This window comes from Glandiceps talaboti, chromosome 4, assembly GCF_964340395.1.
Source record: "Glandiceps talaboti chromosome 4, keGlaTala1.1, whole genome shotgun sequence".
Classification (NCBI taxonomy): Eukaryota; Metazoa; Hemichordata; class Enteropneusta; family Spengelidae; genus Glandiceps; species Glandiceps talaboti.
The window spans coordinates 9933263-9993393 of record NC_135552.1 but is presented as its reverse complement, the minus strand read 5'-3'; the positions used below and the strand labels follow the sequence as shown (position 1 = coordinate 9993393).

The window sequence follows — 60131 nt, the reverse complement described above, 5'->3', positions numbered from 1 at the left end:
TGTTTTTCCCCACTTCAAAAGGATGTGTTGTAGATAGACAATATCATTGGATAAAGTCTGTAGGACAATTAATTCACCTAAAACTGTTGAACAGAGTAAGAAGTCGAAATTGGGAACAGCGTTAAAATATCTATACCCATAACATGATATGACGGTAACATCATAGTACGTAGATGTAGTAGAAGTACACACGGACTGCTTGTAAAAAGCTTCTCTTCATTTTTGTATTCATGCGATGAGTATAAAGGTAAATGATGAATTGTCAGATTTTGAGAGCACAATGTAACCCGGATCTTAGAGTTTGGGTCAAGTACAGCCAGTCAGCTGACCTCAACTCTGTGATATATAAATCCGAAGGAATCAGTCCATCATCAGTACTGGTCTGACTTTTGTCTGTTGATGTGTACATTTCGTGTGCTGTGTGATTCTCAACCAACTCAGGTAAGTTCGGTTTTTCTGACGTTATACTTGTTGTGTAATGTTTCTTTGATTCATATTTTAGTTCATGGTGTGTAGATCGGTTATTATATTCCATAATTCACAGATTCATTATTCTTTAAATTATGCAATATTTTTGTACGTGCAAACTTCGATGAATATGTGTGTGAACGTATATGTATGTATGCTATGTATGTATGTATGTATGTATGTATGTATGTACAGTATTACCCAGTGGTTGACAGGAGATTTACTCTATCAGTAGCCAATAAGGAATCGAACTTGCAATATCTTTCGTTTGCGAGAGATATGCCATTGAAGTTTGCAATCGATAAATACGTTTACTCTAAGAGTGTAGCGGATGATATGCTGAAAACCAGGAAAAGTGTGATAATAGGACTCAGACCACTAGAAGAAGAGAATGGGACTAGAGAGTAGCAGGCGATTTAAAACAAAAACTTTTACACAATAGAAAATCTCGTGATTTACAGGTGTCTGACATTCAGATAAGGTGGAAGAGACGCGTTCCACACCAGGCAAGCTAGGTCCAGGAACACACTTAGAAATACAAGTCGATGTAATTAGTGTTTGCCAGGATTCATTAAATGCGAGAAATGTACCCCTAACCAAGTTTAATAGGTTTTGACTGAAAGAACAACACTGTAAGTCATTCGTTTTTCTGTTGGTCAATGTAACCCACTTGTATGGTATGCCATATGCAATTGACTGCAACATACTATAGCATGATGGAGGTACAGCCTGAGATAAAACTAGCAGAGACCAATTTACATTAGTCTAGAGGCTAGCTGTCTTCTGAAGTTGTCTTTCAATTTCCAAATTCTTTTCCAATAGTACCATCGGATACCCTCTAAACTAGATTTACATTCGTGACCTGTATTTGAGAACAAAGGGTTGTCGTAGTTTAGCTTCTTATACGTATTACGATTACTTCAATCATCTTTCTAGTGTTACTCAGAGCGGGTTGTAACCTTTGTTTCTATTTGTATGTATTTCTATACTTCGACTACTGTAAAACAAATAAAACAAGTTTGCAATAATAACACCAACAAAATAAATACACCGAATACTATTATTAGATTCCTCAGATATTGGCAGTATAGCTCGAATAGAAACGTTGCCATGACGACAGGGTAAACAAACGGTCCTTCTCAATAGGTGGTATGTTCAGTTGTTGTAGAATGTGTGCATGTTTTGCTCGACATACGCCCTCACAGCTGATTACAACGATTTAATTAGTACATGTATACCCGTTATAATTATGATGATCATGTGATGGTCACATGGTTGTAACTTTTGACAAATACTTTCTGTATATGTCATCATCTATATTGTATATTACTTTCTGAGTCACAGTATGCTGGAATGAAATAAGTTAAAGTGTATTTCTTTTGTATCTTGATTTTTCAGAATGGCTAACGTAGGCCCGGGTTCGAACTCGGTCATTGAATTGGCCCCAGCAGCCAAGCCTTCGCCCTTGATGTTTGGGGAGAAAAAATTGTTTAACGAAAATCTGTACGACTTGGACTACCATGTTGAGGTAATGGTATACTTGATTTCATAATTTTAAAAAAAGGGATTGCAACGTATAGCGTCAATTTCCGACCGTTTTCTTGATGCATACATACATACATACATACATACATACATACATACATACATACATACATACATACATACATAGAAATGCATAAGGAACTAATAAACCAGTCCGTATATATAGCTGTTAAATCCGACGTTTCGAATAAATATTCTTTTTCAAAGGAAAAATTGGCGAGACAGAGAAATGCCAGGTGAAAACCCGAACATTTCTAAATATCAAATAAACATACATACATACATACATTCATACATACATACATACATACATACATATATACATACATACATACATACATACATACATACATACATACATACATACATACATGCACACACACACGCGCTCGCACACACACACACACACACACACACACACACACACACACACACACACAAAGTCGCTTTATATAATGTTTTACTGATGGATATTGTTTTATTGTAAGCTTATGAAAACCATTCCAAAAGGTGTCTCTTCTTGGGTTGACAACACATATGTAAATGAACCAGAAAAGTTGTCAGCACAGGCCACGATACAACTGGGGTCGAAATAGCGCCCTCATAGGCCTAATTAACTAAACTCTCCACGAACATATTTTTAAAACTATTTATGTAATTTCTTAATATATATATATATATATATCTTTCTTCAATATGCAGACTGGCTACGATGACGTATTCAATGAACCAGACGCAACACAGAATTGGGAGAATGTTGAGGAGGCATATAAAAACATTTACACTTATGTCCAGGTATGTGTTATAATCATATAGATATAATGTATGTCACTGTAACAGGCCAAATTTCATGAGTTAGCCCAAGTGTCTATACGATGTGTTTCTTTTGACTATGATCATTTTAAGTAATCCTTCGACTACCCGACTATTGTGTATTTTAAATATAACTTCTGCTGCTAGGTACTATCATGTAAGTGTTTCATATAGCTTTACCATTTTAAGATAGAGTTCTTCAGTGGTTGCAGTGCACGTGTGTAAGGGTGAATGTATAGCTATATGGAATACCACGACAGTGTGTTTAATCATACAAGAACTTAATAATTACATCTCTCTCTCTCTCTCTCTCTCTCTCTCTCTCTCTCTCTCTCTCTCTCTCTCTCTCTCTCTCTCTCTCTCTCTCTCTCTCTCTCTCTCTCTCTCTCAGGACTTTACTTTTCGCATCTGGACATTGGTATTCGGATGGTTACTTGGGACAGTGTGGGGGTTAATTTTTGGTACGTTTAACTTCGTCGTAGTGTGGGGATTGCAGCCGGTCATGAAGGCAGTATACATCTTTCTACGTCCGGTCTTCAGTCTTTATGCCACGATCATCCGATTAGTCTGCGATCCATTCTTCGAGTCCATTGGTCGTTGCCTTGGATTCATACGAGGTGTTTTCGAAGTTCGCGGTACCGCGTTGCCCACATAGGCATGGTTAACAATTCGAACTATCCGTCCAGTATACCCGGCATACATGCACATTGTATCATTCATCGATGGATGTCAACAATTTCCACTAAGCACCAATCACATCACAGTAACACAACAAGATGAAATTATGAAAATTCACACGATACGATACTAACATTTTTACGGAAGAATGTGGCACACATTTTTTGAGCACAATGCATTTTCTTGGATTTTTTCGGTAATTTGTCATTCTTTATCATTTATTATGTTACCCTGATGATTATAAACAGCCAGTGTTTTTCTATGAAAAGCATAATTTTCACTTGTGAATGCAGTTTAATTATACATCATTGAGTTGTAAAAAAAACACACACGTTTTACTTATAGCATGAATATACTATTAATTCATAATAAAGTACCATGACACGGTTAGCATTATTTGTAAAAAAAAATCAATAAAAAAAATCATGACTCCTACGGTGGCTCACAAAGGTCTCTAGACTTACTTTTCCTGTTTCGTGAGAGAAAGGGTGAACTTTCATTATACAGAACAAAAAATGAATAGAACAATGGCCTGACATACTATAATGTTATATTTTAAAAACTGGTGGCGACGATTAAAACACAAGAAAATAATAGATTTGTAGGCCACCGTATTGTTTACTGTTTTATATTCGGACTTGTTTATCATACCATTTCATGTATCATGAATCGACGGTAATGGTACGTAATTTTACTATCAACTACTACGAAACGTGATTTTTATTTCAGCATATATCAAAACTCAACTTTCATTTACTTTTGACACCAAATATATCAACTATCCTTTCTGATAGTATCCGTCTACATTACAGCCATAAATTGGTAACTGTGAAGTGTACATAACTGTAAAAATAACCTCTGTTGTTGTAATAAAAAGGTTTTGGCAATATCTTACAAACATTGCTACATTTCATTGTCTGACTGGAACGTGTGTTTTGCAAGAGATGTACATTTGGCGGTGTTACGACGATGTGTATGTGTGTGTATGTGGGGGGGGGGTGATCTGGCGTTAACACAACGAGATTTGGTGCGGTTTTACAACGATGTTGGGTGGGTGGGGGGGGGGTCCGCCGTTGCCGAAAGATAGTCTGCTAGTCTTACGACAACTAAGGGAGGGGGTTTTTGTCACTGCCTCGAAGAGGTTTTGCATTTTCGGAAACTTAATACATTATAAAGAACATATTGATTCATTTATCTTTTAAATTAAATGTAAATTTTCCAATTTCTAATTATTTCCGACAATGTCCTCCTGCATCGCAAAATAATTTACGATGCCATGACAGGTATTGTCTGTTAATTCTTCTCTTGTGTATTTTAATCGAATTCCCACTCACCTTTTTGTTTGTTTAAGTCTTCAAGGTATTTAGTTATAGTTACATCCCTCTTGGCACTCATTCAGATATGCAGCCATCTGAGAGACAACACTATGTTTTTTTTTTTGAACTTCCTTCAAGATAACCACTAATTGTGATTCATGTTTATCTGTTGACTCATCTCCGGACCTAATGATTATTTGAACAACTTCCTTTACGATACTTGATAATCACTATTGTAGCCCAATTTACATGAATTAGGTTATTTGGTGAAGGATAACATACCAAGAATATTTAGGTAAATGGTTCAGGTGATTTATTGTTTAAGTTGACAAATCTTTCTAAATGTGAATTTGTCCGTGTTTTCATGTACATGGAAAATATATATGTACAGGTATGATATTACGTGATAATGCGGAGTGTCAGAACGTACGTGGTAGGAACGGGAGGGGGGCTGCAGAAGAGAAATATTTGAAGTACGTTTTATTCAAAGTTTCACCCGCCATCTGCCCCCACCCCCACCCCCCACCCCCATCACGTCAAAGTGACAATATATTAGGCCTTATCAATAGGATTAACTATATAGTGGCTGGTTACGTCATGTCAATATGTGTATGGTAGCCATTTGAATGTGATATGGTTTTTTTTTAAAGTTACTTTATTATATTCTATTTATTAGGAATGCCACAGGATCTAGTCCCACTTACAGGCACCAAAACAAAGTAAAACACACACACACACACACACACACACACACACACACACACACACACACACACACACACACACACACACACACACACACACACACTTTCGTTGTGGTGAATACTTTATCAACACTTTTACTATTTGAAAATAAGTGGTTTGTTCCAAAGCTGTCATCACATCACGTGTAGAGTAAAAATGGTGGAAAGTAGTTTTTTAAAAAGTACATGAAATACTCAAGTTAAAAGAATAGGACAACTGTACTGGAGTATATATATATATATCGATTCATGGCATGTGTGCTGATCCATTCTAGTGATTCTCGGAAATTACGGTGCAAAAATAAGGGAATAGTAGATGTATAGGTATAGATTTCATTAATATAGGGTTTTTTTTAAGTGTTTTATTTTGAGAGAGACAAATTACAACAACACAAGTGCAATATTTAATACGTCGCACCATCTGGAACATTTAAAACAGGGTACAGTGCAGAGGTAGGGATCAAAATTCATTTAAACTTCAAAATTGTCCCTTTTTGCACACAACTTGTAAAAGAATTTAATTTTGTATCCTACATTGAACTGTTGATCTCGTCCCTAACAATATCGGTATTCCTAAATAATTAAATGCTCTATGTATGAGATGTTATCTGGATAAAGCTCCCTCGTATAGATACTGACATTGTAGTAGATGCGTTATCGATACATATATAAAGTGTGTTCGGTGGTTTGATTAAGTTTGGTTTGGTTTGGTTTGGTTTGGCATTCTAACTCAATCTACGTGATTTGAAATAATTACCAAAAACTCGCAATACACTGTATCTGTGACGATCGATAATGACAACATTTCATGATTATTGGGGAGTTTTTTGTACTACGTATCCATGGTGATATCAAACAAAACAAAACACGCCATGGATAAGACGGTGTCGTCCTACATTCGCATCGCGACCTAGCATCCGAGTATTATATGTATGACGTATGTATGTATGTATGTATGTATGTATGTATGTATGTATGTATGTATGTATGTGCACACAGCATTTACCCGTTTCAAATTGATCCTAGTGATACGAACAAACTAGATACGAACAAACTAGGTCCGTACGAACGCGAAGTTTGCGCGAACGTTTTTTTACAAAATTGACTTGTCAAATTTCTTACATATAGTTTTGTATATGAGGTATACCAAGTTGCCCTTTCTATGGTTATATTTGACGGGATAGTGAAAAACTTATCTATTAGTACGGTGTTACACATATTGCTTTTTTTAAAAACATTCTATATATTGTTGATTTTACTTATCTAACACCTGTTTTCAGCCTAAGAGATCGTGGGTTTAATTTGTTGTCGTGTTGGTATGACAACCATAAACTCATTACATGTATTTGTTTTTCCCCACTTCAAAAGGATGTGTTGTAGATAGACAATATCATTGGATAAAGTCTGTAGGACAATTAATTCACCTAAAACTGTTGAACAGAGTAAGAAGTCGAAATTGGGAACAGCGTTAAAATATCTATACCCATAACATGATATGACGGTAACATCATAGTACGTAGATGTAGTAGAAGTACACACGGACTGCATGTAAAAAGCTTCTCTTCATTTTTGTATTCATGCGATGAGTATAAAGGTAAATGATGAATTATCAGATTTTGAGAACAAGGGTTATTAAGATGGTGATTGATAGCATTAAAATAGATTGTTTTCATAAACACAATGTAACCCGGATCTTAGAGTTTGGGTCAAGTACAGCCAGTCAGCTGACCTCAACTCTGTGATATATAAATCCGAAGGAATCAGTCCATCATCAGTACTGGTCTGACTTTTGTCTGTTGATGTGTACATTTCGTGTGCTGTGTGATTCTCAACCAACTCAGGTAAGTTCGGTTTTTCTGACGTTATACTTGTTGTGTAATGTTTCTTTGATTCATATTTTAGTTCATGGTGTGTAGATCGGTTATCATATTCCATAATTCACAGATTCATTATTCTTTAATTTATGCAATATTTTTGTACGTGCAAACTTCGATGAATATGTGTGTGAACGTATATGTATGTATGTATGTATGTATGTATGTATGTATGTATCTATGTATCTATGTATCTATGTATGTATGTACAGTCTTACCCAGTGGTTGACAGGAGATTTACTCTATCAGTAGCCAATAAGGAATCGAACTTGCAATATCTTTCGTTTGCGAGAGATATGCCATTGAAGTTTGCAATCGATATATACGATTACTCTAAGAGTGTAGCGGATGATATGCTGAGAAGCAGGACAAGTGTGATAATAGGACTCAGACCACTAGAAGAAGAGAATGGGACTAGAGAGTAGCAGGCGATTTAAAAAAACAAAAACTTTTACACAATAGAAAGTCTCGTGATTTACAGGTGTCTGACATTCAGATAAGGTGGAAGAGACGCGTTCCACACCAGGCAAGCTAGGTCCAGGAACACACTTAGAAATACAAGTCGATGTAATTAGTGTTTGGCAGGATTCATTAAATGCGAGAAATGTACCCCTAACCAAGTTTAATAGGTTTTGACTGAAAGAACAACACTGTAAGTCATTCGTTTTTCTGTTGGTCAATGTAACCCACTTGTATGGTATGCCATATGCAATTGACTGCAACATACTATATCATGATGGAGGTACAGCCTGAGATAAAACTAGCAGAGGCCAATTTACATTAGTCTAGAGGCTAGCTGTCTTCTGAAGTTGTCTTTCAATTTCCAAATTCTTGTCCAATAGTACCATCGGATACCCTCTAGACTAGATTTACATTCGTGACCTGTATTTGAGAACAAAGGGTTGTCGTAGTTTAGCTTCATATACGTGTTACGATTACTTCAATCATCTTTCTAGTGTTACTCAGAGCGGGTTGTAACCTTTGTTTCTATTTGTATGTACTTCTATACTTCGACTACTGTAAAACAAATAAAACAAGTTTGCAATAACATACACCAACAAAATAAATACACCGAATACTATTATTAGATTCCTCGTGATCTCAGATATTGGCAGTATAGCTCGAATAGAAACGTTGCCATAACGACAGGGTAAACAAACGGTCCTTCTCAATAGGTGGTATGCTGAGTAGTTGTAGAATGTGTGCATGTTTTGCTGGACATACGCCCTCACAGCTGATTACAACGATTTAATTAGTACATGTATACCCGTTATGATTATGATGATCATGTGATGGTCACATGGTTGTAACTTTTGACAAATACTTTCTGTATATGTCATCATCTATATTGTATATTACTTTCTGAGTCACAGTGTGCTGGAATGAAATAAGTTAAAGTGTATCTTTTGTATCTTGATTTTTCAGAATGGCTAACGTAGGCCCGGGTTCGAACTCGGTCATTGAATTGGCCCCAGAAGCCAAGACTTCGCCCTTGATGTTTGGGGAGAAAAAATTGTTTAACGAAAATCTGTACAACTTAGACTACCATGTAGAGGTAATGGTATACTTGATTTCATAATTTAAAAAAAAAGGGATTGCAACGTATAGCGTCAATTTCCGACCGTTTTCTTGATGCATACATACATACATACATACATACATACATACATACATATATACATACATGCACACACACGCGCACACACACACACACACACACACACACACACACACACACACACAAGTCGATTTATATAATGTTTTACTGATGGATATTGTTTTATTGTAAGCTTATGAAAACCATTCCAAAAGGTGTCTCTTCTTGGGTTGACAACACATATGTAATTGAACCAGAAAAGTTGTAAAGTGTCAGCACAGGCCACGATACAACTGGGGTCGATATAGCGCCCTCATAGGCCTAATTAACTAAACTCTCCACGAACATATTTTTAAAACTATTTATGTAATTTCATAATATATATCTTTCTTCAATATGCAGACTGGCTACGATGACGTATTCAATGAACCAGACGCAACACAGAATTGGGAGAATGTTGAGGAGGCATATAAAAACATTTACACTTTTGTCCAGGTATGTGTTATAATCATATAAATATAATGTATGTCACTGTAACAGGCCTAATTTCATGAGTTAGCCCAAGTGTCTATAAGATGTGTTTCTTTTGACTATGATCATTTTAAGTTCTCCTTCGACTACCCGACTATTGTGTATTTTAAATATAACTTCTGCTGCTAGGTACTATCATGTAAGTGTTTCATAGCTTGTACCATTTTAAGATAGAGTTCAGTGGTTGCAGTGCACGTGAGTAAGGGTGAATGTATAGCTATATGGAATACCAAGACAGTGTGTTCAATCATACAAGAACTTAGTAATTACACACTCTCTCTCTCTCTCTCTCTCTCTCTCTCTCTCTCTCTCTCTCTCTCTCTCTCTCTCTCTCTCTCTCTCTCTCTCTCTCTCTCTCTCTCTCTCTCTCTCTCTCTCTCAGGACTTTACTTTTCGCATCTGGACATTGGTATTCGGATGGTTACTTGGGACAGTGTGGGGGTTAATTTTTGGTACGTTTAACTTCGTCGTAGTGTGGGGATTGCAGCCGGTCATGAAGGCAGTATACATCTTTCTACGTCCGGTCTTCAGTCTTTATGCCACGATCATACGATTAGTCTGCGATCCATTCTTCGAGTCCATTGGTCGTTGCCTTGGATTCATGCGAGGTGTTTTCGAAGTTCGCGGTACCGCGTTGCCCACATAGGCATGGTTAACAGTTCGAACTATCCGTCCAGTATACCCGGCATACATGCACATTGTATCATTCATCGATGGATGTCAACAATTTCAACTAAGCACCAATAACATCACAGTAACATAACAAAATGAAATTACGAAAATTCACACGATACGATACTCACATTTTTACGGAAGAGCGTTGCACACATTTTGTGAGCACAATGCATTTTCTTGGATTTTTTTTCGGTAATTTGTCATTCTTTATCATTTATTATGTTACCCTGGTGATTATAAACAGCCAGTGTTTTTCTATGAAAAGCATAATTTTCACTTGTGAATGCAGTTTACCTATACATCATTGAGTTGTAAAAAAACACACGTTTTACTTATAGCATGGATATATTATTAATTCATAATGAAGTACTGCTACGAAACATGTGATTTTTATTTCAACATATATCAAAACTCAACTTTCATTTACATTTGACACCAAATATATCAACTATCCTTTCTGATAGTATCCGTCTACATTACAGCCATAAATTGGTAACTGTGAAGTGTACATAACTGTAAAAATAAACGCTGCTGTTGTAATAAAAAAGGTTATGACAATATCTTACAAACATTGCTACATTTTATTGTCTGACTGTTAACAGATATCTTATTTAACATTGCTGTTTTATTGTGTGTGTGTGTGTGTGTGTGTGTGTGTGTGTGAGGAGGGGGGTGTGATCTGGCGTTAACACAATGAGGTTTGGTGCGGTTTTACAACGATGTTGGGCGGGGGGGGGGGGGGGGTCCGCCGTTGCCGAAAGATAGTCAGCTAGTCTTACGACAACTAAGGGAGGGGGTTTTTGTCACTGCCTCGAAGAGGTTTTGTATTTTCGGAAACTTAATACATTATAAAGAACATGTTGATTCATTTATCTTTTAATGTAAATTTTCCAAATTCTAATTATTTCCGACAATGTCCTCCTGCATCGCAAAATAATTTACGATGCCATGACAGGTATTGTCTGTTAATTCTTCTCTTGTGTATTTTAATCGAATTCCCACTCACCTTTTTGTTTGTTTAAGTCTTCAAGGTATTTAGTTATAGTTACATCCATCTTGGCACTCATTCAGATATGCAGCCATCTGAGAGACAACACTATGTATTTTTTTTGAACTTCCTTCAAGATAACCATTTGTGATTCATGTTTATCTGTTGACTCGTCTCGGGACCTAATGATTATTTGAACAACTTCCTTTACGATACTTGATAATCACTATTGTAGCCCAAATTACATGAATTAGTTTATTTTGGTGAAGGATAACATACCAAGAATATTTAGGTAAATGGTTCAGGTGATTTATTGTTTAAGTTGACAAATCTTTCCAAATGTGAATTTGTCCGTGTTTTCATGTACATGGAAAATGTATATGTACATGTATGATATTAAGTGATAATGCGGAGTGTCAGAACGTCCGTGGTAGGAACGGGAGGGGGGGGGGAGGGTGGAGAGAAATATTTGAAGTACGTTTTATTCAAAGCTCCACCCGCCATCTACCCACCCCCACCCCTACCACGTCAAAGTGACAATATATTAGGCCTTATCAATAGGATTAACTATATAGTGGCTGGTTACGTCATGTCAATATGTGTATGGTATAGCAATTTGAATGTGACATGGTTTTTTAAAATTGTTTTTAGTATATTCTATTTATTAGGAATACCACGGGATCTAGTCCCACTTACAGGCGCCAAAACAAAGTAAAATGCACACACACACACACACACACACACACACACACAAACACGTGTAAGTGTTTTATTTTGAGAGAGACAAATTACAACAACACAAGTGCAATGCTTAATACGTCGCACCATTTGGAACATTTAAAACAGGGTACAGTGCAGAGGTAGGGAACAAAATTCACTTAAACTTTAAAATTGTCCCATTTTGCACACAACTTTGGAAAACAGTCTTTTCTTTTATTTGGCAATATGGCATTACTATAGTTAGCTCTGGAAGTATACGCTCCGGGAACTCCGACACGTCTTCATTGGTGTGGGAGAAAGAAGTGTCGGAGTTCCCAGAGTGCATATTTCCAGAGTTAGCTATTTTCTTGTATCTATATTCTATATCATTCGGGTAATCATAAAATTATCAAATCTAAAGTGTCACTATCATGGGGAGCGATGTCAATATCGTTGACGATAACACAGTATGTAAAAGAAACTGAACATTTTGTTGATATCTGCTCAACTTTGCAAATCATAAACACTGTGTACTTGCCCAGTCCCTAAATTAAGGGGCGAGGTCAATAGTTCAAACAATGTAGGATTAAAAATTCTAAGTTCCTTTAGTTAGGCTCAGACTCCCCCCCCCCCTCAACTAAATTGACCAAAGTTGACAATGTTTCCGAGGACAGCACAACGAATTTCAAATCAGTATGTAGTAGTATGTAGTGCTATGAATACAAAATCAGTATGTAGTGCTATGAATACAAAGCCAGTATGTAGTAGTATGTAGTGCTATGAATACAAAGCCAGTATGTAGTACACGTAGTTTGACGACATTTTTTAGAAATATTTGCATTTAGGGCTCCAAACAGAACCATTAAAAGTAACACCGATCTTGTAGGATGAGAACTAAAAATGGATCAACCCCCCCCCCCCCCCCCACACACACACACACACCTAACACCCCAAAGTAAAAGAATTTAATTTTGTATCCTACATTGAACTGTTGATCTCGTCCCTAACAATATCGGTATTCTTAAATAAATAAATGCTCTATGTATGAGATGTTATCTGGATAAAGCTCCCTCGAATAGATACTGACATTGTAGTAGATGCGTTATGGATACATATATAAAGTGTGTTCGGTGGTTTGGTTTGGTTTGGTTTGGTTTGGTTTGGTTTGGCATTCTAACTATATTCAATCTACCTATTTTGAAACAATTACCAAAAACTTGCGATACACTCAATCAATCTGTGACGATCGATAATGACAACATTTCATGATTATTGTTTTTTTATACGACGTATCCATGGTGATATCAAACAAAACAAAACACGCCATGGATAAGAGGGTGTCGTCCTACATTCGCATCGCGACCGAGCATCCGAGTATTATATGTATGTATGTATGTATGTATGTATGTATGTATGTATGTATGTATGTATGTATGTATGTATGTATGTGTGTATGTGTGTGTGTATGTATGTATGTATGTATGTATGTATGTATGTATGTACGTGTGTATGTATGTATGTATGTATGTATGTATGTATGTATGTATGTATATGCACACAGCATTTACCCGTTTCAGATTGATCCCAGTGATACGAACAAACTAGATCCGTACAAACGCGAAGTTTGCGCGAACGTTTTTTTACAAAATTGACTTGTCAAATTTCTTACATATAATTTTGTATATTAGGTATACCAAGTTGGCCTTTCTATGGTTATATGGGACGGGATAGTGAAAAACTGTTATCTATTAGTACGGTGTTACACATATTGCTTTTTTTTACATTCTATATATTGTTGATTTTACTTATTTCAGCCTAAGAGATCGTGGGTTTAATTTGTTGTCATGTTGGTATGACAACCATAAAATCATTAGATGTATTTGTTTTCCCTACTTCAGAGTTAACAGAAGGGTGTGTTGTAGGTAGGTAGGCCATGTCATAGGAAAAAGTCTGTAGGACAATTAATTCACTTAAAACTGGTAACAATGTAAATATCTATACCCATAACATGACGGTAACATCATAGTACCTAGATGTAGTAGAGGTACACACGGACTGATTGTAAACAGCTTCTCTTCATTTTTGTATTCATGCGATGAGTAAGGTAAATGATGAATTGTCAGATTTTGAGAACAAGGGTTATTAAGAGGGTGGTTGATAGCATTAAAATAAATTGTCTTCATAAAGACAATGTAACCCGGATCTTAGCGTTTGGGTCAAGTACAGCCAGTCAGCTGACCTAAACTCTGTGATATATAAACCCGATGGAATCAGTCGATCATCAGTACTGGTCTGACTTTTGTCTGTTGATGTGTACATTTCGTGTGCTGTGTGATTCTCAACCGACTCAAGTAAGTTCGCTTTTTCTGACGTTATACACTCAATTGTGTAATATTTCTTTGATTCATATTTTAGTTCATGGTGTGCAGATCGGTTATCATATTCCATAATTCACAGATTCATTATTCTTTAAATTATGCAATATTTTTGTACGTGCCAACTTCGATGAATATATGTGTGAACGTATATGTATGTATGTATGTATGTATGTATGTATGTATGTATGTATGTATGTATGTATGTATGTATGTATGTATGTACCTACCTTAGTATAGTCTTACCCAGTGGTTAACAGGAGATTAACTGTATCGGTAGCCAATAAGAAATCGAACTTGCAATATCTTTCGTTTGCGAAAGACATGACATTGAAGTTTGCAATCGATATATACGATTACTCTAAGAGTGTAGCGAATGATATGCTGAGAAGCAGGACAAGTGTGACAATATGACTCAGACCACTAGAAGAAGAGAATGGGACTAGAGAGTAGCAGGCGATTTATTAAAACTTTTACACAATAGTAAATCTCGTGATTTACATAATCAAGCTTAGTCAGGTGTCTGACATTCAGTGAGATAAAGTGGAAGAGACGCGTTCCACACCAGGCAAGCTAGGTCCAGGATACAAGTCGATGTAATTAGTGTTTGCCAGGATTCATTAAATGCGAGAAATGTACCCCTAACCAAGTTTAATAGGTTTGGACTGAAAGAACAACACTGTGAGTCATTCGTTTTTCTGTTGGTCAATGTAACCCACTCGTATGTGCCCATATATGCCGTTGACTGCAACATACTATAGTATGATGGAGGTACAGCCTGAGATAAAACTAGCAGAGGCCAATTTACATTAATCTAGAGGCTAGCTGTCTTCTGAAGTTGTCTTTCAATTTCCAAATTCTTGTCCAATAGCACCATCGGATACCCTCTAGACTAGATTTACATTCGTGATCTGTATTTGAGAACAAAGGGTTGTCGTAGTTTAGCTTCTAGAACAAAGGGTTGTCGTAGTTTAGCTTCTTATACGTGTTACGATTACTTCAATCATCTTTCTAGTGTTACTCAGAGCGGGTTGTAACCTTTGTTTCTATTTGTATGTACTTCTATACTTCGACTACTGTAAAACAAATAAAACAAGTTTGCAATAACATACACCAACACAATAAATACACCGAATACTATTATTAGATTCCTCGTGATCTCAGATATTGGCAGTATAGCTCGAATAGAAACGTTGCCATGACGACAGGGTAAACAAACGGTCCTTCTCAATAGGTGGTATGTTCAGTTGTTGTAGAATGTGTGCATGTTTTGCTGGACATACGCCCTCACAGCTGATTACAACGATTTAATTAGTACATGTGTACCCGTTATAACTATGATGATCATGTGATGGTCACATGGTTGTAACTTTTGACAAATACTTTCTGTATGTGTCATCGTCTATATTGTATATTACTTTCTGAGTCACAGTATGCTGGAATGAAATAAGTTAAAGTGTAATTCTTTTGTATCTTGATTTTTTCAGAATGGCTAACGAAGGCCCGGGTTCGAACTCGGTCACTGAATTGGCCCCAGCTCAGACTTCGCCCTTGATATTTGGGGAGAAAAAATTGTTTAAAGAAAATCTATACAACTTAGACTACCATGTAGAGGTAATGGTATACTTGATTTCATAATATTTTTTTAAAAGGGATTGCAACGTATAGCGTCAATTTCCGACCGTTTTCTTGATGCATACATACATACATACATACATACATACATACATGTATACATACATACATACATACACACACACACACACACACACACACACACACACAAAGCCGATTTATATAATGTTTTACTGATGGATATTGTTTTATTGTAAGCTTATGAAAACCATTCCAAAAGGTGTCTCTTCTAGGGTTGACAATACATATGTAAATGAACCAGAAATTTTCTTGTAAAGTGTCAGCACAGGCCACGATACAACTGGGGTCGAAATAGCGCCCTCATATGCCTAATTAATTAAACTCTCCTCGAACACCTTTTTAAACTATTTATGTAATTTCATAATATATACCTTTCTTCAATATGCAGACTGGCTACAAGGACGTATTCAGTGAACCAAATTGGGCAACAGAGAATTGGACCAGTGTTGAGAACACATATAAACACATTTACACGTATGTCCAGGTATGTATGTCACTGTAACAGGCCTAATTTCATGAGTTAGCCCAAGTGTCTTTACGATGTGTTTCTTTTGACTATGATCATTTTAAGTTCTCCTTCGACTACCCGACTATTGTGTATTTTAAATATAACTTCTGCTGCTAGGTACTATCATGTAAGTGTTTCATATAGCTTGTACCATTTTAAGATAGGGTTCAGTGGTTGCAGTGTATGTGAGTAAGGGTGGATATATAGCTATATGGAATACCACGGTGTGTTCAATCATACAAGAACTTAGTAAGTACATCTCTCTCTCTCTCTCTCTCTCTCTCTCTCTCTCTCTCTCTCTCTCTCTCTCTCTCTCTCTCTCTCTCTCTCTCTCTCTCTCTCTCTCTCTCAGGACTTTACTTATCGCATCTGGACATTGCTATTAGGATGGTTACTTGGGACAGTGTGGGGGTTAATTTTTGGTACGTTTAACTTCGTCGTAGTGTGGGGATTGCAGCCGGTCATGAAGGCAGTATACATCTTTCTACGTCCGGTCTTCAGTCTTTATGCCACGATCATCCGATTAGTCTGCGATCCATTCTTCGAGTCCATTGGTCGTTGCCTTGGATTCATGCGAGGTGTTTTCGAAGTTCGCGGTACCGCGTTGCCCACATAGGCATGGTTAACAGTTCGAACTATCCGTCCAGTATACCCGGCATACATGCACATTGTATCATTCATCGATGGATGTCAATAATTTCCACTAAAGCACCAATCACATCACAGTAACACAACAAGATGAAATTACGAAAATTCACACGATACGATACTAACATTTTTACGGAAGAGCGTTGCACACATTTTTTTGAGTACAATGCATTTTCTTGGATTTTTCAGGTAATTTGTCATTCTTTATCATTTATTATGTTACCCCGGTGATTATAAACAGCCAGTGTTTTTCTATGAAAAGCATTCTTTTTACTTGTGAATACAGTTTACTTATGTATCATTGAGTTGTAAAAAAACACACGTTTTACTTATAGCATGCATATACTATTAATTCATAATGAAGTACTATGACACGGTTAGCATTATTTGTAAAAAAAATCAATAAAAAAAATCATGACTCCTACGGTGGCTCATAAAGGTCTCTAGACTTACTTTTCCTGTTTCGTGAGAGAAGGGGTGGACTTTCATTATACAGAACAAAAAAATGACTAGAACAATTGCTTCACATACTATAACATTGTATTTAAAAACTGGTGGCGACGATTAAAACACAAGAAAATAATAGATTTGTAGGCCACCGTATTGTTTACTTTTTTATATTCGGACTTGTTTATCATACCATTTCATGTATAATCGACGGTAATGGTAAGTAATTTTACTATCAACTACTATGAAACATGTGATTTTTATTTCAACATATATCAAAACTCAACTTTCATTTACTTTTGACACCAAATATATCAACTATCCTTTCTGATAGTATCCGTCTACATTACAGCCATAAATTGGTAACTGTGAAGTGTACATAACTGTAAAAGTAACCTCTGCTGTTGTAATAAAAAGGTTTTGGCAATATCTTACAAACATTGCTACGTTTCATTGTCTGACTGTAACAGATATCTTATTTAACATTGCTACATTTTATTGTCGGACTGGAACGTGTGTTTTGCAAGAGGTGTACATTTGGTGGTGTTACGACGATGTGTGTGTGTGTATGTGGCGCGGGGGGGGTGATCTGGCGTTAACACAACGAGATTTGGTGCGGTTTTACAACGATGTTGGGCGGGGGGGGGGTCCGCCGTTGCCGCAAGATAGTCTGCTGGTCTTACGACAACTAAGGGAGGGGGGTTTTGTCACTGCATCGAAGAGGTTTTGCATTTTCGGAAACTTAATACATTATAAAGAACATGTTGATTCATTTATCTTTAAATGTAAATTTTCCAAATTCTAATTATTTCCGACAATGTCCTCCTGCATCGCAAAATAATTTACGATGCCATGACAGGTATTGTCTGTTAATTTTTCTCATGTGTATTTTAATCGAATTCCCCCTCCCCTTTTTGTTTGTTTAAGTCTTCACGGTATTTAGTTATAGTTCCATCCCTCTTGGCACTCATTCAGATATGCAGCCATCTGAGAGACAACACTGTCATATAAGTGTATTTTTTGACAACTTCCTTTAAGATAACCACTAATTGTGATTCATGTTTATCTGTTGACTCGCAATCGATCGTCTCTGGACCTAATGATTATTTGAACAACTTCCTTTACTATACTTGATAATCACTACTGTAGCCCAAATTACATGAATTAGTTTATTTTGGTGAAGGATAACATATCGAGAATATGTAGGTAAATGGTTTAGGTAATCTTTTGTTTAAGTTGAGATTAATAAAAGAAAACCAGCAAATCGTTGAATGAATTAACAGTGATATTTCAACAACTCACCTTGGCCAGCCTTTCCAAATCAGATGACACTACAATAAGAGAGCAAATCCTACAGGTTTAGATATTTCTTTTGGCAATATGGCATTACTATAGTTAGCTCTGGAAGTATACGCTCCGGGAACTCCGACACGTCTTCATTGGTGTGGGAGAAAGAAGTGTCGGAGTTCCCAGAGTGCATATTTCCAGAGTTAGCTATTTTGTTGCATCTATATTCTATATCCATCAGGTAATCATAAAATTATCAAATTTGAAGTGTCACTATCATGGGGAGTGATGTCAATATCGTTGACGATAACACAGTATGTGACATCAATATGACATCAATAGTTCAATCTAGGATAAAAACTAAATTCTTTTAGTTAAGCCTCAGGCTCTCCTAACTAAATTGGGAAAAAATGAAGATATTTCAGACAGCGCAATCAATTTCAAATCAGTAAGTAGTAGTATGTAGTGCTATGAATACAAAGTCAGTATGTAGTAGTATGTACTGCTATGTACTGTTAACACAAATTCGTTCTTTTGTTGCCAATGACACTTTACTTTATTTTAGTGCCATGCGAAAATTCTGCTTTTTCTGAATTTGATACTTTTTAAAGAAATACTTGCATTTAGGGGTAGATCCATTAAAATTAAAATCGAGTTTGTAGGATGAGAACTAAAATCTATCAACCCCCACCCCTACCCCACCTCACCCCCCAAAGTAAAAGAATTTAGCTTCCTATCCTACATTATTGAACTAATGATCTCGCGCCTAACAATATCGGTATTCGTAAATAAATAAATGCTCTATGTGTGAGTGTTATCTGGATAATGCTCGCTGGTTATCATATAGCGTCTGTAGATACTGACATATATTGTAGTAGAGCGTTATGGATATACGTGTGTCCGGTGGTTTGGTATTCCAACTACTGTATATTCAATCTACGTGTTTTGAAATAATTACCAAAAACTCCCAATACACTGTATCTGTGACGATCGATAATAACATTAACAACATTTCATGATTATTATTTTTTTGTATTACGTATCTATGTAGTCTGTAAGATACGTCGTGACGTTTCGACCTCACCGGCCTCCTCTCTCACAGACTAGTATCTATGGTGATATCAAACAAAACAAAACACGCCATGGATTAAGAGGGTGTCGTCCTACATTCGCATCGCGACCGAGCATCCGAGTATTATATGTATGTATGTATGTATGTATGTATGTATGTATGTATGTATGTATGTATAGCTATCACATCGTAAACTGCGAAGAAACGTCGTCACATTGCCAAGTTTGCCTCATAAAATTTAATGTTTCATGTATACAACTTTTACCCGTTCTATAGTCTGTAAGGTACGCCGTGACGGGGCGCCCTCACACATCGGTCAACCCCTGTGAGAGGAGGCCGATGAGGGCGAACGTCACGACGTATCTTACAGTCTAATTCGTCCTAGTGATACGAACAAACAACACCCGTGCGAACACGAAGTTGGCACGTACGTTTTCCACAAAATTTACTTGTCAAATTTCTTACATACTTTGCTGTATGAGGTATACCAAGTTGCCCTTTCTATGGTTATATATGGGACGGGATAGTAAAAGTAGAACTTTAGATTTTAACTGTGTTGTCTATAGACGAGTATAGTACGGTGTTACACATATCGCTTTTTATCATATTCTTTATATTGTTGATTTTACTTATCTAGCACCTGTTTTCAACCTATAAGAGAGCGTGGGTTTAATTTGTTGCCATGTTGGTATGACAACCATAAACTCATTACATATACTTGTTCTTCCCTACTTGATAGTAAACAGAAAAGGGTGTGTTGTAGATAGGCAATGGCATAGGATAAAGTCTGCAGGGCTACGCTAATTGACAATTCACCTAAAACTGTTGAACAGAGTAAGAAGTCGAAATTAGTAACAGCGTTAAAATATCTATACCCATAACATGACGGTAACATCATAGTACGTAGATGTAGTAGAAGTACACACGGACTGCTTGTAAACAGCTTCTCTTCATTTTTGTATTCATGCGATGAGTATAAAGGTAAATGATGAATTGTCAGATTTTGAGAGCAAGGGTTATTAAGAGGATGATTGATAGCATTAAAATAAATTGTTTTCATAAAAAACAGTGTAACCCGGATCTTAGAGTTTGGGTCAGGGACAGCCAGTCAGCTGACCTCAACTCTGTGATATATTAACCCGAAGGAATCAGTCGATCATCAGTACTGGTCTGACTTTTGTCTGTTGATGTGTACATTTCGTGTGCTGTGTGATTCTCAACCGACTCAGGTAAGTTCGGTGTTTCTGACGTTATACTTAATTGTGTAATGTTTCTTTGATTCATATTTTAGTTCATGGTGTGTAGATCGGTTATCATATTCCAGAATTCACAGATTCATTATTCTTTAAATTATGCAATATTTTTGTACGTGCCAACTTCGATGTATATATGTCGTTCGTTGGCAAAGATATATGTGTGTATACAATAGACACCGGTGGAAAGATAAACAACAAGGTGTCTTTCCATCGATGTCTGTTGTACTTATGCCTGACAAGTTCACAAGATACTAGTAGTATGATTAGTCCATCTCACCCTAGTCTCGCTGCCAGACTCGTGACTATTGTCCCAAAGCTTTGTAAGCCCACAGGGTGCAACGAGCATGTAATTGATCGATCGAATCGAATCGACATAAGTTAAAGTGTATTTCTTTTGTATCTTGATTTTTTCAGAATGGCTAACGTGAACGGTTCCATAGACCCGGGTTCGGACTCAGTGATTTCAATTGTCCCAGGTCATGCTGGTCAGGCTTCGCCCTTGATGTTTGGGGAGAAAAAATTGTTTAACGAAAATCTATACGACTTAGACTACCATGTAGAGGTAATGGTATATTTAATTTCATAATTTTTTCTAGAGAGATTGCAACGTATAATAGCGTCAATTTTTGACAGTTTTCATGATACATACATACATACATACATACATACATACATACATACATACATACATACGCACGCACGCACGCACGCACGCACACACACACACACACACATACATACATACATACATACATACATACATACATAGCGAAACAATGCCCTCATAGGCCTAACTAATCGGCTATCTTCGTCACTCCAAAAACAAATTATTTCTTCACGCATCTTAACAATTTATATAATTTCATAATATATACCTTTCTTCAATATGCAGACTGGCTACAAGGACGTATTCAGTGAACCAAATTGGGCAACACAGAATTGGACCAGTGTTGAGAACACATATAAACACATTTACACGTATGTCCAGGTATGTGTTATAATCATATAAATATAATGAATGTCACTGTAACAGGCCTAATTTCATGACTTAGCACAAGTGTTTTATCTATGATCATTTTATATGTATTCCTTCGACTACTCGACTATTGCATATTTTAAAGGGACACAGACTGCGGGGTTTTGGTCGTAAATTCTGCTGCTAGGTACTTTCATGTAAGTGTTTTCATAGTTTACAGTTTGTTCTACTTTCAGTGGTTGCAGAGCACGTGAGTAAAGGTCAGTATAGAGCTATATGGAATACCACGGTTTGTTCAATCATACAACTTATTAATTACAGCTCTCTCTCTCTCTCTCTCTCTCTCTCTCTCTCTCTCTCTCTCTCTCTCTCTCTCTCTCTCTCTCTCTCTCTCTCTCTCTCTCTCTCTCTCTCTCTCAGGACTTTACTTATCGCATCTGGACATTGGTATTCGGATGGTTACTTGGGACAGTGTGGGGGTTCATTTTTGGTACGTTTAACTTCGTCGTAGTGTGGGGATTGCAGCCGGTCATGAAGGCAGTATACATCTTTCTACGTCCGGTCTTCAGTCTTTATGCCACGATCATCCGATTAGCCTGCGATCCATTCTTCGAGTCCATTGGTCGTTGTCTTGGATTCATGAGAGGGGTTTTCGAAGTTCGTGGTACCGCGTTGCCCACATAGGTTTGGTTAAAAGTGTTCGAACTATCCGTCCAGTATACCCGGCATATATGCACATTGTATCATTCATCGATGGATGTCAACAATTTCCACTAAGCACAAATAACATCACAGTAACACAACTTACAAGAAGAAATTATGAAAATTCACGTATTATCACACGATACTAACATTTTTTAAGGAATTGAAGTGTGTTGCACACATTTATTGAGAATAGTGATGTTCTGTCATTCTTTATGACTTATTATTATGTTACCGTAGTAATTATAAACAGCCAAATTTTCGTATGAAAAGCATACTTGTGAATACACTTGTGAAAAAAAAACATTTAACTTATAACATGGACATACTATCAATTCATAAACGAAGTACCATGGAACGATTAGTATTTGTAAAAATTATGAATCCTACGGTGGCTCACAAAGGTCTCTAGACTTACTTTTCCTGTTTCGTGAGAGAGAGAGAGAGAGAGAGAGAGAGAGAGAGAGAGAGAGAGAGAGAGAGAGAGAGAGAGAGAGAGGGGGGGTGAACTTTCATTTACAGAACAAAAATACCGCCAATGGCGTTGTAGCACAACTGTACAGTTTTCAAAAATGTTTATCCATATGCTAGTCCATGCTAAAAATAGGTGTTCATTTGTTGAATGACTATATCCAGTTGCCTATCCAACCATGTTGCTATCTTTGCGATATACGTGATCATTTGGCTTTTGCTATTGGCATGGTAATGTTGCTAGATATATTTGCATACATTTTTCAATGTTTTTGTTCACTTGTGTATGAATTCCTGATATTATCTTTGCAATATACGTGATTATTTGGCTGTTGCTATGGGCGTGGTCTTGTTGCTAGGAATATTTGCATACATTTTTCGACTGTTTACTCACTTGCCTACCAGATGATGTTGTTATTTGACCAAACTATACTGTCAGTTGATTGATGCTAAGGGCGTGGTCATGGTTGCTAAGGCCAATTATGTCAAAATATCTTGAAGAAAATCTGCAGAATAACACTTCTAGAAACATCTCACCAAGTTTCAGTCTCATTGACCAAGTACTTTTTTGAGATATAAAGTTTTGACCAAAATTCACATTTTTACACCTAATTTGCATACTACTGATGAGATCATTATATGCTTAATATTTCTTCATCTATACACTCACAGATGCACCCCTCTTAAATTTCAGCCCAATCTGCTGAGTAGATTTGGAATTATAGGTTTTTGACCAAAAAGACACATTTTTACTCCTAATTTGCATATTAATAATAAGGGAATCATCATGTGATGAACAAATCTTAATTTACTCACATCTAAGAATGTTCCCACTAAATTTCATGCCAATCGGCCCAGTAGTTTTGGAGTTTCAGTTTTTTGACAAAAAATAACATTTTTTGACCCAAAATCCACATCTCTGATGTAATCATTTTCATTGGAACATTTTCCCAACTAGACACCAGAAGTAACATGACCACCAAATATCAAAGCAATCGGTCCGGCAATTTTTGACTTTAAGTTGTTTACACACACACACACACACACACACACACACATACACACACACACACACACACACACACACACACACACACACACACAGAGACGGGCAGACAGACAGACAAACAGACAGACAGACACTTTGCCATACCTATAGCACTACTGAACCTTATCAGTTAAGTTGCGCTAAAAAATGAATAGAAGAATGGCCTCACATACTGTAATGTTTTATTTTCAAAACTGGTGGCGACGATTAGAACATAAGAAAATAATAGATTTGTGGGCCACCGTATTGTTTACTTTTTATATTTGTACTTGTTTATCATACCATTTCATGTATAATGGTAATGGTAATTTTAAGACAAGTAATTTTTATTTCAACATATATAAAAACTCAACTTTCATTCATTTACTTTCGACACCAAATATATCAACTATCCTTTCTGATAGTAACTGTCTACTTTAAACCCATAAATTGGTAACTGTGAGGTGTACATAACTGTAAAAATATAACCTCCCCTGATGTAATAAAACGTTCTTTAGCAATATCTTACAAACATTGCTGCATTTCATCGTTTGGTTTGACAACAAATTGAACTGAGATGGCACACGTTAACCACGCAATGCACTCTCCAGAATATTGATGATATTGTTGGCATATTGTCTCACCAGGTCTCTCGAGGCTACATTGGTATAGTAAACGAGTGACCAGTTCAGTTGTCCATGAACTGTGGTAAGACTGTGAGCAAAGAAATGTCCACAAACATGTTGAGCGGTAGCTCCGTGAATAGTATGTACATCGATGGGCTGTCCATGATATTTATCGAACTCCCTCACACTACCAAAATTGGACATGTTGAAAATTGTACCATACCGACCAACTAAACTTTTGTCTTTGGACACCACATCAGTCAAAGAGTTGATTTTTCCACACTCTAAAGCAAAATGAACATTCTTTAATAACTTGATGGGTTTTCTCTCCTTGAAATCTTTGTGTATAAGTTGGCTTAGTTCTCTGGCCAATTTCCAGAACTTTTCAGCATGAACACATTCATCTGAAATATGGATGGCCAAATCCACAAACCCTGCATAATATTTGAAAATACCTTGAACAAGATGTTTCTTATGAGGTGGGAAGTAACGTCGCATGTCAATGGTATATGCTGTTTTCAGGTTTTCAGGTTTGGCTACTGTACCAGATTGAATGATCTTTGCTATGCCAATGGCAGCTGCTGCAGTAACCGCTCCTTGAAAAGTCGCGCGATGTGTGCGACAAGAATCAACAAGCTTTGATGTTGATGTCTTTGAGAAATCAATAGGAAAGATACACGTCTTTGCTTCACAAAAATCACCCCCTGTTTTTACATTTAGCTTTTTTATATACTTGTTTGCATGATAAGGAGATATTAATCGAGCAACAAGTGCCAGTGGTATTGATTTGATGAGCATTTTTTGCCACCAAGGAATTTGTAATTCTGGTAAACATTGCAGCAATGACGGTCGGGTTAGTTGCGAGGCTTGGACTACAACATGTTTTGCCGTTTCAAGTTTGATAAGTCGATTCAATATCTCTAATAGCTGGCTGATGAATAATATCACCGAAGACCCGTCAAGTATTCCATGATGGAACGTAAGCACGAGACCAATATCCTCATGCCTACTAATTGATGACGTCACTTTCTCCGATTCCTTTTTCTTAAGCATTCTGATGCGCCATAGAGGTCCCTTCTTGGAGTCAATCTTTGTGGACAACTCTGATGATACTACATCTGTCCACTCTTCTAAACTTCTTTCATCGATTTTCACATTCAAGAAGTGCTTTTCCTCAATTTCAAGGAAATATTTCACCGTTTTGCCAGATTTTGGATCTGCAGCATCTTCAATTCTTGAACGAAGAATTGGATGTCGTCCAACAAGTAAGTGAAGAGCACGTGACAGCAAATCGAAAGTGAGTGGCTCTTGGCACTTTAGTCCGACATAAATGGCCAAAGTCAATATACCTTGCTGAGCGCAGTTTTCATAGAAACTCTCAAACACGTCGAGTGGAATGCCCTTTCTTTGGATGTCTGTTCCAGTCAAGAATTTATCTCTCTGTTTTTCATGGTTGTGCTTTAAATTTAAAGATACAAATATATCAAATTAAAATTAAAACTAAATTAGTAAGCAAAACAAATTTAAAGTCCATTTCATTTTCAGATAGCAATATTTGTCAAACGTCACCAGACGTTCAAAGTACACCTAAGTGATAGTTTTAATTTGCTGATAAGGGGTCGGTCATTTCTATAGCTGTGGGCGGTGTTTGTCATTTTAAAAAAACAACTTAATTTTGTAGGGTGAGAACTAAAATGTTTCAACTCCCCCCCCCCCCCACGAAAAGAATTTAGCTCTTTATCCTACCTGGAACTAGTGATCTCGCCCCTCATTTATTTGTGACGTTTTCTTATCATAATTCATCTCAGATGAAAAAGATGCAAACGCTGTTTCACAATCGTACGAGAGATTTCGCAGTCACGCGAGATTTCAATTTTTTATTGGCAAACAGATGAGAAAACATCACAAATAAATAAATACTTCAGAATGACGACTATGATAGTCTAGTTAGTAATATTCTTCTTCGTCTGTACTCGTTGTATTCATTGTCCTAGATCGTACATAGTTATCCATCTATCGAATCTTCCGAGATTCTTCTAGTCTCGGTTACCCAGCCTTTCGTCGCTGGGGACTCTGCCTACGAGACCATCGATCCCAAACGAGAGCCTGGGCTCGTACGCGCAGGAAGTAGCCTCTTGAGCAGTGCATCGTGGGGAGTACTTCACGTCCAACATTGCTGTATCCATTGCTGGCTGAACGATTTGGGTACCTTTGCTAACACTACAGATTATCACTTCTCAAGCGACTGATATATATTAATTACAACAAACAAACAGGGCTTGTAAGTCCATTTTGTTTGCTTGGAAGAAATGTAGTGTGTGACTTCCATGGAGGGGTAGTTAGAACGTGGTTTTCCCAGACTCTCGTTTGTGGTGGTCACGGTAGGCAGAGCCCCCAGATGTTGGGTACCGGTAACAGAGACTACCTTATTTAGCCATTTTATTTTCCGACATTGTTTGTTTACATCCAGGCATCTTTCTCCTCCAAAAAAATGATACTTGATGCTAGACACCCTTAGGGAGCCTTCAGTAATTACGGGGGGGGGGATTGGGCGGATCATGTTTTAGAAACCTGTTGGGGGGGGGGGTCATATTTTAGACACATTTTACGTTAACTCATTTTATGACCTACGTACCTGGATTGTACTTGTTACCATACAGTGAGAAGATAAAATTCTTGTAAAATGCACTCTGCACTATTTCAAACAAAGTCTACAGTTCTGAGAGAAACAACACACATTCCTTCAAACTAAGGCTTATATTTAGCTAAACTGCATGTAGTTACAATTTACTGTTTTCCACATTCCAAACAAGTCCTAATGACATCTTTTGCAACTTGACTGTTTGAGAATATGTCATGTGACAGAGGACAAGCTGCACATTGCTCATTGTTTTAAAATGCATATACATTGCCATACAAGCGCAAAATGTGCATATGAGCCATATACGCGATTTTCATGCAAAGACTTTTGACTTGTATCACATACATGCTGAAACCAGTCACTGGCTTCAATATCTTGTCTCATGAGAATGTCCATAGAGCAGAAAATAGTGTAGAATATTTTATTTTCACTGAAATTACCGTTGAAAACGGTATTAAACAGTAACAATATGTAACACTTCGTAGGCAACATTATAGAGTAGAACAAGAAAGTAAAAATAGCGCCAAATGGCGATGTAGCACAACTATACAGTTGTTAAAAATGTTTACCCACATGCTGAGACATGCTACATATAGGTATGTGTGATCATATAGTCCTAATTTGCATATCACTGTCGGAATCATCATGTTGCTTGTTTTGTGAACCCTTCTTTATCCAAACACCCCTAAGAATGTTCCCACCAAAACATAGCAAAAAGTTACAATTTTTAACTGGACACATTTTCATTCAAAATTAAGCCAGCGTACAATAGAGAGACATATTAGCGAAGAGTCATTAGCCCCATCTACACGTACGGTACTAAAAATCCTACCTGAGGAAGGATTCAGGATAGTTTGAAGCCCATGTAGATGCAAACGTGTCCTGAACCTGTCCTGAAACCCTTCTGATTTCTTCCTATGTACTGTCAGGATGGAATCCTGGACCCCCCCCCCCCATAACGGATGTACATATTCCCTTCTTTTCCCCACCTTTCACTGTCAAGATGCTATTAAACTCCTTTTGGAATATATTTACCCTGTGTAGTCAATAATTATAATTATGATAGTGCTAATCCGGGATCTTGTAAAGTAGTTGCAAGACAGTCAAGCAGTCCACACTGAGTCACGATCAAAAAATACCTGTCATTCCAATATTATATATATGGGGGGGGGGGGGGGGGGTCATCATGTTTTAGAATTAAGTGATAGGGGGTTCAGCCTGTTTTTTGGTTTTACAAATAGGAGGGTCAGTGACTTTTTGTCGGCCCAATTTAAGAATCCACCCCCCCCCCCACCCACCCCCAGGCTGGAGAAACTGACCGGTCCCATAGAAAAATTCGGGCATTGTTGATTCAGTCTCTTTAAAATCTTACCATTTGAACTTGGAAGCCAGCCTTCGTATTTCTCAGTCGGCATGTTGAGGTCGTCGTTGGACTCCAAACAACGTGAAACGGTGTCCGTAACCCTGTTGGAATGGTAAAGGACTTTCTAAAAGTATGGCGTAAAACGTACGACACTGCGTTCATTTTGCCAGTCAGTATTAAAGTTGAAAACGAGTCCTCTTATCAGTTGATTATTCTCTGCATGCCAGATCCATTTTTACTCCATATTTGGGGCATTTACGTGTCCCTAACACATTTTGTAAAATTGTAATTTGGCCACCACTTTCCCTAGTCGATGAATACATTGAGAAGGGTACAGCGTGTACAAGTGGTGTGATTTTTGAGGAATTCAAATTACAACAGGGGACTGCGCATTTATAAAATATGATGCTTGACCTGTCCGTCGACTTCCTAGGTGTAAAAGGTAATGAATTTTTTTTAATAATCTGATTGTTTGTCATGAAATGTAGGTGAAAATTGGAGTAAATGTTGACAATATTTGATATAATTCATACTGAACAGTTAGTTCGTAGTTACGACTTATGAATTAAAGGCAAGCCGGGGGCCTGGCTTGCACGAGATCTCGCTCTACATGAGACCACATTGCTTTTTTTCGTCAAAACCTATCATTTTTTTACTCTTTTTGTGCACCAGCTTGTTCTTGCACCTGTAGCGCAACTGGTGGCCGAAAACGGCGTGAATGTAGAGCTTTACCGTTCAAGCGGGAGGCAAAATCAGTTCGAGCGTCTAGAATGTGCTGGGTCAACAGATTTTTACCTTCTGTAAGGTAAGGAAGGTTATATGTCAGGGGTGAAAAGTCTGTGTGGGTGTGTGCATCTGTCTGTCTGTCTGTATCACCATTTTCTAAAAGACGGCTGGCTCAAGTCAAACGAAAGTTGGTACACGTGTTTCATAGCATGCATAGGGTAGTGGCAAGAACTGATTAGATTTCGATAAACATCCCATGAATATTAATGAGCAATTTACGTAATTAATGGTTTTCGGTAATTAGCCTATATCTCAAGAATGCATGCTTCAAATTCAATATAATTCGGCACATACATTTGTGATACCTTGGGGCACCTGTCCTGAAAATATTATTAAAATGTAGCTTTTAGTTTTAATAAATCATTGACATGTTTTCGGTAGGCCACAAAAAAGAAAAAATAGTTTCTGGTCAGGAAATGTTGTCTAAAGTGGTGCAACGATGCAATTTTTTCTTTACATTCTCAACAAATGTCTGCTTATCATTGCAGTTACTGTTCTTTTTATTTAGTACTTTACAGCAAGTATGTGTGTGTGTGGGGGGGGGGGGTAGATGTCATAGGTGTGTTCATGATTAGTTCTGCAGTTGTCTTCACTGGTGGCAATTAATGTAGGGAGAGTTACTTTTGTGTTTTCCCTTTCATCTGCAGACTGAATTGGCTGGACAAACATGAACAAAAATAACTCGGGAAGGGGGTATTTAAATGATTGGTGCTGACCAGAAACAATTCTCTCCCTTTTTTGGCTTTTGGCTACAACGTTCTATAGAGCTTCACATTACATGTTCTGGTTGGCCAGGAGATCACTAACAGCAATGGGCAAATAGCAATCAATGAGAAAAAATAACTATATTCTGTTGTATTCTAACAATTGTCTGTAGGAACGACAATCTCAAAACTTTGCTCTTACGGAAGGCATTCAGTTTAAATCTGGTTATATAGTGTATGAATCATCACACATAGAGTTTGTTTCCATAAAAAAAACGTTTCCAATGTGACCAAGTAGTACGAGTATAAACTAAAATTGGTTTCAACTATTTACATCGTTAAATACATATAGGACACGTCTATTTTTGTGTGTTGCCAAACAGTTACACACTACTAATTGTACTTTACTTTGGGGAACAGTTGCAGTTTACTTAGACTGGGGAATAGTTACACTGTATGTTGATTGGAGAACAGTTACACTTTACTTTGACTTGGGACAGTTACACTTTACTTTGATTGGGGAACAGTTACACTTTTAAACTTTTCTTTGTAAGGGGAATAGTTACACTGTACTTTGATTGGAGAACAGTTACACTTAACTTTGATTGAGGAACAGGTACATTTTACTTTGATTGGCGAACAGTTACACTTTTAAACTTTTCTTTGTAAGGGGAACAGTTACACTTTACTTTGATTACTTTGCTCGAGGAACAGTTACACTTTACTTTGATTGGGGAACAGTTATACTATATTTTTAAGAAAAGTTACACTTTACTTTGATTACTTTGCTTGGGGAACAGTTACACTTTACTTTGCTCGAGGAACAGTTACACTTTACTTTGATTGGGGAACAGTTATACTATATTTTTAGGAAAAGTTACACTTTACTTTGATTACTTTGCTTGGGGAACAGTTACACTTTACTTTGCTCGAGGAACAGTTACACTTTACTTTGATTGGGGAACAGCTACACTTTACTTTGATTGGGGAACAGGTACATTTTACTTTGATTAGGGAACAGTTATACATTACTTTGATTGGAGAATAATTATACTTTAGTTTGAGGAACAGTTACACTTTACTTTGCTTGGGAAACAGTTTCACTTTGAAGAACAGATGACATGGTCGAATGTTCAAATTAAGCCATACAGTCATATTCATTGACAAATTCATTGACTTTAACTTAGACAGTTACAGTTTACTTTTGTACAGGGAAAAGCTATACGTTATTAAGAAATATGTGTGGCAAAGTTTGGGCAATATAGCAATGTTTTATATTTTTCTCCATTACATTGTCCATAATTGTTCCTGGTGATGTACTTTGAGCATTGTATGTTACCTTTGAGTAAATGTTAATTTTGTGCCAAACAAACAAACCAAAGTGGATTTAACAGTGTAGTGCTACACTACACTGGCTACCATGGTAACTGATCAACACTTGAGAAGATTACATCATATGATATGACTAGATTACGTCATATGATATGAAACATGATCACCTCGTACGTATGCAGATTTATTGTACGAATAACAACTATTTGTGAAATAAAGCCACTGTTAGTGATTTCCCCATGTATTTTCTATTGTTTACAATTTATTTTTGTTTCCATGGCAACCTAATTTTTTATAATAAGGATTTTTCCAAATGTTGTTAGAGTATACGCAATCATATATAACATTTTGTATATATTGCCATTTTGTAATTATTTTCATGATTGCTTTTTGATTAAATAATTACTGTAGGGTAACTATATATGGGTAACTATATATATATATATATATATATATATATATATATATATATATATATATATATATATATATATATATATTAGTATTAATATTAGTATCTACACCCATGTTATCAATAGCAAGCTTTCTAATGACCCTGACCTTCAAGGTAATTTTATCATAAAATGTGTTGCCTAGTAACATCGAAGACTTAATAGAGACCCACACCCACTTTCGAATTACACTTTGACCTTGACCCTCATCTTCAATGTCATATAGACAATATGTTGTTAAAATGCATATATATATATATATATATATGACATAAATGGCCAATTTGTACAAAACCTTGTTTTGTTTAAATATCAGACATAGAAGTTCGCATGGGCTCATCACTTCATTCTATTATCATTGCGGTACGTAAAGTTTGGACGGAGACCATTTTTGTCGTAAACATTCATTTTGACCTTTCACACTGAAAGCACATTAGATATAGTCCCTGTGAGTATCTTCACCGTGTTTCCCAATCAACAGCTTTCTAATGAGGCCCTGACCTTTGACCTTCAAGTTTAAGGTCAAATAGCAAATAGTTTAAGGTCAAATATATTCGAGGTGTATGATTCACAGGCTGATATATATCACTTTTGCTATGCAGCATTAACACTAGTACTAATGGCCAAATGCATGGGAGCCGGTTTTTCCATTTACTCTGGAAGCTTTGTAGTTATATCTTCATTGGAATGTCTCCACGAAATCCATGATGCCTTTTCAAATAACAATTACCCTTTGATCATAACCATTGACTTCATGGTCAAAAGACCAAAAATGTCCATGTGCTCATGTATAGCTTTTTAATGTTTGGATTTTTAAAACCATACCTTACACAGCTACCAGATACTATATTCCAATAATGCATATCACTTTAGGAACCTTCGTGGTAAAGACCAAATGGGATCATATTTTATCATGATAAAAGTTTCAAAGTATGAATTGGTAAGTTTAAATGTTGGCAGTATGTGTTCGATGAAGACTTTGTATTGCAGTTACATGTACACCTTTTGAACATGTTGCAAAATTACAAAAAAAACACAAATCATGCAAATTACTCATTAAAATGTATGGCTACATCAGCAGACTTCGTTATCAGCAATGAATGCACCAAATGATAGGGAATTTGAACACATGGACACATAATAGTCCTTTGGAGACTACTAGTAATCGAGGAAAAAGGATATTTTCCTTCACAAAAGTGAATGTCAAACTCAAAACATTTGAAGAATATTAAACTTAAGAAAGATCTGCCGAGGGACCGGTACCAGTCTAGCTAGGATTCTGTAGTTCTCTTAGGATATGCCCTGAGATAGGTAGCTTTAAATTGTTTCAAATACGTTGTTTGCTAAAACTGACTATATATGATAACAGAAACTGGAATGGGATGATTTATATGTGGTGATTTGTAGTTTCAATAACATGACTGTACAACCGCGTATGTTGCATTTTTATGGGGCACACCGATTTCGTAAACGTAGCTACGTATCTCGAAAATAACAAAGTTAGCGGAATACTACCCCCCACCCCCACCTCTCGTACATGACTTGGTGTCTTCTGTTATTGATACCTGTATGGATGATAAATCTATAATTTCTCAAGGCCATTCATGGTTGAGATCTGAGGATGTAAACATCTGTCAGGCCACACAGGTCATTCAAATAGAACTGGGTCAGAAGTCGCGACTAGCGTCCAGTTGAGGTTAAATTCACAATTTCATTCACTTGAAATGACGTCATTCACCGTTCACGATTTACGCGTTGAATTTATAAGCATTCACCGTTCATGTTCGAAGATAACCATTATTCACCAATAACGCAATATTCACTTTAACACGTTTTAAAAAGATGCGCATGCGTTCACCATTCAGGCGTTAAAATATTAACTATTCACATCATACATTGTACTATGTAATACATTCACATTTTCTCTATCTGTTCATTGAAAAAGCAATATTTCTATTGTGATCAGAATGCATCTTTTTAATCAGATGATGTGTCAATATAGCACCAGATAGCATATTTTTGGTCCCGAACTTTCAAAACGTTTCAAAGGTGGAAGGGCTGACAACCCTCTCCTGGACCCACTCCACTCAGTCGTTCCGCTCCCTCGTTATAATAGTAGTTCCCGCCTAGCTGTATTGTTTACCTTCTGCTTTTAGAATCTCACACTTATTCAACAGGCAATCATTGAAACCAGTGTGTCAAAAATGTAGGAAGACACTGACTTCTCATCTCACCATCGGTATGTTTCACAGCAACTTCCAGTTATAATTTAACGTAAACTCCAGCTTGGACCCCACGTGCACCCTTATCGGAATGTCCTGTAAAATCTTAACGGTTACTGGGCAAGCCATTTACCGTCAATCAAAAATAACTAGACAAGTTAGATAAACAATCCCAGTCAAAACTGGCCCCAAACATTACTTTGAAAATTGAAAATACGCATAGATTGTTGTCTGGTGTAAACTCCTCTGTTTGCAAATGCATATTACATGAAATCTGGTGACAGAGCCATCGATAACAGTTTGCTGTTTGGCTAAGAAGGGCATCGTCGCAAACCACAGCCTGTTTTACGGCAACGTTGGCGTTGACCTTGGAGTAGAGAGTTTGGTTAAATGCTATGTAGTCAGGTAGGTTCATTCATCCGATGCTATACTATATATGTTATTTTCTGAGGCTACCTAGTGTGTTGTTTCGGTGTCTAAGTTGTGTTCTCATACTAGGTAGATCGGCAGAACGTAAACGAATCTCCACTCGAACTGTCTTTCTAGGGTACCGTGATCAAACGAGCATGTCTAAGTCAGGAATTAGCCACACAACAGGTATCGTTACTCACACATACGCTCTTACACTCAGGCATAGTGAGACATCGCACACCAACAGTTGCGTGTACAAATCAAAATATAATCTGTCTTTATTTCTCCATTTTTTGATATATGCAATTTCAACAATATAAAACAACATCAGCTAAAGCCAAATCTGTGTTCGTAGCCGCTCATTAGACCTAAATGCAAAAAGAAAAAAAAAGTAATGCGTAAAGAGTCTAGTGTTCATTTTCGCAAGTCAGAGCATATACTTCTGTAGTCTGTAAGGTACGCCGTGACGGGGCGCCCTCAAACATCGGCCAACCCCTAACACAGGAGGCCGGTGAGGGCGAAACGTCACGACGTATCTGACAGTCTAATACTTCTGCTGAAGCAACGAATGTAAGTACCTCTTGGCGGGTACGCTTTGAACGGTGACGTAAAGATGGTCTAGACGTCATGTTGTTTATATTATTATACGTACAGGAAGTCATTTGTAAAAAAAAAAACTGGGTAGATACACGAGTGGTCAATTTTAAATCACAAGTAAACACAAGTAATCAAACATTATCATATTAATTTTTCATTTATGAGAATGAAAATATAAGAATGATGTTTCAATATTCAATATATGGGGAAGTGAAAGACGGATACACGGACTTGGCGTGACGATGTAATTACTAGCCAGTCTGGTCACCCAGTTTGTTTACTTATCACTTCATTATAATAAGTGCAATGACAAAGTTTTGCACATTACGCATTGTATTTATTTTTGTTTTGTTTTTTAGCTGTTGTTGCTCTTTGTGCAATTATTGACAAACACGCACTTGGTCTGTGCTGTTTTACATTACTTTGGCTTACCAGAATGATTTTTGATTTTTTAAATGTACCTTTTTTTAGGTTCCTACTCGTACACAGTGTACAATTAACTATTAAACAATAATCTATATTTTTCAGCATGGCTTCGAACAAGAAAAATGAATGGCCTGGTTTCAGTTTGAATGGTTGCTATTTTATCGAACATATGTACGATAAATTGGCGATTACAGAGCGACGCCTTGATAATCTTTGGGATATGAGAGATAGTGACGTCATCATTTCGACATATCAAAAGTCAGGTACCCATTGGATGATAAATGCTATTTCACAAATGTTTGAAGACATGAATTATAAAGTACCTGGTACTGACAAACCAGGCTGTCTGGGCTATCTGTATGAAAAGACCGATGATTTCGTACCGGGTATGTATGGCGAACATGTTCGAAATGTGAAGAGGTTTTTGAAAAAAATGCCTTCACCACGATTATTTTCAAATCATTTGCCACCTCAACTTTTTCACACGGCGTGGAAAGAAGGTGAGAGAAAATGCAAGATAATATACATCACCAGAAATGCAAAAGACGTATGCGTATCCCTGTTTCATTACATGAAAGCGCTTACCTTTACCAAGATGGAACTGACATGGGACGAATGGGTGGAGGCCTTCGTTGAGGGTAAAGTAAACTATGGATCATGGCTGGACCACGTACAACGTTGGGGGCAGTATGGTCTAAAAGATAACGTCCTTCACGTATCATTTGAAGACATGAAGAGAGACTTGACGTCTACTCTAAGAAAAGTCTCAAGGTTTTTAGGTCGACCTATTAGTGACAATGACCTTGAAAAGGTTGTAAGCAATTGTAGCTTTGCTTCAATGAAGGCAAACACAGATACCGTAATATCATCTGCTACTCAAAACAAATACACCTGGAAGGAAGGAAACTCCTTTTTTCGTAAAGGGGAGGTTGGCGACTGGAAATACCATTTTACAGTGGCGCAAAATGAATATTTTGATCGCTATGTGACTGGGGTATGTAGCTGCAAAGATAGGATTGAATATTGTTTATGAGATGTGATGGCGCTTACAATGTTAATATAATATTGACCAATGGCGATTTCATCTCTATAATAGTATTCATATCATCAATTAAGATTGAATTCGAAGGGATGGGTGGTGTGGGTATACTGGCTAAGTATCTCTAAGTATAGGCTTTAGCTCTTAAGATCTCCTTATGCCTGTAAATGTGAAACCCACACACATTTGTCAAGAATCTCGTATGGACTGTTGTGCTGTGGGTTTTCACTTAATTTCATATCTCCATTGTATTGTAGTGTGGCCGATGGCTCACGTCATGGCTGAGCTGCTGTGGGCGGAGAATCGGGATAATCGACACTAGCCAAATTCACGACTCTCTTTGTACATGTAGTATTCAGTTTGATGCATATGTGCAAGGCCCGATCAGTTCACCATGTATCACTTGTTCACCATGTATCCACCTCAAAACAGGGTATCTATATTATGTGTGGCATTTGTTTTCTTGCTTTTTATGTTGAAGTTTTGGTATATGCATGAAAAAAAATGTTAAGGATGTTTTGCATGCATGCAAACTAGTCTAATTTCAATCTGATTAAAATCCGATGTAGATGTCGGCTAATCGTTCATTGCTATTTTACCTTCGTTATTTTGCCTGAATTGACCTTCTTGGTACATGTTTACATTTTTTAGCCTGATCGCCTCCTCTACAGGCGATCAGGCTAAAAAATGTAAACATGTACCAAGAAGGTCAATTCAATTCAGGCAAAATAACGAAGGTAAAATAGCAATGAACGATTAGCCGACATCTACATCGGATTTTAATCAGATTGGTATAATTTGGATCCATGGAGTACATGTATTTGAATACAACACTTTTGCTAAATGCAGATCTGTTGGCCGGTCCATTCATCAATCATTATCAGTCAGTCAGCCAGTCAGTCAGTCAGTCAGTCAGTCAGTCAGTCAGTCAGTCAGCCGGCCAATCAATCACTCAGTCAATATGATTTACATCTGATTGTCACTGAAAAACACCTCAGGATTAAGATCGAAACGTGAAATGCTGATCGGAACATCCAGACAAGTCCGTTGAACACGCTTAATGTATACGTCACCATTTTAGTAACACGTTCTGGTTTTCTCTTCCAGCTCTTGAAGGTACCACTTTGTCGTTACTATGACAACCTTGACGTCACTTGATCCTACTGCTCTTCACTTACATTGCCAGGTTTGATTTTTCAGAGAATTGTCAAAATTCAGAACAACTTTTGGTGTTATCTTCTTTAAGGAAAGCAACGAGGTGCGTCAGGCAGGGATATATATAAGATGCGACATTCATAATAAAAACAAAAGAAATTTAATCATTAACGCATGAGGGCGCTAGACTAAAACATATTTTTTTTAAACTGGCACTGGTTTTGAATTTTTACCACACGGTATTGTTAGCATCGGTATTACATTCAGAAGCTGGACCTGGAAATAGTATTCTCTGCCGAAGGTACGAATTTAAATTGTACAGATGGTACAAATGATCAGCATCACGACACTAAATGAACAAACTTTTAATCTTGAGTTCGAGATTCAATGGGGTGTGTCCATTGTGACCAGTAGAGACATGGCCATTTAAATTGCTTACATTCTCTTCCATTGAATGCAAGAAATAGACTTCAGAATAGACTACACATATGGTACATTATATAATACCAATCAGTGAATTGCCAGAGTTTTACATTAATTTGGACCAAATTCCTGTAGTTATGCACTCAGAATATGTAGCAACATCCCAGATGTACTCACAATGGTTAAATAAAGACTGCTAACTACTCCCAGTGAAAGAACTGGCAAGCTCTGACACAGTGAACATTTTGTGCTTTCATCATATAAATTGTATGGGGGGGGGGGGGGGGATGTATTATGGAGATGGCTTCCACTACTCTATTACAGGACGACTCAGACCACAATCATTTTTCAGAGGTATACAGTATGTTAAAGTACACATCCACTTTGTGGATTTACTCATTGACACAACACACACTGATACAAAAAATCCACCTTTTAATATCTTTATAAAATATTGGTGATATATACAGCAGAACAATAAAATATATGTACAGCTTTCAAAATCTTATATACATTTCATCTGTATGTAATTCTGTTGTGTTCACGTTACAATACTGACTTCATTTTCACAGTCAATATTTTTCAATGTACTTTTCTTTATACCGTGTAATATAAAAATATTGCGCCCAGCACCACTGACAAATTTACAAAAGTGGTTCCGCCAAAGTGTAAAGTATTAGTAAGGTTGCATACATGTGTACAAAATAGGTAAATTTTGAAGTACTTCATCACCTTGCATGTACTACAGCACATTTTATGTTAGTGTTCACTTGTGTTGTTTAATACTACCATGCAAAAATGAATAAGAAACTGGACATGCTACTCTTTATGATCACAGCATTTTGTCTAAATGAAATGACTAATGTGCCACCATGCACACATCAAAACATTGGTGACTGAGTGTCTGTGTCTAGTTGCAGTACAATGGTTTATTTCATTCAGACAAAATGTAGCAAGAAATTGCAACTTACTACCTTAAGGGGTACAATGTGCAGAGTCACTGGTTTCTGCATGGTTGTATCAAAAAGTGGCAGTGAACACTAACATGAAACTAGCTGTAGTAAGACAAATTAGCTGTAAATTAACATTTACACAATATATACATATGACAAAAAATAAACGTTACATGTCTTTGACAGTCTGTGACTGAAACAAGTACAATCTGACAACACATAGATATCATTCCCAAACCTTCACTCAGCCAAACAAATACTCATGACCGAAGGGGTCTTGTCACTACAAGTCGAAAGACAGGAAGTAACAAAACCCCTTAGGGTAATGTGTATTATCGAGCTGAATGAAAAAAATATATCGGGGAATATTATAATTATACCTACACAGATAATTTATGAAAAATTGAAAAATGGTGATTTTGAATGACTCTTATCTGAGCACTGCAAAACCAATGATGTAGAAGTGTGTTGTCATGGCAAAAAGAATGACTTAGGTATTAATCCATATTCTTTGTTCAAACGCTGTCAACTTGGCTTGCGTATAATAAATAGTAGCATTCCAAACTTCCTAGAAATTTAGATGTTTCAAGTATAGTTTGATTGTCTGTTAGAGAGCAAATCAAACCTTGATGAAGACGTATCAGTTTGGTAGATAGAGACAAATTACAACTAAGGTTATAACCGTCTGCAGTAAATAAAGGAGTAAATAAATCGGCTATATAATGGAACTTGTTATTCTGATGAGGACCGTTGACAAAGACAGTTCAAAATCTCTGTGGTTCTTTACTATTATAAGTTGAACTTCTTGTACATTACAACCTTTGTATTTTAAAACTAAACATTATATGTACCGGTCACTTTGGAACGGCAAAACAATCATGACACATTCTGAGAGATTTGTAATCAACGGAGTTTGAGTAATGGTGTAAAACTGTCAAGTGTGAAAACCTTATAAAAGTTTCCCTTCACACCAGAAATTAAAATCGAAACAATTATGAGAGTTCATGTGTACAAAACAATTCATTTGGTCTTTTTTTTTTCAGTGGCTGTTTGCAACAATGCCACTCTAATGTTGATTGAGGTTTTTAAATTACAAATTCAACACTGTACATTTGACATGACTTCTGTTGATTTGTAGTGCTTCAAGACATCAGTATCATTAATGTATGACCATGACATTAGGCTGTGGTAATACAAAGGCATTAATATCACTGCTGCCAATGTAACTGCCACCATCCAAGTACTGTCCATTCTGGCTGGAAATCAGTGAAAACTGGGAGTAACCTGTGCATTCATACACCTGAAAAATACAGAGTTGAAAGTAAAGTTACATATTTAGCCATTGTTAATATTTCATTAGTGGTTGAATATATCATAGAACATAATCTGTATTTTACCAGAACTCCCCGTCATGACTTGCAAATCTTCTGTGAGCGTCATTTTTGACTGAAGATTATACAGCAGTCAACTGACAACGGTGTTCCAGAAATTGTCACTAAAAACAGTGTTAAACATATTTCAACAGTTTTTATCGTTACTGTGATTGTACAATCTGTTAACATTGTCAATGTAAGTTGCCTAGCAAGTCTCATAAGTCACTTCGGCCTAAGTTCAGATCAATACTAACTCTGTACTGGTAAATCAAAGTCAATGAAACAAACCCATCTTATTGCATTCAAAATCCAAGTTTTTTTTATTAAAAATAGTGAATTCACAAGGTATTCTTCCCCTTAATGTCTTCCCATATTTGTCTCATATATGAGACTATCACACAAATACAAACTAAAAAATTCAGATGAAATGCAACATCTCAACAATCATCATGTTCTTCAGCAACTATGTGAAAGACACAGTAAATCTTCTCTGCGTGATTTGCCAATTTTCCTCTATGACCCACAAAATTCTGATGTTCCCTTATCCCCAACTGCACATTAATTCACAGGAATACATAAATTTTTCATCTAATTTGACGAAACAAAAAAAATGTTGGCATTTTCAAGAAGAGGACACACTATATACTGTGATCATGCAATCAGATTGACAAAATGTTAGAATTAGAAGGGTACCATACACAACACTTGTGTCATCTCTCAAAGATTATAAATTGACCTACTAGTATTTAACATCTCCCACCCACCTTCTGTTTAACAATGCGATACACATCACCAATCCGGTCAAAGGGTCTCAGACATGCCACGGTTACTATACATTCTTTGGAGAAGTACACTTTGACACGTACACCTACAAGAAAACAAAGTTAAATTACTATCAATATTTTTAGAAAATACAGTACAAAATATTGTATCATAAATCATACATAATAATCCATCACTCAATGCCCTCATGTTACAACTTGATTTCATACATAATTTTCAAACTATAACTGTTCATATAATACATTTGTTATTAATCAAAAAGTAACACTGGTATGAAATAAGTAAAACTATGGTAACAAGACTGTTCATTGGCAAGGTATCATACCATGATGTATAAACATCATACTTTTAAAGGCCCATGTTCGTATCCCAGGTTCTTGTATGACTACTATCTAAGTATAGCCAATAGGATAACATAGGATTATTTCTTTCTACACCAATATTTTCTATAGTTCTCCTACACAACTGTTTTTCACACCTAAATTGCAATTGTAATCTGAACTAACACTTTCATAGCAGAACCTCTCCCCTGTTCTCATCTGGATACTAACACTCTTTAATAAACAATGATGATACATTACTATAAATGGTTTATTTTGTCTGTCAGTGGACATACACTGAACACTTCTTGGCATCTATCATTTCATTATAATTGTATTTCAAATATTTATTTGAAATTGTAAATATTTATTTGAAACTGTAAATATTTTAATTGCAATTGTATTATGTATACAACAGATGATATCTTTGCTTTTTGCCATGTGAGCAGCACGATGGGCTTTATGTTTGTATCTATGCTAAGTTTTTTTGCTCATGTGAATTGGACGTGAATTGGATTAGAGAAATCTGAAAGAAACTAAAAAAGTCAGAACACATACATGAATGGATCATCCTCACATGACAAAAAGCCACACAGTCAAATAAACAATATTCACTCCTGTCAACTAAAGCAGGGTTCTTTGTACTCATTTGCATGACAAAAGATAACCTTGACTAAAAATAACAACATTAGATGTAGGTTACAGCCTGACCTCTTTTCTACGAATTCCATGCCATGACCTGACCACGTGGACTGCATGATTACTTTGCATTACAATACCATAGTTCACGTGTCAAAATGTCAATACACTAATCTACATTGACGTCAAATTCTCAGAAATCATACTGTATAACAGTATTGCAACTTGTGTTGCAATATTTCATCAGCCACACCCGTACATTATAAAGGCTGCATTTTATTGGTACTGTGATTATAAAATACAATTTCTACCAACAGTAATCATAAACTACATATTCTAATTTCTTTTTTTACATGTTGGAAAAAAGCAGCTTCACTTCAAAAATGTGAGAAAAGTTACAAAATCAATATATATATATTTAACTTTTTGTATAGAAATATGTGAACGACTGTGTATGTGTGTGTATATATAGCCTTACAAAACACAGAACACTTCAGCATAGTTTAGTGTTTGTGTATATATAATAGCCTTACAAAACACAGAACACTTCAGCATAGTTTAGTTGAATGATAAGGTTGGGATGTTGTTGTTGTTTTGAGATGCAGATGGTGACAGTGAGATACAAGTGAGGCATGGATTATTGGGAAAATATTGTAAACCTGGAAATATTTGCTAAAGACTGATTTTTGCTTTTTTCACTGGAAAATTTTATGAGTACTTTGTTTGTTTTATCGGGTCTTTTATGCATGTAATTTGTTTATCAAGTACGAATTTAACTGTACATGTATTTCATTTTATTTCCCAATGCTTTTAATTTTTAATTCTTAATGTTCAGCGCTTTTGAAATTTGTTTATAATAGAAAGGGCGCTATATAGAAAATAAATAAATGTTAAATGTTAAAACAAGAACGATGAAAGTAGTGACTAAACAACTATTGGAAGTCTGTAATATTGAAAATATCCACGTTTACAGTATTGGATCTCTAGAGATGTTCTCCATAACAGGAATTATTACATTGCTGATTATGTCCAACCTGGTGTCAATTCATTATACTAGAATTCAGAATACTTTCACCATTCTTACCTCCAATGATGTATACAGAAAAAAATTTTTTTTTGCCAGTTCATGGCTGCACTTTGCCAATTCATGGTGGCACTTTGCCAATTCAGGACTGCTTAATATTCAATTACACACACAAGCTGTATTTTGATATTATAATTGATTTTGTAAAAAGTTTAAAACCTTGCTAAAATAGATGAAAACATTTATACAAAATTCAGTTTTGTGTGCAAGATTTTGAAGAAACCATGGTTAATAATTGAGACACTGGTAGAGTTTTTTAATAACTTAACTACCCCGAGTAAGACTGTACACATAGATGTACCTTACCTTGATACCGTTTCAGTAACTGATTTCCATTCTGACTGGTACAAGTTGTTCCATCTGCTGTTACTTTTGGCTCTTCCTCGACATCATCGGATGGTTTCTTCACTATGCTGACAGCCTCTGACTGTGGCTGGGTGGACTTCACTGTACAAACAGGTGTCTGACTTTTCCTTCCATAGTAAAAGAACTTAGGATGAAAAGCTGGTAACTGGGTCATAACAGCAGGTTTTGTTGATGCAATAACCTTACTACTTTGTAACCCAGGTTGTTTTTCTCCTGTATCTTCTAACAATTCAGCCGTGTGGTTCACATGGCTGAGGCCGTTTTCTTGAGCTGAGCTTTCTACCACAGGTTGTACTGCTGTATGTTCTGTCATTTCAGACGGCCTGTAAGCTGATGTATCAGGAGAAGCTGGAAGTCCATTGAAGTACAAATGATTGTCCTTCAGATCGCTCTCTTCTACTTTCTGAAGCAGATTTTCAGTATCCACGGCTTTCCTAGTTTGAGGTGATAACTCTGGTAGGATTATATTCCTTGCACCTTCCTTCAAGTTCTGATTTCCGTGTTGTTGATCTGAATCCTTCAATAGTTCAATGTTAGTTCGTAATTGTTCATGTAAAACAGGCAGACATGTTTCATTGTTCAACCTACTGCATGTAGCACCCTTCAGTCTACCATTTGTTAATGTCTCATCTGTACTGTCTGAAGACTGTTGACTGTCACATGATTCACACAGTGTGTCATCTTCAGATTCTTGTCCCAAGACATTGTCATCTGACTGAAAGAGTTCATCTTTTCTTTCAATTACAGCATCAATTCTTGCTACATGGTTAACTTCACTTTTGATAAATGTGTCCGAAGATGCAATGTTTTCAGCTACAGTTCTCAACTCTTTCACACTTTCTCTATTTTTAGTATTGTTCATTGGAGGAAACTTGATGGCCATTGGAACGGCTCGTCTCTTTTGCCCAGCTGATCCAATCTGATGCTGTGAAAGCAAGTTCTCACACACTGGGCTGCATGCAGAAGAACTTCCCTGTGCAGCTGCAGCTAGTACTTGAGGTGGTTGCCATGACAAGGGGCAGGCAGTGGAATGTTCCGGTCTTCCTAACAAGAATGGCAAACTTCTGGAAACATTACAAGTGTCGCAGGAAGTGATATCTGAAGTAGTTGAGTCACACTTTCTGGCTGACTTAGGCACCACCACATCATTTAAGCACACATTTGTCGGCTTAGATTCTGCAGGTTTCTGCTTCCTTCTAACAGAAGCCTCCACCCTCTTGTCATCAGTAGACTTGGAAGTAGGAAGATTACCAGTTATGTCAGAATTTTTCTGTGGCTCTAACTGAGCAAATTCTTGCTGCGCAAAGAAACTATGAGGTGGTACATCATTTTTATCACTACATTCACTGTCAGCCTGATTAGTACTCTGAGGCAGTGTCTCTCTCTCTTCACTCTGACTCCCATCATTGTCTCTTTCTACATCTTGACTGTTACCCAACACATCTACAAGACTACATGCTTTCATATCCAGTGTATCATCCGGTTCTTCACCCACCCCAGCTGCCTCTAATCCAGCACCATGTTTAGGGACATCATCAACCGCAAGTGTTGTAGAACCTGTCAGATTCTGTCCTTCTTGTACAGGGCATATAGACAAAGTCTGTGGCTGATGTGTTGTTGTCTGTAGAGTACTGAATGTACTTGGCTCCATAAATCCAGTATCCCCCACTGTGTCATGTCTTCCTGGCTTGTCAGATGTTTTACACTGGAATTAAAATAACACTTACTTTTACAAGACATTCACTGATTTGCAATGATGCGGAAAGATGAAATATCCTTTCGCATGTCAAAACAGTGCATACATGGTTGAGTACTAACAATGAAATGATTGTTTGAAGGCAAACTCACAAACCCAACAACTTTTCATACACATTAAAACCATATTTTTTTGTAACATTATTGCTCAACATACACACAATCACATTTCATTTCAATGTAGATGAATGAGCGACTAGTATTTCTGTAAACCCAACATTTGAAAAGCAAACATAGACATTTTCTTTCTGAGATTGTAGGTTGTTTTTTTTCTTCAATTTATAAGCCTTTGAAGTAACCTTCAGATATATTAAACAAATTATGTACAGGCAACAGATGAAATCACCATTTAATGTCAATTCAATTGTTAATATTACAAACACCTTACCTGTGATCCATCAACTACTGCTGTGTAATCCTGTTCTTTGTTTGCTGCCTTTTCAAACTCAAAGGAGTCATTTTCATTCCACTCATTTCCATCTCTAGTGCCAAGTAGTGAGTGAACATCATTCCCTGAACCAATCAATGGGGAGAAAAGCATTATATGAAATAATCTCTTCACATGTATTCAACTTGATAATTGTTAATACCAAACATGTTATTTCAATTTTCAGGTTACAACAAAAAGAAACAGACAGTTGGCAATTGGCCAATATTTGCAGACTGTATATATATTACAGTGTACACGAGTTTGCCTTTGCATCAGCCTTTATGCTATGTCTAACGCCCAGTGACTAAAAAGAGAAACCGATTTTATACCTTCATGGAAACTAAACATATCAAGAATTATATTTTACGAGCACTGAACTATTCTGTCACAACTATTATATATGTGTGATTAGCTAGCTTGGCCAAAACAATTGTAGAATAGATCGTAAACAAAATCGAAGTCACTCAGGGACAACTAGAAATGAATTTCACCACAAATTTTGACCACTATTTGCAGTTGTCTGTCAAATGCCAAATTAATTTTGTACTTAAACAATAATATTTATAAAGCAGCATAACACACAAAAATATCGAAAGTTTTGAAAAATGTGTAATACTGAACTTGTGCAATTTCAAATAGCAGTATTGATTATGAAAATAAACTATTCAGAAAATGACAAAAAGATGTATTTTTTGGTAAATATAGAAATAAATGTGCAAGCTTCAAAAGCAAATTACAAATTTATATCATATATAATACTACAGTATATGGATATGATTTGATTTGATATAATGCTGTCCTTTCGTCACATAATTTCATTCCACTTTACACAAAGATGGCGTCGTGCCAAGTGACAACTCACCTTTTCTGGCCATGTTCACTGTACTGGCTTTCCTCCTCTGATATTCACCGTGCATAGCATCCAGTTGCCGTGCAACTACCGGGTTCTTCTTCATCACAGTCAAACATTGGTCAATATTATCAGTCAAACATCCAATTCTATCCTTCATCTGAGTTAGTTCTGTCTTTACTTCAAACAACTGCATACATGAAGACCTCACAGTTTTCTCTAGGTCGTCATCATGTCGATCCGGTTGGAATTGCTGTGGTTCCCCCATTTCTTGGTGAGCAGTAAATTGTCGTTCACGTTTAGAAGGCTGGGAAGCTGCCATATTTGGTCCAACTTTAGTCAATCAATGTTTTGTTGATGAATGATATTTATATAGTGTCTGCTGGGGGAGAAAGTAGAATTGTCCGCTTTCATTATTTTGAATTTAAAAGAAAAAACTGTTAAAAGCAGATATCCACCACAAAACGGACTCGGTTTTTAATTTTTTTTTTCTTGTAAATGAAGACTTGGATGAATAAAACAGAAATACTGTCTGAGAGCTATGTAGAGGTCACGGTAAGGTCACGTCCACGAAGAATGTACTCCTGATCCTGCGGAACGTGGTGGGGAAAAATACTTTCTCTCATCAATCTCTAGAATTTCACCTGTTATTTTCAAGTTCAAAAGAATTGAACGGACATCGAAGGAAATGTTCATACAGTGTCAGTCGGCATCAACGCAACACCAGAACAATGCATGATAGTATTTTGTATTTTTGTGTGTGTGGGTCAGTGGCGAGCAAGAGCTAGAGAAATGTCGTACGACGCGACGGTGTACGTGTACAGGATATGAAAGTGTCAGACACCACACTAAGACAATGTCTGACACATCAATGTTGTCACGCAAAACATGTAATCGGGAATGTCAAGTACTTATTTACTAACCTGTTCAAACGATGCCCTCATTAAGCACGTCTAAAATTCGACAATGCGTTCAAAACTTGACGTGGTACAGCGGTTTCTTTCCACATCCAGGCGACGTACTCCCACACCAACCTCCATCGATAATATTTACACCGTATGATGATGTCATGTGAACGCGGAATGATATCACTCTGAGTATCACTCCAGTCTGCGTCTGCGCGTCTGCTTGCGCAACAAAATCTACCTCACATATTTTACACGGTTAATTTACAAAGATGGATTTATTACAATACCGTTGGCATATTTTGGATATATTTTGGGCTAAAAAGCAACCATTTGTGGTGAAATAAAATGATTTTATGGAACTACTTTTAATACACGGGGATGACTACAAACCTTAAGCATCACATGATGCATGATGTGGTGTAACTTTGAAATGTAGGCCGATCGTGTGTATCCAGACCATACTGTGTGCTCAAGACAACAACATGGAACACAATGTAAATATAAACTTCAGTACCAAGAATCAATTATATTCGCCATACTAGTCTACCAGTATCTATGCAAATACTTTGAAATCGAACAGTAATAATTTTTTAATATTTTATAACCAAGATTTCACAAACGACTCCTTTCACATGGAAGGTTGTTATTTTACTCCTAAAAAGCATCAGTGATAAAGTTATTTCTGCTCCGAATCCATTAGACCCATTTTTTTGGTCTCGTTAAAATTAAGTAAATTAAAAGAAACAAAAACTCTATTAACGTAGTATGCGCGGGAACTTGATGAATCACTTTGTTCAAGATAACTTACTAGTGACCAAAAAAAACAAAAGCAACCAATATTAAGCCTGTGGTGGCGCGCTAATCAAAATGGCCACACGATATTTATTAGCTGTGACATTCAGATATGAACTCTCTCATCATCACAATGGAGTGTGACTTGTTTACCTTCAGTTATACTTGCTATTTTGCTCACGTTTTGTAAATGAAGCTTTGCCAAGCTATTGAAACGTATATAACGAATTGTTCACGGCAATGCGATTGAGTAATCAACTTTTCAAACAAGGTGAAGTACTGCAGAGTCGGTATTCCAACAGGTCAAGATACATTTTCATCCCAGGACATTTCACCGGTCCCGGATTTTAGTCCGAGTGTAAACGCACTAACCGTATGATAGATTACAACCCATCTGTCTTTCAAGGTAAGGAAGTAACAACAAAGATTAAATCAACAATAACGAGTGCTGAATACTGCTACACAGACAGTCATCAACACGAACAGGACTGGAGTCTTTATTCGGTGAGCTGTTGCCGCTTATCTACACAAATAACACTTAATTAGAGTGTTCAACATAAAAACGTAAATTTCTTTCATATCTATAAGGTCGACCTTGAATTATGAAATTACGTTAAACTTAGAAAGTAGACAGTTTATTTACAGAAATAACACTACTGTACAGTAATCAAATCAAATCAAATCATAATGAAAGTAATTATTTCAGAGTCGTGGCCAACGTATAATTGCCATAGTATTAGTAACCACACCACCAGTAACACCGTCTCTATGACAACCATTCTTGTCTTGCATTATTCTTCTCCTCCTTCTCTGGTATACTACTCAGTGTCCCATATGGAACAAAATGATGAGGTGGTATGCTATGTTAAGTATCAAAGATAATATAATATGTGTGTAAGTCCCCAATATTGTTCTTCAGTCTATGAATGACCAGCTAAGGGGCCTTGTCACTATGAGTGAAAGATGAGAAGTGAAGATACCCTTGTCAATAGTATTTTTCGATGAATGAAGAAAAATATTTGGGATTGATATAGTATAATAATAATATCTGTACTCAAGCATAAGATATGAAATAATGGGAGGAGTAGTTACAAGGTCATAGTTCAAGCACTTGCAGATTGAATATATACTATTGTTGGGACTAATAGAACACTGCTCAGAATGACCAATGTATAAGTCCCATAGCTGTTTGACAGCATGCAAACTTATCAAATAAATAATTCAGCTCCATGGTAGGTGACACCACCTGCTCACAGGGTAAAATGATCTTTATAAATGGATTGTATAAATTGTTACTTTCTATAATTACGGAAATCCAAAGCCTTGATTTATTACCGTTCTAGAACCATATGCATACATAATCTTGGAAGAATAACCTACTCAGCTGAAACACTTTTCCGAATCTACTTTACATTACAAGTTAGAATCACCGGAAGTTACAATTTTATAGGATGAAATGAAAACATTTGTCATAACAATTTATGCTAACTTTGCTGTGCCAAAATCATGACTGGGATAAATGCAAAATAGATCATGTGTGTGTGTGTGTGTGTGTGTGTGTATGTGTGTGTGTGTGTGTGTGTGTGTGTGTGTGTGTGTGTTACAATACTTTAAACTAAGAGTCTCTCCTGCCTATATAGGAATGAATGGGATATGTATTGGAGTCTGATGTTATATAGACCATAGTTCTTTCACCCAATTTTAGTGCCTGAAGGGAGAGCTTAATTAATAAATTAATTTATTAGCTTAATATTAAATGGAGTGCTATTTTGACCATATTTCTCCCACCCAAAGGGGGTCTTAGTTAATAAATGACCACCTATTGATATATTGATAGATTGGAAAAATCCAGTAGTAGTTTAAGGATGTCCTGTTTGGAATCTAACTGTTTACAGTATTAGAAGGATATGATGTAACCCCAACTCTAGTTTAAGCTTAAATAGTGCATCTTGACTTGTGAATGGGTCAGTGTGCAGAACTTGAAGGTGTTAACATCACAGTGAAAGAAAACCTTATAGATTTTCTTGTGGCAGAGTAGGTGATCAACAATGTAAGTGTCTTGTATGTACATGTACATGTAGTTTGCCACACTATGATGATTGTAATGTAGGACTTCCTCCCTTGCTGAGTACTCAACTTTATCTCCATTTTATGAGAAACTGTAGTCTAGTTCCTATATGACAATGCAGTCCTTCTTGCATCAAATGTTTAGGTTTACATTCAAGTTCTTTGTCTTGTCCTTTTCAGTGTAAACAATGGATTCAAGTAAAGACAACCCAGAGAAGGGTGTAGATGGGAAAAGAGATGGGCCTGATAAAGACCCAGACACAAGTAGTGACAAACCAAAGAAGAAAGAACTTGATATGGATATGATTAATGCAGCTCTGAATGCATCAGCTGACCTTGACAGACAATGTAGGTTAAAGGTTAAAGATCACCTTTCACATGTATTTTATAATGACGTGAAATTGTTCATTAGACAACTTCTTCTATAATATACAAAATTGTACCTGGAATTTGGAACAAAAATTCAATTTGATAGTATGGTTTACAATTTTCAAGATTGTGTTTGGAACCAAAGTTCAATTTGATACAGTACTACATTGTACATTTTTTTTTATCCCAATCGGGATAATTGGAGATATGCTTGACTGCAAATAGAAATGGGTAGATGTTTGAAACTTTGGTAGCACACCCCTGTGCCTTGTTATCCCCCTCTACAGGGAGATCTGAATATTTATTGATGACAATGGTGAGTTGAATAACGGAAAAAACATTGTTGTGTTGTCATCACACACATACCACAATGAGTGTGCACTACAATATTTACCATTTGTTAATTGACTCAAATATGGTTTGTATAGGGCAAGATATGCAGGATAAGATGAACAGAATTACTGTAGGGATGGCAAATATGGTACAAAAAATGTATGGTGGTGCTGCCCATATGAATTCTATTAGCGAAGAAGATGTCGAACAAGTCTTAGAAGATCTAACACTGCAAGGAATTGCCAAGTATATCATTGACAAAAAGTGTAAGTAAAGCATGGTGGTGATGAGTGTGTGTATTGTCACCACATTCATTGTTACAGTGCACATAACTTGAGACTTTTAACTTGTGGATCGAGTCATGATGGTCAAATGGTTAGAGTGGACGGCTTGGAATCTGCAAGTTGTCTGTTAAAGCCTTGCTAGAGTCATTTAGTCACTAAGTAGATAAAGTACTAGGGCAAGATTTGAACGATTGTGCCCCAATCAACATAAATGTATAATTAGGGAGCTGGTAGGATAGAGGTATGCAATGTGAACGTGAATGCTTAAACCCTATGTGCTTACAGAGGCTTAGTCTGGATACCAACTTGGTCTCTAACTAACCCAGTGGAGATTCAAGAGTGAGTGGAGGTGTATATCGTAACAATACTGTATAGGGGACTAGACTAACAGAGGTTGCAATGGATTGCGTGGGCTACAGGGAGTTGAAAACGTATAGAGTGCCATTGCGCCACTATAAGTCCATACCGGTAATAATTATAAAGCAGTGTGGAGAAAGTGCTATATAAAAACTAAGATTGTTACCATATTATTCTAATCACTGATTAAGAATTCATGCTCCTTATGATAGAAAGCATATGACAAACTCTTCATCAATCACATCACATCACATCACATGAAAATATAGATTTTAAAATGTGTACTGTGTTTGCTTATTTTTGTAGGTAAGAATATAATAACAATGGCAGGTGCTGGTATTTCAACATGTAAGTAGAATTTAGTCATTGTGAAATATAATATTGATAATTTTGTGATGTAATTATGATTCAGGGATAATTTCATGTCCAAATATAGATGACTAAAAGAACGCATTTGAGCAAATGTTAGATTTTCATCAACACCTATTTCAGATATTAGGGATAAAAAACTAAGCTATACACATTATGTGTTCTATCTGATTGCTATCTGATGTAAGGGTCAGCTACTTGTTCAAATACAACAAGTCCTAAAAAAAAGCACACTCAATTTTAACCACCCAGCATCATCATGTCTTACCATCTGAATTTGATACACTTCCTTCTTGGAGACATTTTAGACGCCCAACTTACAGGTCAAATCAACCCAAGGTTTCTTTTGTTCCAACCACAGTGTAGGTTTTTAAGTGTGTGTCTCTTTGTATAGTATAATTAATCATTGTGATATTTTGTTTGAATTATTAGTTTGCATTTTTAGCATGTAGTTGCAAATTCATTTATCCAAATGTATATTAAATGATTACAAAACAAAAGAGAGAAGGGTTAAAACGGGGAGTCAGGAAATAGTTTACAGCTAGTCTAGTTAGTCTGACCCCCAGCGTTGTACATTGTGAATGATAACATTTAGAGGGTTCACTCATCGATGGGACTGAAATAGGTATTCGATATTGAATTTCAATTTTAAATAATCTTGGTTTTTTTTTATTGAGTCATGTTACATAGATGACATGCTTATGTCTTAGTCATCTATACATCATATTTATGTCTTACATCTTGTTATATGGGATCCTAAAAGTCTTGTTATTTTTCATCTCTTTAGCTGCTGGCATTCCTGATTTTCGAAGCAAAGACACTGGTTTATATAACAACATAGACAAGTACAATTTACCATCACCGACAAGTATATTTTCCATTGACTTCTTCAAGGTATAGTTAATCCTTGTCTTTCAACCTGTGTATTGATAGTTTCTGTACATGTACATACATTTGTACAACAGCTGACATCAAAGCATTGATGAACAGACAAACAGTGAAAGTAAACAACTGAATTGGAATATTAACACTTGACACATAACATGTTGGAAGTACAGGCACTTGTTTTACATTTCATCAATCGATAAGAACAGTTGTATGGCCTCTTTACATCATACCTCAAAATAATCCCTTGTGTGACTTGCCCCTTTAAGAATGTTGTGTTTACCTCACTTTTTGTAGGAATTTATGGAAACTTGGACATAAGGGATGTTAGAATAGGGCTAGAAGTGATGATTTTTTTCTTGATTTTTTTATATCACATGCAAAATTTGTTAGTGTTTGGAAGGTTTATACAACTTAAAGATAGTGGGCCAAAACCAAAAACATGGCCAACTTATTTCTCAAATGTAGTCATTTTTCAAAAGAAGTGAAGTACTATTATCTTGGCACGTATACACCGTGGATACCATATTCAGTCAGTTTGTGTTACAGATTTATCAGACAGACTTACCCTTCAAATTTGGAGATACTTCTGAGAATTGTTTGTATCAAAATGTGTTTCCTTTATATGAAAACAGGAAAACCCTGAACCATTCTACAAGGTCAGAGCCAGTAAACTTCTTGGTGGATACAAACCAACACCAGCTCATTATTTCATTAGATTACTACATGAAGAAGGTTTGTTGCTCCGTCATTTTACACAGGTAAGCTGTGGTAAACAGGACAATGTTATGATTATTTACCAGGACACAGGCCATCTATCACTAGCCTGGATACTCCTCTTGGTAACAGGTGGGAACTGGTCTTTCTTTGGAGATACTTTATTTGTGATCACCATGAAGCACTTTATAGAAGGGACTGTGATCTGGCAGGGATTGTACATCATTCTGCAGTCCGACACACACAATGTAGAGAATATAAACAGATATGAATGTGTGTGGCTGGTAAAGTACAGTGCTGGCATGCTAAGTGCACAGGAGTTGGTAAAGCTTGGTGTACTTCATACCTCCATGGTGTGAGATAGGAACATCCAATGAAAAAACGAGAAAAAACAATGGCACATAACAGAGGATTCAGTAATTTATCCTAGAGGGAGAAGATACCTCCATACATTTAGGTCTATTGAAATTGTATAGTTCGCTAGTGGCAACAATTCCAACAAGGCCAAAGTCTTTTATCTTCAAAAGTATAAACTGCACGTTGACCTTAATACATCACAAGATACCTCTATACACAGTATGGTTTCTTTGTGTTAATGACACTGATCACTGTAATGCAGCTGTAATGAAATAACTTTCATTTAATTTATGTCTGACTGTAGAACATTGATACACTTGATAAACTGGCTGGTATTCCAGAAGATAAAACTGTCTTAGCCCACGGATCTTTAGATGTATGGTATTGTCTAAATGATGACTGCAAGACTGAATACACCATGGAATGGATCAAAAGTAAGAAATATAAAGAGTTATTTGGTTGTATTTTATGTTTGATAACATCACAGGTGATGACAATACTGATATTCATAGTGAAATTTGCCTTCAAGAATGTTATTGCCAAATTGTTGTGAAATGCATTAAATGAAAATTTACCCCCTCTCCTGTATCTCAAGTATTCTTTAGAAGCTGATGCCTTGAAATGACAAAAAGAACTGATTGGTTGCTTGATCAATCAATCATTTATTTGATTGGTTGATTTGATCAATATTTCACTGATTGATTGATTGATTGATTGATTGATTGATTGATTGATGCATCTTTATAGATATATAATGGCAAAATTATGTATATCAAAACACTTGTTAGACATATGATATTCTTCAAACATTTTTACAGATGAAGTAGATGCCGATAAAATACCCAAATGTACAAAGTGCAGTGCTGTCATCAGACCAGGTAAAGTAATACAGTATATACATATATACTTACAGAAAACCCCTAGTATGTCATCAACTGTCCTAATAATTCCACAAGATGATATCTAATGCCAGAAAAAAAGATAAATTAAAAAAAAATGAGAAAACTACGGAAATGCTTGTAACAATAATAGACAGAAAATTGGCTGAAAATCTAAAAAAGGAAAGTGTGCAATAAGGTACTATTTTGATAAGTAGAGTGAAACTAAATTGTCCATATTACATTGTATTCATTCATTTAGGTATTGTAATGTTTGGTGAAAATCTCCCAGCTAGGTTTGGAAAGAGAGCAGAAGAAGTAAGTTGTGTTTGTATTTTGTTTACATGTGGTGGAAGAGTGCATTGATATTTGGATATTTTGGCATCGACTCTCAATGAACTCTGCCCTAAATTATCATAAGCTATTTCCTTCATATGATCTTCAGTTTGATACAACTAGCACACACACACACACACACACACACACACACACACACACACACACACACACACACACACACATACATAACCATAGGAAAAGTTGTTTCGGAGAAAAGCCATGAGCCTATCTAACCCTAATAGCTCCATTTAGAAAAAAACTTAATGCAAGAATATAGGATTCAAACATGCAACACTCACACAATATTATATTTGAGATCCTTCACACCTATGAGAGTTGTTGTTTATATAATTTACGACTTTGCTGTGATAAAACTCATAGTCACTACAAAGTGAAGTTTAGCCATTTGATGTACATGGATGCATTCAAGCATTATTAAATTACTTTTGACCTATTTTTCAATCTGCTGTCACAATATATGGAGAATTTTCAGTAACTGTTATATGTATGTCAGTAAGGTTTGAATGAGACTTTGTGTTGTGCAATTACATGCATAGTAAGTAAGGAGGTATGTCAGTTTGAGGACCACTAAAATATATAGAGATAATTATGTCATGTTTCTTTGTTGACAGGATTTACCAAAATGTGACTTGCTGATAATACTTGGTACATCATTGGCTGTCCAACCATTTGCATCTCTAGTGAACAGGTCAGTCAAAACTGTTATTCATGATAACATTCTTTGGTAGTGTATCTATATGTCCCATATATAGCAGGGAAGGTTTGCACTCTCAGGTGAGAAATCCCACAAGAAGTGAAACTAATTGAAATATGAAATATACAGTTTACTGATCATGTACTGCATTTGTAGCAAAGCATAAAGTTGATGAAATTAAAGAAGTTTGCGAGGGTTTTAGAATACTGGTAACAGAGAATGAAGATCAGGTAAAATATGCATAGATTTCTATGCCATGTAATGTAATTTTGATGGGGATTTCCATGTGAACTGCATCAAATTTTACATGGTTGTATGGTTAGAGTGGCCATCTTGGAATCTGCAAGTTGTTTCACCGCTTCCATTTGATTATGAATAATTACAGTTTTTTTGGCAAGGTTTGAACCACTCCTATGCCCCATTCAACATAGCTATGTAAATGGGGACGTGGTAGGATGGATGTTGCTATGTGAAGGATTAAGTCTTATGCACTTACAGACAGAAACTGCAATGGATTGTACGTTCCCCAGAGAGTTAAAGTTATTCCAGTTGCCAATATATGTCAGGGTTATGTACTGTGCTTTGATCATGACATTTTTTAAATGTTTACTGTTATGTACATACATATGCATTGTTTACTTACCTTACAGGGTACCTGTTACAACACCAAGACTACTCATCAACAGAGATAAACCTGTAGAAGCAGAAGTGAGTGGATTTGATGTTGTTTGGTCTACAGGCAAGATTAAAGAACACTATTCCCAGTGCATGTGCTCTGTAGCATAGCTTTTTGTTTTAGAACTCAGACAAAATGAAGGAAACTGTGACATTAGGGGTTAGGAGTATCAGATAAAGTTGCTAACACGCTGTTAGAGGCATTAGCCAGTGTGAAATTGTTTTCACTATGAGGGTTTAGCCCAGTATCCTTTGGGTGATTACCTCCATAAAAGGGGAGGAGGGCGAGGCAAAGCTAGATCCATCTTAGCTGCATTTCTTTCTGCTTGGGGAACCCAAAAAATCACTTTCACCAACCCTGTATCGTGTAAAATAGAGTTATAAAAGTATGCCATTCTGGCTTACGAGAGGTCGGCTGTACACTGGGATGAAGCATTATTGGAAATAAACACTGCTTGAAACAATGCTATCACTATGCTGACACCAGCTTTAAGAATAAAGAGAACATGTACTTCATCACAAGATATTCCATCATCATCATCATCATCATCATCATCATCATCACCACCACCACCACCATCATCATCATCATCATCATCATCATCATCACCACCACCACCACCCTCATCATCATCGTCGTTGTCATGATCATCATCATCATCATCATCATCATCATTATCATCATCATCATCATCATCATCTCAATATCTATATTTTGTGTTTATTTTGTGTTTTTAGGCTGACGCCTTGGGGATGTTTCTAGGTATATCAGCAGGTCAAACATTGAAGTATGATAGTGACGATAATTATAGAGATGTAGCATATTTTGGTACCTGTGATGATGGTGTAATGGAATTGGCACAATTGCTGGGTTTGAAGGTAAGTATGTTACTTCCTTCTCACATTTAGAAGGCAACCTTCATTAACTCTGATGTATCAACCAATAGAAATCTTAATAGCAATTCTCTATGTCTTGAAGAAAAGCATTTTCTGAGAAACAGTTAATTTGAGTTTGAAATGGAGTGTACTTTTAGCATATGTGTTGTCTGAAAAGGAGCCTAGCTAAAGGGGATTGACTCCAAATTAATTTTGAGTGGAAAAATTGTTTTCTGCAAAGGGGTAGGTAATTTGTTATTGTTTACTTCAGAAAAGAGGTTTGTTATTGTTATTGCTAAGGTCTGAAAAAGGATGGTATGTTTCTCTTACTACTGTAACACTATCTTGCAAACAATGATTTTACATGTGCATACTGGTGCAAGTATAGTACGTAATTATATTTGATGTTTCTTTATTTTCCAATGCAGAAAAAGCTGGAGTTGTTGATCAAGGGTGAAGGCCAGAAACCACAGAATTTAAAGCCTTGTGAAGTTTCTCATAAAACCAAACCACAGAAGAAAGGAGCTGCGAAGAGATAAACACTGTAATCATGTTGTATTGAAAGACTACACAGGAGGCTGACAAGATTGGAAAATAGGAAAGAAATTGTAAATAACACTATAATTACAATCCTTAGACTTGAGATAAAATGATTTGTACATATCTGATAAGAAAATGTCATTTTCATCAGATGTACAAAAGCATAAAATGAACAATGTCAATGATTTAATGTCATTGTAATGACTAATGAATTTACTGTGTTCAATAAAAACTTTAACAAGATAAATTTCATTGACTTTCACTAACCCGTATGAAGCTGGCATTGATTAGAACTTAGGTGGAAGTGACATACGTGCCTTCTTTGACAACTTCTGTTAAACGTATTGTCAACTGTTTCTATTGTTATTGTAAATGTACAACAATACACAGTCAACAATATGTGTAACAGAAGTCCCCTAGAACGGCCCCCACGTCGCTTCTGCCCAATTTCAGATAAATGCCAACTCGTTACTGATAAGTGAAAGTGATGAATAAAACCAATGTGTAATATTGCTAGGTATCCTTTATAACAATACTAGTTTGTGTAAGTCAAGCTGATATGGGTACCCACCCAAAACTTTTTTCAAATGTTTATAAAAATTACAACTTATCCCAGCATAATCCAACAATGTACTTATTTTAGTGGAATATAAATACTGTATTATAGGAATAATGCAATTAGTAATTTTGAAATTGATATCAAAAGTGAATTATTAAAACAAGAATAGATTTTAAGTTTGAGAATTATAAAGTTATAATCAAGACTCCCCCACCGTCCTGAAGTTTTGGTGTAATAAATGTTAATAGTTTGGCTATGAATAATTGCTTTGTACAAATTCTTAAATAAATCATAACTTCGTAAATAGTTGTACATATCTTGTGTACTGTAACATATCAAACACGGACAACATTATATAAAGTGTGACATATTTTTGAAAGAAAAAAGTATTTAACTAGAAATTATAATTAGCACTAGTACTATTTCAAAATGTTTTGCTGCTGACTATTATAGTGTTTCCTCTAGGGAAGTCACAGTCACTTCCATTTTGTAGTTTCTGTTTGTCACACTCACCAAGCAGAGTTCGCATTCCATTTCATTGCATAATACTCTTTACCACATCCCGATAGTGATTGGCTATTTGCTAGTCTAGTTCCTGACGACCGTGTTACATTTTTACACTTCGTTATCTTCACACATAATGTGTAAAAATAACATAGTGTAAAATCAGAACACAGTCATCAGGAACTAGACTAGCTATTTGCATGATACTGAAAATATCAGGCATAAGTGATTTCAAACAGTTTTAGTAATGTGTTCAATCTTAGAAAACCTTAATGTTTTTGAATCTAAAGCAGAGCTCCAGATTAAAACTTTATCCTACATTGAAATACTGATCTCACCCTTTAGGTCATGAGTATTTTCCAGCAGAAAGATATTGGAAAATAATGTAATTATACCTGCATGAGCATGTTTACAAATGTATGAAATATTGGGATGAGTTATCAAAACTTTGAATGTTTTTTATTCATATTTGAGCACTGCAGAACCAAGAAAGCTGATGCTCATTGTCATCACAGAGATAGAACA

The 60131-nt window shown here is 36.3% G+C and overlaps 3 protein-coding genes across 4 annotated transcripts; 2 read left to right on the top strand and 1 right to left on the bottom strand.

Annotated features, from left to right (window-relative positions):
• The first annotated feature begins 36015 nt into the window (after nt 1-36015).
• LOC144434131 (sulfotransferase 1C2-like) lies at nt 36016-36945 on the top strand. Its single transcript, XM_078122587.1, has one exon. It carries the CDS (start codon nt 36016-36018, stop codon nt 36943-36945), a length of 930 nt encoding a protein of 309 aa, XP_077978713.1.
• Nucleotides 36946-38962: 2017 nt separating this feature from the next.
• Nucleotides 38963-48148, bottom strand: LOC144433881 (uncharacterized). Of its 2 annotated transcripts, none has more exons than XM_078122274.1 (6): nt 48006-48148; nt 47095-47464; nt 46191-46315; nt 43988-45752; nt 41620-41723; nt 38963-40782 (listed from the first exon to the last, which is right to left on the bottom strand). In XM_078122274.1, exons 2-6 carry the CDS (start codon nt 47402-47404, stop codon nt 40642-40644), a joined length of 2445 nt encoding a protein of 814 aa, XP_077978400.1. In that variant the 5' UTR covers nt 47405-47464; nt 48006-48148; the 3' UTR covers nt 38963-40641. The 2 variants fall into 2 exon arrangements, with proteins under 2 accessions (XP_077978400.1, XP_077978401.1); XM_078122275.1 differs by having other exon boundaries at nt 47095-47461.
• A 1110-nt stretch (nt 48149-49258) lies between these two features.
• On the top strand, nt 49259-58552 carry LOC144434601 (NAD-dependent protein deacetylase sirtuin-2-like). The gene is made up of 13 exons (XM_078123074.1): nt 49259-49286; nt 51030-51197; nt 51647-51817; nt 52499-52540; nt 53349-53455; nt 54082-54207; nt 54825-54954; nt 55339-55398; nt 55661-55716; nt 56370-56446; nt 57103-57160; nt 57866-58006; nt 58432-58552. Exons 2-13 carry the CDS (start codon nt 51038-51040, stop codon nt 58540-58542), a joined length of 1239 nt encoding a protein of 412 aa, XP_077979200.1. The 5' UTR covers nt 49259-49286; nt 51030-51037; the 3' UTR covers nt 58543-58552.
• The last annotated feature ends 1579 nt before the right edge of the window (nt 58553-60131 follow it).

Excerpts from the sequence above, each read along its gene's own strand:
- LOC144433881 (XM_078122274.1), bottom strand. The coding sequence starts at position 47,404 with ATGGCAGCTTCCCAGCCTTCTAAACGTGAACGACAATTTACTGCTCAC. Across the intron at positions 45,753-46,190 it reads CAGTAGTTGATGGATCACAG|TGTAAAACATCTGACAAGCC; the intron begins GTAAGGTGTTTG and ends TTTTAATTCCAG. Across the intron at positions 41,724-43,987 it reads GTTACTGAAACGGTATCAAG|GTGTACGTGTCAAAGTGTAC; the intron begins GTAAGGTACATC and ends GTTTTCTTGTAG.
- LOC144434601 (XM_078123074.1), top strand. The coding sequence starts at position 51,038 with ATGGATTCAAGTAAAGACAACCCAGAGAAGGGTGTAGATGGGAAAAGA. Across the intron at positions 53,456-54,081 it reads TTTCCATTGACTTCTTCAAG|GAAAACCCTGAACCATTCTA; the intron begins GTATAGTTAATC and ends ATATGAAAACAG. Across the intron at positions 56,447-57,102 it reads TTTGCATCTCTAGTGAACAG|GGTACCTGTTACAACACCAA; the intron begins GTCAGTCAAAAC and ends CTTACCTTACAG.
- LOC144434131 (XM_078122587.1), top strand. The coding sequence starts at position 36,016 with ATGGCTTCGAACAAGAAAAATGAATGGCCTGGTTTCAGTTTGAATGGT.